This window comes from Hyalella azteca, unplaced genomic scaffold (genome assembly GCF_000764305.2).
Source record: "Hyalella azteca isolate HAZT.00-mixed unplaced genomic scaffold, Hazt_2.0.2 contig5880, whole genome shotgun sequence".
Lineage (NCBI taxonomy): Eukaryota > Metazoa > Arthropoda > Malacostraca > Amphipoda > Hyalellidae > Hyalella > Hyalella azteca.
The window spans coordinates 230,902-302,990 of NW_025936059.1; the positions used below are offsets into that span (position 1 = coordinate 230,902).

General features: G+C 39.7%; 2 protein-coding genes across 3 annotated transcripts; both read left to right on the top strand.

Moving 5' to 3' along the window:
* The first annotated feature begins 13,539 nt into the window (after positions 1 to 13,539).
* On the top strand, positions 13,540 to 16,532 carry LOC108665916 (zinc finger protein 142). 2 transcript variants are annotated; one of them, XM_018152716.2, is made up of 4 exons: positions 13,540 to 13,789; positions 14,240 to 14,414; positions 14,870 to 15,012; positions 15,202 to 16,532. In XM_018152716.2, exons 2-4 carry the CDS (start codon positions 14,288 to 14,290, stop codon positions 16,306 to 16,308), a joined length of 1,377 nt encoding a protein of 458 aa, XP_018008205.1. In that variant the 5' UTR covers positions 13,540 to 13,789; positions 14,240 to 14,287; the 3' UTR covers positions 16,309 to 16,532. The 2 variants fall into 2 exon arrangements, with proteins under 2 accessions (XP_018008205.1, XP_018008207.1); XM_018152718.2 differs by having other exon boundaries at positions 14,875 to 15,012.
* Positions 16,533 to 39,549: 23,017 nt separating this feature from the next.
* LOC108665909 lies at positions 39,550 to 41,165 on the top strand. The gene is made up of 4 exons (XM_018152710.1): positions 39,550 to 39,801; positions 40,253 to 40,395; positions 40,563 to 40,834; positions 40,940 to 41,165. Exons 1-4 carry the CDS (start codon positions 39,708 to 39,710, stop codon positions 41,163 to 41,165), a joined length of 735 nt encoding a protein of 244 aa, XP_018008199.1. The 5' UTR covers positions 39,550 to 39,707.
* The last annotated feature ends 30,924 nt before the right edge of the window (positions 41,166 to 72,089 follow it).

The window sequence follows — 72,089 nt, forward strand, 5'->3', positions numbered from 1 at the left end:
GTCGTTGAGTATATAGAGTGTGTTAAGTTGTGTGGCTAAGTTTGTTCCCCTGTCGTCTGCTTGTTGGTTGTTGTACCATCCTGGGTGCTTGGCGTTGAAGTCACCGCCCAGGATGATGTTGTTTTGTGTATCCAGGGCCTGTAGTGAAAATTGGTAGTTGGCAGGTAATCCTGGAGAGTTGTGTGGGGGAATGTAGGTGTTTATGAGTGTGATGTTGGTGTTGTGGCCTGTCTGTACTCTGAGTGATTGAAGTTCAAGGTGTTGGTCTGCGTTTATGTCTCTGCGCGTCTGTTGTGTGGTGTCGGTGTATGAGATGCTCTCATGTATGTATGTGATGAGGCCCCCGCCAGCTCCATGGGCTCTGTCTTGTCGCATTGTGGAGTAGGACGGGATGTTGGGTGTTTTATGTCTGTGTTGTAGTTTTGTTTCTTGTATTAGTGCAACGTGTATGTTGTGCTTGTGCATTAGGTGTTTGAGCTCTTGGTGTTTGGTGCATATGCCGTCTATGTTAAGTTGCAGGATATTGAGAGCCCTGGTGTTTCTGGTGTTCCTGTGTTGTGGACGGTGTTGGGGAGGAGGTGGTGGTGGTCGTGGTGGTGATGGTGATAGTGGTGGTGGTGATAGTGGTGGTGGTGGTGGCTGTGAGGGTGGTGTGGGTTGCTGTGGTGGTGATAGGGGTGGTGGTGGTATTGAGTGTGGGGTTGACTGGGATAGGGGATGTGCTTGTAGTGTATAGGTTTGTGATGAGGTAGTGTTTGTGGTGTTGTTTGTGGATAGGCAAGTGGTGCATTTAAAGTTGCTTGTGTAGTGGGTAAGTGAAGGGAGTGTAGTGCACCGAAGGTGGACCCACTTGCTGCAGGAATTGCAGTGAACGGAGCCAACGGTATGTTTGATGCGTCTAGTGCAGGTGGGGCAGATGTAGATGGGTCCAGGATAAGAATCGATATGCCGGGACATAGAACCCCTCTGTCGAAAAAACGAGGGACGAATCCCCCGCCGGCGCCGCCGCCCAGGACGCAAGGTACCCCGGGCCAGGGCCCGGGGTGGGGTTGAGGTCGGGGAGTTTGGCCGTCGAAGGTCGCACGCTTCCTCCGACGGGTGCCGCCACTGCGCAGAGACACCCCGGTGAGAAGGGGCGCTCCACTCGAAGCTCCCACATCCAGCGGCAATGGTATATGTACTACTGCATAGTGACAAAGCAGAGTTTCTTAGACTCTCCCTCAAGTTCATTTTTGAGTCCTATAAGTAGACCAGTAAAGTATCCTGGATACCAACATTATAATACTTAAGAAATTTGATTAAATCTCGAGTAAATGAGGAAATTAAAAATGAACTGATTCTAAAAGAGCTCTGGTTTGCCACTATGTACTACTGTACTGGTTAACTAAATACTTAACTTAAACTTGATCATTACAAACAAAAAGCCTGGAAAAATTTCAAAAAAATCATTAAATAAAAGAAAAATAGAGAATATCTATCAAACAAGAGACATTCAAACAATTTTATAACAAATCTGAGGTACTATACAATTGAAACAGTTTGTCCACTTTTGATCCTCCTTTTCATTTATAGTCAGTCACCTGGCAGAGCACTGTATCTAAGGAAAGCGTTCCACCTTGGGTGGAAAGCTTTTTTATAAGTTAACCTCCATTTCTAGAATTCCACCCTGCCTATAAGTAGATAAGCAAAGTATCATGGATACCAGCATTATCATACATAAGAAATTGGTTTAAATATTGACTAAATGAAGAAATGAAAAATGAACTGATTCTAAAAAATCTCTGGTTTGCCACTATGGCGCTGTGATGCTGTGTCACTTCTGGGACTAGACTTTCTGTCTCCCTGGTAAACTGGGTGAAATTTCTCCTGTACTTTTGTGTGCCAGGTCTCTGAGCAGGAGTCAAGATCTCATTTTCAGAGGTTACTGAGCTTGTGGAGAGCTCACACAAGTCACTTTTGCCATAGAAACCTTCAAAGTTACTATCCTTAGACTTAAGAGTTAGAAGAGCCAGTCTTGTCGCCAGGAGCTGAATCTGAGCTTCTGAAGTTCTGAGGCAGCTGATCTCCCATGACGGCGGTGGGGCCATGAGCAGAGCCTGGAATTGCTGTGGATGCATCTAGTAATGGCAAGCTTGGTGTTTCAGGAATGCATATCAGATCGAGATCGTTTGGTGCACCGTGCATCTCTTATTGGCAAGTTCAAGTTGGGCTCAGTAAGAGCTCTCAAGGCAGGCAAGGAAGAAGAGCCGGTGCCCTCGTTTGAAGACACACTGCTCTCCTTCCACCGCTTATGGCGCGACATACTCGGAGTTCAAATTGTGGTACTATTGACTGATTTCCAAGTACAAAGTAACGAAAGAAAGAGTGTTTCACAATACGGCAGTTTACCATATGGTTAGGTAACTCACACACGTCCGTCGTTGACCGCAGTCCGCAGCTCGAACCGGAATCCCAGGCTGCGCTCCCGGACCTCAGAACCTGCGACTAAAACCCGGACCAGGACCCATGTATTCGGGTCGCAGAGAAGTGCATTTTTCGATCGAACTATTTGATAGAGAATGTTTCGAAACGACCAGAAAACAAGAACCATTTACATCGGATTTTTGTCAATTCACTTAGAAAAATTTAAGTCGGGTCCGGGGGACCTCGGTTCCATGCACTCGGTCAGAGAAAAGTCAATTTTTTGATCGAACCATTCGATAGAATAAGTTCTGAAACGTCCAGAAAAAATTGATCATTTCTATCGGACTTTAGTCATTGTACGTAGAAATATTCCATGCCAGAAATATTCAATATTCCATCATGGGGACTCCAAACCAAGGGCCTAAAACTCGACCCCGACTAGTGAGACTAAGTAATTAATCAGAATAAGTAGTTTTTCCTTTAAATCTATTGAAAAACTCAAAACTCAATTATGTCAAGTCCTGCTGTTTTTGACTGATTATGGGCCAACAATTTTTCTATGCACTAGATGATATACATTCTATGAATTGGGTAAGTTTAATTTGAGAAAGCTGTATTGTATTTATTCCGAATGTAAGAGTGAGTAGACAAGGCGAACTTTTTAATCTTTATATTCTATAAATAACAGTTGAGAGAATATGACGCGCTATCATACCGTCGTGCCAGCAACGATTCTCTCCTAGCGACACACGTACAATACCCTTACGTATTCATGTAGAGATATTACTGTGTTACCGTATTCATGTATTATATTCACTGCGAACTTCGAAGGCTGAGGATGCAGATGAAGCTTCATAATCTGTCGTGACAATATCTAAGTATTATCGACTTGTGGCATGTCAAATGGGCAGGGTGGCCCAGTGGTTACAGTTCAGAGTACCAAGATTGGCGCAGAGAGGCGCGGGTTCGATCCCAGCTCTGTGCGCCAGTTTCTGGTCAGAATCGGCGAGGAAGCCGGGCGGTTAAGCATAGCAGAATTGTAGCAGTGAGTTGCGAGTTCGAGACGGCAAAATGCTGTGAATGTTCTGCGATGTTAAGAATAGGCGACAGGCCTACGGCCTAATAACGCTGAAACCGCTATTATGAGATAGTAAGTACAAAATTATTTAACGCGCTGACTAGAGTTGCCAAAAAGAACAGCGTTGTTTTCTCACGTTTCCAAGCTTTGATATTTTATTACTTAGTAGTCTAAATAAATTACTAAAAGTTGAAAATAAGCTTATTTGAAATAAATAAAAACATTGACGAAAAACGGTCTGAAAATATATGTACCCACATGCCCATGAAAAACGTAACAAGTGGTACGTATATATGACAATATAGAGCCAACGTGTCACAGCGATCTCTGTCTTTCTAATCACACGTTATTTCATGTGATGAGTGATAAAATAATTAACTTGACTTCGTCGCTAATATATTGATGATATTTACTAGCTGTCTAGCTCTGCCTGCATCGCTGGTGAAGGACTATAGCGGCAGAGATTCTGTCCCAGCAGAGGATATGAATATTTATAGATCAAGAATAACGGCAGTTAGAGTGGAGATCGTCCTGATTTACGAAATAATTCAATGACTTGAAAGAGACTGAAAAAAACTTGATATAATAGTTTCAACACAAATCTATCAATTAAGAGTGAACTATTCAGTATAAGAATGTTTCAGTCTATCCAACTGGACAGTTTTGACTCGAGAGCACAAACATATCTATAGCGGCATGACGATTTTGAGCCTTTGTCGAGACTTCGCAACTATTTTAGCTTTGGCTGACAAAAATTCACACGAACACTGAAATTAGTCACGAGATGACATTAATAAATCAAAACTTTGTTAATCTTACATAATAATTATACTGAGCTTGCTTCATGCTAATTTTTGGCTACGACGCAATCAAGAATATAATGAGTTGCCATTTGCCATCAGTTCATTAATTCGCTCAATACTCGAATGCAAAAGTAAGCTTCATATATCAACACTGAAGACATTTCATTAAAACTCAGGCCAATTTGCATTAAGTACATTGAAAAATGTTGCGATCCTTGCCTCACTCCGACATACTGTAACAAATTAATATTTGCAGTACAATTGAATTTTTGAAATAAAGTTTCGTTAATGGCGTGTCAGCAAGTTGCACTCAGAGTGTTTGCCCCAGGCAGCAAAAATTGCAATTATCGAGAGGTTGTTTTGGCGACCACATGAAGAAGCACATGCCAGTTTGCGGCTCTCAAGCTTGTGTCATAAATCAAACTTGTGGTCGAGTGCGGGGAACACAGTAAGCATGAGGTGGTAACATTCCTGAGAATGTTTATTAATAGTGAGAATACGTTCAATATTAATATAACGTTTTACGTTGCTGATTATTTATCGTTCATATTTGCCATGACAACAGTAAACAAGACGAAGACAATTGAAAAATTTTAAATATAAATAAATGTAAGACAAATTTAAATCTTATGTAGAGTTACATATATCGACATGGAAGTTTCATAATATAATGCATTTTCTGACCGGCAACGTTTGCTGCTGCCATCAGTCTTGTTTAAGTCAAAACATCAATTTCCGACATCGACATGTTCGTTCGTATAAAGCTAATACTGTGAGATCAGTGGCATTGAAAAGAGTGGAATTCGTCTTGAAGTTGATGCATTAAAAGCTGAGTATTATTCGCGAATAACATTCGCGTTCAGGCAATTTCTACCCTACAGCATAAGCGTTTGTGAAACGCCTACCTAAAATTCGAAACGTTTGCTGAGAGCTTATTACTTAGGACGTATTCTGATAACAAAAAATCATTTATTCTGCAATTGATTTTCAGCGATACCTATTTAGCGATAAGTGAAGCGATACCTATTTTTCACTAGTCAGGGTCTAGTTAATCACTTTGTATGGAGTTCCCAAGATCAAACATGAAATTTCATTAAGTAAAATGACGCAAAATTTTCTATAAATGTGTTATAATAATAATGATAATAATAGCGGTTTCAGCGTATAGTAGGCCGTAGGCCTGTCGCCGATTCTTATAACATCGCCGAATATTCACAGCATTTTGCGGTCTCGAACTCGCAACTCACTGCTACAATTCTGCTATGCTTAAACGCCCGGCCTCCTCGCCGATTCTGACCAGAAACTGGCGCACAGAGCTGGGATCGAACCCGCGCCTCTCTGCGCCAATCCTGGTACTCGGAACTGTAACCACTAGGCCACCCTGCCTATGTTCCCTGGACGTTTCTTAACATTATCTATCAAATTTTTTCTGAATTTCTATTATTAAAATTTTTATAAAAATTAGTATTAAACTTACTATTAAAACCCATATTGATAGTATTATAGAAATTATTATAAAAATTATTATTGAAATATTGAGAGTATGAATATAATTTTTAATATAATTATAATTGTAATATAATCATTGAATTTTTATTAGACATATTAGTATTACATTTATTTCATATATTGTTGAAATTCTTAACATTATAATCAATAATATTATTAATAATATTATTGAAATAATTTCAATAATAATTTTAACATTAATTACGATAGTAATTTTAATAATCATTTCAATAAAAAGTTCACTAATAATTTTAATGCTATATACAATAATAATTTTAACATGTAATTAAATATTAATTTTAATAATAAATTCAATAAGAATTTTAATAAGAATTTCAATAACATATATAGTAGCATTTTTTATACTAACCTTTGATAATTTTAATATAATATTTAATATTATTTTTAATAACATCTTGAATATTAACTTCAGTAATACTTTTTATAATAACTTTAATAAAATTTATTTAATCTTTTTTTAATGATATCGCCTCCTCATTCAATGTGAACTATAAGCTTTTTGCCGACGACGCCGTGTTCTATCGCTCGAGATTTGCGAGCTTTATCAAATGTTTTACCTTTCTCTTCATTAAAAACGATTTTATATGCATTGTCTTATCAAAACTATGAAGCACTTTAGTAATCTGGAGTGATGTAACTTTCAATACAAAAAACGGGACATCACATTACTTAATAAATCGTTGCGTTCTATGCTTAGGGTTAGGTATGTTGATAATAAGTCCCTTGACATGCACTAGCGAATTATATAGGCAGTCGAAAATTTAAAACTTGATGAAATGTTCAGATTTCAACTTTACAAATTCATGAATGTAGCACTTTGTCAGGATGAACGTCTTTTTAAATCTGCTTTCGCCCCTCTTGTTCCCCAACATTTTCACAAAACCGCGTTCGATTTAACTTGCCACCAGTTCGTTTAGAAATAGAAAGAAGCTAATCCGTTTTTAATTGTGTCAAATATTTCAACAAATAGCCAGATGAGTTCAAACAAGATTGCTCCAAAAAGTCTTTAAAAATTAAATTTCGTCATTTTAAAATTAACCAGTATTAATTTGATTTCGAATATTACGCAAGTTTTAAGCATTCTGGCATGATAAGCTCATAATAATAATAATAATAATAATAATAATAATAATAATAGCGCTTTCAGCGTTTATTAGGCCGTAGGCCTGCCGCCGATTCTTAATATCGCAGAAAATTCACAGCATTTTGAGGTCTCGAACTCGCAACTCACTGCTACAATTCTGCTGTGCTTAANGGAAGTCAGATTCGATCCGCGGCCTGGTGGTGCACGGCAGGTGGTGGTCAAAGCCGGAAGAGGACAAAGCCGAGTGGTGCACGGCTGATTGGTGGATGTCCGGAGAAATCCAAGGCGTTCGATTCAGGGCTTATTGGTGCACAAAATTGGTGGTGCACGGCTGCGCTCCCCTCCCGGGGCTCCCTGGACTAAGTAAATATCAAAATTTTTTATGAAAAATTAAAAGTTTTCTTGACGTTTCAGATGATTTGCAGCCTTTTATTTTTTTGAACCTGGTTTGCCGGACCGGTCTAGGTCCGGGTTTTAGTCACTCGGTATGGGAGGAGCGCAGCCGTGCACCACCAATTTTGTGCACCAATAAGCCCTGAATCGAATGCCTTGGATCTCTACGGACCTACACCAATCAGCCGTGCACCACTCGTTTTTGTTCTCCTCCGGCCTTGACTACCACCAACCGTGCACCACCGGGCCGCGGATCGAATATGACTGCCGGGCATCGGTAAATTACGTAATTTTACGTTCACCGCATCCGCATCTGAGGTTAGGTTTCAGATAGCATAGTTCAGTTCCAAAATTTTTCGTCCTTCTACAAGTGGCCGTTCGACCGAGGGCTGGTTCGACCCACGGCCTAGATACGGACGGCTTGAAGTGTTGAAGGCTACATTCCGGAAGGCAGGAATCATGATGTTCCATTACATCCATGATCCAGGGGGGACGCAGTATAGACCGCTACATAGCCCTTGCCCACAATTCAATATCTATTCCTTTCCGCTCGTAATCACGCTAGATTGCATATTAGCCTGTATGATTAAGTGTCTAAAGCCATAGGAGTCATTTCCTTTCCTGGATATGAAATCAATCAGCCAGATAACATCAAGCCACCCGGCATAGTGGCAAAGCAGCAGTTTTTTTAGACTCTTCATCAAGTTCATTTTTGAGTCCTATAAGTAGACCAGAAAAGTATCTTGGATACCAGCATTTCCATACATAAAAAATTGATTAAAATATTGAGTAGATGACAAAATTAAAAATAAACTGATTCTAAAAAATCTCTGGTTTGCCACTGCTGCCACTGAAGACACAGCCGTGGGCAAATAGCCAAACTGTTGCGTGCTTGTATTAAACACAGCCTGGCGTATTCGCGGCTTTTGAAAATAAGCGCGTACCGGACACTGGGTATGGGAAACCTGGAAATTCATGCCCGGCTTGCAGTGTGGAATTCTGTATTGGTAATATATTATCATGTTAACATAATAAAATGTATCAACAAACTTACCACATTACACCTTCCAGTGCTTAGACCAAAGTGACAATTGATACCTACCCTTTACACTGAGCTCATCAGAAATTGCGACTGCTGCGCTTCCTTTATCTCGCTTGCATGTGGTTCTAAATCCAATACCAAGTCGGCGACTCCTCCCTCAAATGCATACAATAGTCATTTATCCATATCAACAAATTTTTGCAATGAATATGTTCTAAAATGAAAAAAAATTAGGGTAAACGCGGTATATTCCATCACATTAAGGACGCATCGAGAAATGAAAAACTATAAAAAAATAACCGTATGCGTTACTCAAGTTCTGTTTGCTTTAGGTGACTCTCAAAACACCGTAGTATGCGTCGGCAACCAGTGTGGAATTCTGTATCGGTAATATATTATCATGTTAACATAATTGAATGGATCAACAAACTTACCACATTACACCTTCCAGTGCTTAGACCAAGGTGACAATTGATACACTTTACACTGAGCTCATCAGAAATTGCTGACTGCTGCGCTTCCTTTATCTCGCTTGCGTGTGGTTCGAAATCCAATACCAAGTCGGCGACTCCTCCCTCGAATGCATACAATAGTCATTTATCCATATCAACAAATTTTTGTAATGAATATGTTCTAAAATGAAAAAAATTAGGTACATCAACTTTTGCAGAAAATCCTCATGATTTCACCAATACCAACAAAGTTTTCGAATCCACACGAAATGATGGGATAAACTGCTAATCTTTCATGGATTATGGGAACATTGTGCTGCCATGTTAACATTAGGCAAGAGGTGGCAGGGTGGTGGCAACCACGTTGTGGCAGGGTGGCCCAGCGGTGACAGTTCAGAGTACCAAGATTGGAGCAGAAAGGCGCAGGTTTGATCCCAGCTCTGTGCGCCAGTTTCTGGTCAGAATCGGCAAGGAGGCCGGGTGGTTAAGCACAGCAAAAATTGAAGCAGTGAGTTGCGAGTTCAAGCCCGCAACATGCTGTGGATGTTCTGCAATGTTAAGAATTGGCAACAGGCCTACGGTCTAATAAACGCTGAAACCGCTATTTATTTATAAGAGAGTGTCAGAGACCTTGTTTTGGTCTTGTGAATTTGATTTCACAATAAATAGATTTGATCCACATTTTACACTGACATTTAAATGATGGAAAATTGTTTCAAAATTGATTCTCTTCCAGATATGAATTTTTCATGTTTTTGCCCTATAATATTGATGTTGTCTTAATAACTTCATATCAAATTCTGAATGAATTTGTCTCCCATTGCAAGTTTTCTAACGTCTTGTGTCTTTTAGAAAATGTTTGTTGTTTAAAAGGGGAAACTATTGCATTATATAAAACATCAAGCATGTACCATGAGGTGTATTAAATAATTCAATTTAATTTAATAAAATTAATTTTTAATTTTAAAATTTTAATCAAAATTTTCAATTCGACATTTTTTTAAGGGGATCGTCTGGGTCCAGGAAAAACTTCTGCATTTATTAACCAATCTTCCTGAAATTTCACACACATATGAAAGTTGTAAAATAAAAAATAATTTGCTTGTATGAATTTTTCAGAAAAAATTGAAGAAAACAAAAAATTAATAGAAAACGTCAAAATAGGGGGTACTCTCAAAAAGTTTCTAACTTTAGCAAATCACAAGCTACAATGTTGAGATACATATCATTCAATTTGTAACAACATTAACTAGCAACTCTAGAGGCCTAATTTTTTATTTTCCTCGTCATTTTTCTTTTATGTGCATTTTTCTCAATTTTTACACATTTTCCCCCCTTCCCCCACCCCTCCCACATATATAAGTCAAACCTTGCTCAAATTCGAAAAAAGGGCTTCTAGAGTTGCTAGGTATGGTCTTTACGAATCAAATGGTATCTCCTTCATTGCTGTAGCTTGAAAATTGTTGAAGTTATTACATTTTTCAGATGCGTTTTTTGGATTTTTTAAATTTTTCAAGGAAGCCAATTAAAGTAAAATTGATTGAAAAATGAAGAATATGTCACACATTTCTTGATATTATAGCCCAAGCTTTTTATTGTAGCCCAAGCTTTTTTGGGGGTATCCCAAATAGCCCCGGGGGTGTCCCGAATAGCCCCGGGGGTGTCCCGAATAGCCCCGGGGGTGTCCCGAGTAGCCCTGCCGTGCGGAAATGGCCACCATTTTTTTTTGATTGAGGTATGTAAATTCCGCAAATAAAGTTTTCATGCTGACACTTGTATGCCACTTTTTTCTAAGCAAAATTTTTTAATATAGCAAATATATTTTTTACTACAGACCTTAGCAGAAGTAACTTTTCAAAATATAATTTTCACCATTTTTTTCAGGAATTTTTTGAAGCTGGTAAATGTAGTATTTTTGAACTTCCTTTATACTACATAGATAGGAAAAATGTTGACGTTTACGCCACTATATTTAGTTTTGCTATATTCCAATTAGTTTTGCTACTAAAACAGTTTTACGCTGTGTAGGAGGACTCCCAAGTTACCCCGCCCATCCTGAATAGCCCTGGTTGACGGTAGTAGCTTTGTTGAACGCGTCTTTTTGTAGCTTTCAAACGAGTGCAAACACTTTGCAATTAACGCAAATAATGATCTATAAATGCTATTTTTAAATAAAAAATGTGTAAATATTGATATAAAATGGACATTTTATAAAAGTTCTTAACAACCTTGCGCCAAATCTATTGCACGTACATTCTTGGTAGAGTTTTTGTTGAATGCGCCTTGTTTGTAGCTGTCAAACGAGTGCAAACACTTTGCAATTAACAAGCATAGTGATCAATAAATTTAGATTTAAGTTGAAGAAATTTTTGTACATATTGTTAAAAAATGTTCATTTTATATATTTTAAAAAATTTTTGAAAAAAATTAGAGATCACACATGCATCCGGATTGCTGCATTAGACGCACCTTTTCAGCAGCTACAAAATGAGCCAATAAAACGGAAAAACCAAAATTTTAGATTTTTGACCCAGACGATCCCCTTAATGGAATTCAATTCTACAGCATATACCATCTGGTGTATTAAATAACTAAATTTAATTGAATACAATTTAATTTTAATTCATTTTTCAAAATTTAATTTAATTCTACAGCTGCTACTGGTAAAAATGAGCATCATAAAAACAAAAGTAAAATTCATACATTTGTCATTCATACACCCCAAATTGAATGACAATGAATGAATTTGATAGGTGTATTATTTATTAATCCTGTTCATATATAGGAATGGAATTGTCACTTCTATTTCGGAATCTGTTCCTGATTACATTTGTGAAACTACTGTAATATGTACAGACATTACAGTAAATACCATATCCATAATACTATAGTACTTACAAACAGTAATATTAGTCGCATTGCAGCATTGCCAACCATAATATTACTGCTTGTTGCCACTTCATACGGCCAACGCCAACCTTCCGGAAGCGGCATTGCTGACTGCCAACCGTCCGATGCAGTTGCTGCTTAGCTTTCACTGAGTGAGTGTGTAGTATTGGACAGGGTGGCCCAGTGGTTAAAGTTTAGAGTACCAAGATTGACATACTAGAGAGGCATGGGTTTGATCCCAGCTCTGTGGGGCAGTTTCTGGTCAGAATCGGCAAGGAGGCCGGGCAGTTAAGCACAGCAGAATTGTAGCAGTGAGTTGTGAGTTTGAGACCTCAAAATGCTGTGAATGTTCTGCGATGCTAAGAATCGGCCAGAGGCCTATGGCCTAATAAACGCTGAAACCGCTATTATTATCATTATTATGTGATTTTGCTCTCTCGCAATAGCTTCCCAGTGCCTCATGTTAAGTTCAACTCTTATTGGTGGTGTGATTTATTATTGATTCATAAATTTTAGGTTGTTGTGTTTGACTGGGAGACAAATTGCTAATGAATTAATATTTAGTCTAATTGAAATCTTGAAGTATTGAAAGTTGCAACCTACATTCTTGATTCTTTCAAGTGTAACTTTAATCCCTCTCTATTTTTATTCTTTCTTTCTCAACTAAAATTTATGTATCAAAAAAGTGGTTAAGGTGGATCAAAATAAAGATTGAACCTTAATTTTTAGAATTCCATCCTGAGTCATGGAATTTGATTTTCATTTTCCTGTTCTCAGTGTCCTGGAAAGTCATGGGATTTCATTTCAGGTTATGGAAATTACAAATAAATATGAAGAAAAAAAAGGAAGTGTTTTTCGGTGCTGCATGTGTTGACCCATTGTTGAGCGGTTACATTTGGAACCAGTGGAGAAAAATGGATTCATAATAAAATTGTGAGATCAAATAAATATACAAGTGGATGCATAGGTTTGATACACAACTTGTACATGTTCTGGCAAAGTTTGGTTTTGCTGCACAAACTACTCTCTTTTCACTTAACTTTCAAAGATTACTAGAACCAGGTCATGGAAAAGTCACGGAATTTTTTCTAAATACCAGTACGCACCCTGTAATAGACATCAGAGCATAATAACAGCATGAAAAATTTTCATCTACTTATACCTATATTATAATTTCCCCAGACTCCATTGAGCTTTTCCATTCCATTTTCTCCATTGAGCTTTTGAGAAGATGAAAAAATTAATAGCTGGCCCATGAAGTAAAATATTGTGATATCACAATTATTGAGGTTGTGATTGTTAAAAGTTGATTACTGCATAAGCCACATGAAATAATGTTTGGACAGTGAATTGGTTGCTGTTGATGAGGGACGGAGGGGGAGTTGTTGCATTTGCAGCTTAACTCTTTAGCTTTCATTATTGTTTGTTAATTACTTGTGTACTTTGTTCTCTCTTTATGTAAATATTCATGTGAACTTTTTTCTCCCTATCTTATGCTAGTTTGCAGAACAATGATACTGACTACTATCAAGCACACGCAAGTCAATATTTGGCTGGTACTAAACTTAACTTGCCATGCATATATACAAACCATATAATGCTGGTCAGAACTATAATTTGCCAGGTTTGGTTACATATAATTAGAGATGCATGTCTCTGACTGATTTAAAACAAGACATTATATTTTTTTAGTAAAATAAAATTACTTGAGTGGTTTCAGGTTTCTCTGGAGGCCATTTGACTAGTAGTGGATAGAAAGTTCATTATGAATCATTAACTTTGTATAACAAAACTGAACTGAACTCAGCTTTAACATCAATGTCACTTATGCTGCCACAGCACTCATGTTACTGGCTTCAACAGAAATAATATATTTTATGAACAAAACTGAATCACAACTTTCAAGCAAGTTTGAAACTGTTTGTACGTTAAAAATATTAAGTAATCACATGGGTGAATTTGTGATGCTTTTGAGGTGATCATGCCTTTTTAAAAAATCCAGTTTGCTCAACTTTTTTGTCAAGAGAGATAAAAGATACACATTTGTAGCCAAACTCAAGTGCAGCTACATATCTAAAAACATGACATATATTATGAAACTATTTTCAAACTTATGTAAGTATTTTCTTGCTACAGACAAGCTTTTTGCACCTCATTGTTTTTATTAAAAACTAGCAATGGCAGCAGATGTCATCTGAATGTGGCTACCTGATGTTCTAGATGATCTGAATTATATATTTGCAACAAAATAGTTTTTTTTATTGATATTAAGCTACTGGTCTTGATGTGACTGTTGCATGACCCTGCTTAAAAAGCCTATAAAAATATTACTTCATACTACTGCAGTGTAGGAAATTTTAATATTACAAATAATATAACTTGTAAGAATTAACAGGACTTTAACTTACATCAATTTTGCCAAATGAATTAGTATTTTTTTCTTTTAGTGTACTGAATAGCTCAATAATTTGGTTTATTTGTTTATTTTCTGTTGTTCCTTCTTCATCTTTAATTTGGTGAATTGAATAATCAAAAAGTTATGAAGAATGTTTTCTTTATCTACAGATTACTGAGTCCTAGATTGAATCATTGAATAAAACTTGTTTGGAAACAATGGAGAACACAGTAGTGATGCTGCAATCCTTGGTAGATGCCGAAGACATGAGGCCTTTTCCTGACTCATATCCGATGCATCCCTCCCATAAAAACACTGAAGACATCTTTCCCTTTCTAGTCCGAGGTGAGGAGGGAATTTTTTTAATAATTTTAATCAATGGTCTGTCAATTTAAAAGCCACAGAAATTCATATTATTAAATTGCAATAATCTTTGGAAAATATTAAAATTTTATCAAATTTTCTTTGTCTCGCTTCTGATTCAGTTAAAGCAATCATTGCTTTATTTTTATTTAGCTAATGCAAAGAAATTACATTTTGAAATTGATTGATATTGAACTTGATTGAGGCCCATTATTCTCAGATACAGAATTATCAAACTAACTGCATTTTTTAGTTAGGTAGGGATTTTTTTTGTTATTTAAAATTCATGGAATGCTACTGTAACAAAGATAGAAGTCAGCTGTAGAAGATACATATATGCCTGCATTTTGATTTTAGGTATAATTGTTTAAACTGATATAATTTTGCTGAGTATTATATACAACAGGGCCTGACTTACTTACCATCTTTCCTTCAAGTGAAGACAAGAGATCTGAGGAGTTCTTGCATCAATCCTGCTATCTCTAGTGAGGAAGTGGAGGAAGCTGAGGATGAGAATTGTGTTGAGGAAGATGAGCTGGAATGCATTGCAATGGAAGAAAAAACTCACAATTGCCCTCAGGTAAGTAGTATTTGAAATCTCCTATCATTTATATTTAATTACATTTTATTCATGGGTGTAGTCCCTTGCATTTTGGAGTGTAAGTTGTAAAGACTTGAAATCTGGATTATTTTTTTTTCTGGCATATTGCTTGTAACCATTCTAAATAATATTTGTCTACATTGACTTATAAGTTTTTATTTTCTTAAGGATGACAAATCTAACAAGAGACAAATACAGTTGGGATCAGAGAATGAACAATTGGAGCAAGAAAATTCTCCATTGGAGATCCCTCCATCTACTTCATGTTTAACTAATAAATTATCTGTGTTTGATGATAACTTGATAGAAGTTGCAAGTGGTGCAAGGCAAATTGTGCAGCACATGCAATGTGGGTCTGTAGAAACATCTCACAACCACAGCAACTTGTATGATGAAGATGACACAAGTATCATTGGCGTGTCAGCTGAAGCTCTCCCAGTAATGGCACATCCAAAAGTAAGCAAAGGACAGCTTCTGAAGAACACCAAGAAGGTCAGAAATTGCAGGTCTCCAAGAGTATATGATTCTGGAAAAGATGCACGTCCAAGGAAAGTTGGTGCCAGAACTGAATTTAAGTGTAGGTTTTGTGTCTATACATGCCTGAGGAAAGATGCTTTAACTGCTCATCTCTTTTCTATCCACCAATACGGTGGTGGATTGAAATGCAAATTTTGTGATTATGTTACTACCAATAGCAATCATCTGAAAAGCCATCGTTTTTCTAAACATGATATTGGGAAGACACTCCAGTGTGATCTTTGTTCATATGCTTGCCCATTGATGAGCCTTTTGAAAGCTCATATGTTTGCTAAGCATGCTGTGGGAAAAGGGTTCAATTGCAAATTGTGTACCTATACATCATATAGACAGAGCGATTTGATTGCCCACCAGTTTCATAGACATGGTATTGACAATAATGCATTTCAGTGTGAATCCTGTGACTTTACTTGTCCTCGAAAGAGCATTTTAAATGCTCATATGCTTTCTAAACATAATGTGGGAAAATTCTTTATTTGTGATCTGTGTGATATTAAATATAAGACTAAAATCAATTATGAGGCTCATCAGTTTACTAAGCATGGTGTAGGTAGTGGTTTTCAGTGCTCTATATGTAATTATTCATGTGGAAGAAAAGAAAAGTTGGAACTTCACCAGTTTTCTGAACATAACATTGGCAATGGTTTTCATTGTGAACGTTGCACTTACTCATGTTTAAAAAGTAATCAGTTGAGCGCTCACCAGCTTTCTAAACATGGTCTGGGCCGTTTTAAGTGACTAAATCAACTTTATTTAGTCACTTGACTCACTACAGAGTACTTAAATACTCTGTAGCTAGTCAGTGGTGGTAGTGCACTGTAGCATTTCAGTGGTGTAGTACATTGAATAATATTTAGTTGACTTATACTGTTAAGCATTTCATTGAACCTGTTACTGTAATTGATTTTAGTTTCATTTGTAAAAACTCAACATTCATTGTGCAACCAGTAAATAGAATTGGATTATTAAAATTTTTTATTTATGCACTCTGTCTATGTAGTTGAACAAATCTCGACCATGAGACCAGCAAAAACCCCAATTTTGTTATTGTCATCTTAATACTCAAGCTATAAAGAGAAGTAAAATTCAATATCAAGTTAATGGATGTGTAACTGCAAGTATTTTCACTATTAAGCTAAACACAAAAGAATATCGTTACATTGATCACAGAGCAAAATCTAGAGCTATTAGCCGCATTTACGTTGTTGACGCACTTGCCTCTTGGTTTGAAGTTTTTCATGGTTGTAATTTTGTCAATGCCGTACTTTGAAATGGCCGACCGTACCTCATTGACACGACCGTACTGTTGACGTTACTTGAATGATCCGACCCCCGGCTTTATAATTGCTTAAGCGACAGACCTAGCATCACCTCAAAGCCGCACGAATAATCATGATTGGACAGATCCGGAATTGACAATGAAAAGATATCAATTATCACAGGAGCTCTCAGGAATAACACCAATCTCTCCAACAGAAGTTGCACTGTCTGTTGCAGGATGTAAATTATGAGCACTTCGAGCAAGTATACCTGCTTAGGCTGCTTTCAAAATACGGAGTTCTGATTTTTTAACCACTGATGATACATTATCAATAATTCTGATCATCAAATTCTAGACCCACATAATGATTTTTATTGCATCAGCAATGAATTATGTTATTTTAATTTCTCCTCTACCTAGAGCCGAAAATTGCCAAAATGTTTAATAAACGTCTGCTTGCTTTGCTGGCGTTACCTTTTTGGCAAGTAGAAGAGTCCATTTGAGCACTTGGCTACAATGCGGTTTCCATCACATTATATTGTATTATATTATAAATCAAAGCCTTACCAAATTTGGCCAAATTTAGATTTGGTTTGTATACAAGTTATTTATATTACTTCGCATCTTCATGCAGTATTTACGTCTAGAAGAACGTGTCATGATTTGACCGAGACTTGAAAAGGACAAGAATTTAGTAGAGAGTGTTCATAGACGTGCAACAAGGATAATTCCAGGCTTAAAGTGTAAGTCTAATGAAGAAAGATTGAAGATTATGAAGCTTCCCAGTCTCTGTTATCGTGGCCTGCGTGGTGACATCATTGATATATACAAGTAAACTCGTGGTTTATACAAGGACCCTGAAGGATTACTAGAATTTGAAACAAGAACCAACACCAGGGGCCACGGCTATAAACTAAAAAAACTGCGGTGCAACTCATTTATGCGACAACACTTCTACTCGCTGCGAGTCACCGACATGTGGAACAGCCTCCCTGAAGATATTGCTGACGCTACGAGTATAAACGCCTTCGAAAACAGACTAGACAAGGTCATGCAGGAGCATATGTTTAGCCTTGAAATGCCTAGTACCCTACGGAACAACCGAAATTTAGAAACGATTTTAAACCCACCGTCCGTTGATAAGATTTGATCAAAAGGCCAGTATTTTAGATCTGCGAACTAGTGAAGAAGAGTAGAAGAATCGGCGACAGGCCTATTCTTCAATACCGAAGATACTATACTACCGTACTATACTATGAGAAGTCTACGGATTATGAACTACATTTCACTTACTGTGAATTTCGCATTCGAAAAAAGGAACTTCAGTTTGGCATCTCGAATTCAGTTTGGCATCTAGAATTTTTCCTGTAATTCTGAGCATTGGATATTATAATTTCAATAAATTGGAATTAAATAATTAATCTATTTTTTTTCTAATAAAAATTTAGTAACTTAGGAAAATGCATCCCAATATATGAGCCTGTGTATTATATTATTATTAAGAAATGAGACTTTTAAACTGTTCAATTAGTGCACTACTTTTGGCATTCTGGCCACGCTTGCTTTGATGACTTGTTTTACAAATTATACGTTATAACCGAGTGATTTCAATAAGCGCGGAGTTAATTTTGTGTTGACTAGCATTAGGACTGATGTTTTTGTTGCCGGCATGAAGGTGAGGAAGTAGCCCATTTGCACTCAAGTAGCTGCGCAATGACTACTTGTTACCCCTGGATTCTGCAGAGGTTAATTGGAAAGTTTCAGCATTATGATGAGTCAATGACTTATGAAGATTTATCCAGGTGGGATTACGGTTTTCGATCATAGCTCAAACCAGGATGTTACTGGCGTACTACAGAGAAGCCAGGCAATTTGTTTGGGTTGAATTGGTGATTGCTACTCTTATTATTGCATGTTGAACATTTGTGCAAAAGTTGCCGCCTCCAAGAAGTATCCGAACATATAGATGGAGGACACCCAAGGCTTGAGTACTATTGATCAGCACCTGACGCTCCAGGCGGTACTACGTGCATGCCGGGGGGAAATGCTCTATGCTCCACCCCACAATGCAAGCACATGGGAGTGTCAGCCATGCCAAGTCGATGAAGGTGCGACCGAACCCCAGCATGACACAAACGAAGGCGTGTAGGTACCGCAGCAGCACGACGAGAGCAACTGGCAACCCACGGAACAGGACAAATCACCTCGCACAGAAGCAAGATGATATCCCTTCCCCTCAACAGCCAAAGCAACGATCCAGTCCTGTTCCCAATACCTGACAAAGCAAGAACGAAGACAAGCAATTGTGTCAGAACAAGAAAGACGAAACAATGCAGAATGGTTGAGAGTAAGGCCCATTTTCGCAACAGCATCTGCTCACTCGTTCACAAATATGTCAGCATGAGCCTTAACCCACTACAGGCGCAGTTTTCTTCTCATTCAGGACCAGGAGCAGCTGACGAATTCGATAAACGAGATTGCAACACGTACCTATCTGTTGTGAAACGTAGGAGCTGCAAAGCTACAGGTGTATCTGAGAAAATAACCCAGTATAGAGAGGTCTCACATTCAACAAGCATCTAAGTATGTACTATGGTAATCATTTCAGCTGAAAGGATGCCATGCCTTGCGGCACTAGGACAGAACAGACACACTTGTCCGGGCTGTTCCGGAAGTTGTTCGGGCTGTTACGGAAGCCGTTCGGGCTGTTACGGAAGATATTCGGGTTGTTTGGTGCGCAGGATATACTTGTTCCCCTCCAACACAAATGAAGGGACAGGCACAGCGGTACTTGCTGATACAAAAGTCGGTTTAAAGGGACGAAAGAGTTAAAGATTAAACATATCCTATCGTAGATATGTCACTGCCGGGATCGATAACTTTTTACGTGTTTTCTCAACCATTTCGAGCTGTTTCAAGCCTGACAAGTAAAGAGGACTCAAACTCAATTACTATCGTACTAATCACATTGAGGCGGACTTCGTAACAGCCAGGACTTGCTCTGCTCTAGTGGGCTTCTCCAGTGGTCTGTGCGGGTGCAGTGTAAACTTCTTCCCTGCGCACTCCAATTCAAGGAAGGCAGCCGAGTTTTTGGGGCTAGCACCTGACCACATTTAATCGTTAGACTCCGTTTCAGGGGTTCAAAGCCAAGGTAACAAGAGTTATGCTAATACGAACAGATTGATTTTAACTAGGTCGGCTTGATGAAGTTGATTGGTTACTGACAACAAATTTGTAATTGTCAGTTTATTCTTAGCTCACGTTACCTGCTTGATGATGGCGGCCACAGGACGAACTAGGAGACAAGGGCACGTGGTTATGACAAGGTGGTCGGAACACGTGGTGCGTGTGGTAGCTAGAGGCACTTGGAGTAGCACGTTGCCTAGCTGAGGCACATGGAGTTGCACGTGGCGTAGCAAGAAATGAACGAGCGTGGTGAGATGAACGTGGAGTTGCAAGTGTTGTTGTGATGTAACAAGGGCAGCAATGTTTGCGTTGTTGGTGGTGACGTGAAGTTGCTGCGAAACAGAGCTTTGTTAATTTTGTACACATGATTCAATTTGGTAAGTAAGCAGGTTATCACTTAACACGTTGAGTACGAATGCTTCATCTTGTACTATTATTTCTTTTTTTGTACTTTTTTTAAGCAGGGTTGCCAGACGGTCATTTTTTCCGGACATATTCCGTGATTTAGTTTTTCTCAATTGCGTGGGCCGGCTAAAATTTATGATAGGGGTTCTTCCTAATTAAATTTTAAATACTGCAAAAAGAAAATAAATGGAATTTTATAGCGGAACCTACAAATAAACTAGGATACATTGAATAATCGGCTTTTTTGGCCTTTTTAACACGTTTTTCTTAGCTCAGCTTCGCGTTTGTTTGTTTGTTTGTTTGTTGTTAACATTGACAACGAAAATTAGCCCACTTTTAATTGTTCTAGAGATCTGAAATTCGGCATGCAGGCTATTTTCGCCTAACAATTTCAGATACAATCATAAAAACTAGTAATTAGAGACCGAAATTAGTTTAATTGAGTAAAGTATATATATAGTATATATATATAGTATGACGTGCGGGCGCTCACGTTATAGTCGAGCAGGCGCTAACGCTGCGTATCATCGATACGTACAGTATGTCAAGTCATACTTAATCAAGTCTTAATCGTTTTTCTTGTGGACTAAAAAGTAGAAAATAAAATACTTAAAAAAAACTTTAAAAAAAAACACGTTTTTCTTGTGGACTAAAAAGTAGAAAATAAATTATGGTTCGCCCCAAAAAAACGTGGGTCGTGCTCTACGTTCACCATCAAATTTCCAAAATTTAAGTGTTGTGTGCTTTTCGCTTTAATCATAAATCTGCCCGACACACGTTTTTTTGGGGCGAACCATAATTTATTTTCTACTTTTTAGTCCACAAGAAAAACGTGTTTTTTTTAAAAAGTTTTTTTTAAGTATTTTATTTGTTCCCGGATTTGGCCGATTTTAGGCAACCTGAATTATGTACCACTAACTCCTGGAGAAATACATTTCGTGAAACGCATATGTACCAATACGTAGTCAACGTGTTAACATTGAAGTAGTTTCGATTTATCGTTATTTCATGCTGTAGTACATTCCGAATATTATGCTTCATGCAATTTATTACTTAAACTTTGCACATTTAAATGCTCTTAGAATCACAAATTTATTCAATATTTCTAATTGAATTCTGAATGTGCAGGATTTCATCATGGCAAGAGGATAGCTGGATAGTAAATAATTAAACGAGCTCGTAGGATGAGCATTTCACGATCAGCTACTTTTAATTCAAGGATTCATGAATTGTGTTCTGAACTCAGAACGAGGACATCGAATAAATGACTGCACATCGGTTTCGAAATTCTCGTCGCTTGAAATCTAGATATGAACACATGTACGACAAGTCTTGATAACAATAAACGTGAGCCAGAATTATCGATGCTCATATCAGCAGAATAAGACGAGATTTACGGCACAAAATGTGGTAAACACCGTGATAACTATCAGCGCCGGCTAATTCAAAAAACATATGCTCTGAAAGCAATTCAGTTTTATAAAATATTTTTTCTAATGCTAGTAATAGCGAGTTCTGTACAGGCCACAAGTTGGCTTGAAGTTAAGTTGGAAACTGGCCGCTTTATTACATCATGCTATGAATATACGCCCTACTCAAGCATTGATCACTCACGTTTTCTTGACGACACATTAAGATGCGCTTAATTAAACTCTCCTAAACAATATACTACTCGACAACGGTACTCGAGTAAGTTACATTACGGTACCTGTAACGTGGCAAAAGTAAAAGTGAAATTAACGAATTATGTTGCAGCGCTAGTAAATTAGGGCAGACACGGTTGAGACATTCGCTCGAATCGGTTTCCTATTCAGGCATACATTCACGGGCTTTCTAGAACATTCATGGCGGGCGCGCCATTCTGAACGAATCAGACACCGACCAATCACACAAGTTTAGGCAGGCGTCGGTTTTGAAACTCAGGCGTGGGTCGCCTGTCTTTTGGCAGGGAAACGATCTCACTCAAATTTGTTTACCGACCGTTTCTCGATCAAACTTTCATCACACATTATTTATTTAAACAAACAACACGAGCTCTCGTCATTTGCAGGCACTACGATATTTAAAACGATACAATGACATTTTACATGAATCTTCCTACATCTTCGACTTCAGACAAATTCACCAAGAAGGCACTCCGACACTGGCGGCAGAACGAGCCTCTCACTCTAGATGAAATTCAACACATCTTTAAATTGATTGCTAACAAGTTGTGCGACAGCATTGTCACATTCGTGCATTCACTCGACACTGATCACTCTCCTAATGACACAATTCATGACAATAATCATGATAATCAAGAAGGAACGCAGAAAAATTCCAGACAAGTGAAATACAGTAACACCTTATGGGAGAACCACTCGCTACGAGTGCGCGGCATGACTAAGTCGAATGAGCACTCAGCCAGCAGCGGCTGCCTCGCCCAATACTAACGGCCTGCCGCGGCAGAATACATTGGGAGCACAGCCGTGCACCACAAATTTTGTGCAATAATAAGCCCTGAATCGAACGCCTTGGATCTCTCCGGACATCCACCAATCAGCCGTGAACCACTCGGCTTTGTCTTCCTCCGGCCTCGCATAGAACCTGCCGTGCACCACCAGGCCGCGGATCGAATCTGACTTCCGGGCATCGTTATGTGGCCGTTCGACCGAGGGCTGGTTCGACCCACGGCCCAGATACGGACGGCTTGAAATGTTGAAGGCTACGTTCCGGAAGGCAGGAATCATGATGGTCCATTACATCCAGGGCAGTGGTGGTCTTCGGCAGGGGAGCGCAGCCGTGGGTAACAAAATTGACTCGTAAACAGGCCCTGGGCCCAACGCCAACCATCAGCATGCGATATCTACACGTAGCCTCAGATCAATGAGCTGTTGGTAACTCCGGCTAACAGTAAATCCGCTTTGCACAACACAGCCACTGCTTCACAGCGCCGGAGCACAACTGGCCGGAGCGCAACAGGCCCTACCACGACAGGCGGCGCAGGTTAGGTTAGGTTAGGTTACATTAGGAGTAGCTGTTGCGGTAGGGCCTGTTGCGCTCCGGCCTATATGCGCTCCGGCCTGCGACTGAACGGCGCTGTTGTGGTGGGCGCTTTGTGTCAAAAGCCGTGAAGATGCCCGGCTGCGTTACGCTCGGGAAGGTATATGAATAGCACTATGGACTTGGGCTATGCTGACCTCTAGCTATCCACCCTCCGGCAGGCGACCCAATACATTCAGCGTTTACATTTTATTTTAACACGTTCAATTGAACGTGACAGCTATATAACTATATACTGTATAACTGCATAAACTGTACCATGCATCATTTGCACACAAAATCATTTCGTTAAAAGAAAAAAAAACACAACATAAATTTCGCACATAAACAAAATGAATATTCATTGCAAATCAATGTGACTTTTGTTGTTGCCTCAGTGCGACAATTTCAGGAATGCGCGGCTTCACCTTCGCAAGTGCCACTTTCATATCATTTTCGCAACAAAGTTTATTCCTTTTCTTCGTTTTAGTGTTTACCATCATCGAAAAGGACTGCTCGCAAAGATGTCACAAACAGTATGAGAATATCCAGGACTTTCTTAGCAATAAGGGGGTACGCTGCAATTTGGGGACACTAAAACGTTGGGAGCGTTGTTGTTCAGCTGAAGAGTTGCTGTTGAACCTGGTTCTCCTGCAGTCCAATGATTTTGTCCAGATATTCATCATTCACATCTGCGGTTGCAACACTAAACGTGAACGGCTGTCTAACCCATGCTAGGTATGAGATTCTGGTGGAGAAGTATCCGTCGAGAGAGTTTGCGAGCTCATCTAAGTGCATTGCAATTTCTTGTATCAGTTACCTGTGTACAGAAATGTCTCCGGTACCGGACACGTCCTCGATCTTACAGAGTCATCCAACAAGGGAAAGTTTGCTAAGTTATCATTCTCTGTTCGCAACCAATAACATTCTTTGTTAGCTGCAACCATTAATGGTCAAGCAGTGCGTGTCGTCTCTTAAAACAAACCGTCGAACCCCAGAAAACGACTCACCGAACCCCTGGGGTTCGATCGAACCCAGATTAAGAACCACTGGGTTAGAATATGAGTGAGATGTATGAGTCAGCAGACCTTGTGATCTACCGGGAATGATTGGAACTCGAATGAGCGTCTGATTAGTCCAAAAAGTTTGTTGGATGTGTTAGCTTGCGTTTCAATATGCTTAGAAAATTTCAGCTCCTTGTCGACATAAACTCCGAGATCTTTTTCCACACTGGACTTTTCAATCATTACTCTCTCGTTGCAACCATGTCTTCTCATACTGTAATCTTGCAGTTCATTGTTCTTCCCGAGGTGACGTACTTTACACTTGTCTGCATTAAACCGCAGCTGCCACGTAGCAGCCCAGTTAACTTAACTGTCAGGATCATCTTGCAATTGCGCTTTATTTGAAGCATCATTCACTGTATTATACAGTTTTGTGTCGTCGGCATACATGGAGCACACGCTGGACACTGCTTCTGGCAGATCGTTTATAAAAGCAACAAACAATAAAATACTTAAAAATACTTTAAAAAAACACGTTTTTCTTGTAGACTAAAAAGTAGAAAATAAATTTTGGCTCGCCCCAAAAAACGTGGGTCGGGCTGTACGTTCATCAAATTTACAAAATTTGTGTGTTGTATGCTTTTCGCTTTAATCATAAATCTGCCCGACACACGTTTTTTGGGGCGAGCCAAATTTATTTTCTACTTTTTAGTCTACAAGAAAAACGTGTTTTTTTAAAAAGTATTTTTAAGTATTTTATTTTCTCCTTTTTTAGTCCGTTGCTGCACGGACTAAAAAGCATGACTTGACGTACGTATCGATGATACGCAGCGTCAGCGCCTGCTCGTCTATAACGTCAGCGCCCGCACGTCATACTATATATATACTATATACAGTGGGGGGAAATAAATATTCGTACACTTGAAAAATCGTATTTTAATGTATGTAAGTACACAAACTTAACAGGAAAAGTGATTTAAATTATGTATAGAGACGCATAGTATTCAAAAATACTATCAAAAGAAATTAAATCTCAATGCAACAAAAAACATTGATAGTATTTTTGAATACTATGCGTCTCTATACATAATTTAAATCACTTTTCCTGTTAAGTTTGTGTACTTACATACATTAAAATACGATTTTTTAAGTGTACGAATATTTATTTCCCCCCACTGTATATACCATATATATATACCATATATATACCATATATATACTTTACTCAATTAAACTAATTTCGGTCTCTAATTACTAGTTTTTATGATTGTATCTGAAATTGTTAGGCAAAAATAGCCTGCATGCCGAATTTCAGATCTCTAGAACAATCAGAAGTGGGCTAATTTTTGTTCTCAATGTTAACAACAAACAAACAAACAAACAAACGCGAAGCTAAGCTAAGAAAAATGTGTTAAAATAGGCCCAAGAACGCTTCCTTGTGGCACGCCACTGCGCACTGATGCCCAGTCTGACACGGTTCCGTTAATACTGACACGTTGTCGTCTACCTACTAGAAAATCTCTGATCCATTGGAGTACGTTTCCCTCAATTCCCAAAGACTTCAGTTTACGCAACAGCCGCTCATGCGGAACACTGTCAAATGCTTTGGCAAAATCGAGGTACAATGCATCCACTGGCTCCCTTTCGTCCAGCAGGCGAGTCCAATCGTTCAACGTAGATAATAAGTTAGTGGTGCAGGATCTACCGGCAATAAAACCATGTTGATAATCTGATAGGAGATGGTGAGCAGTCAAGTGATCGATAATCCTATCCCTCCCAACAGATTCCATTAGTTTACAAACAACACTTGTTAGACTGACAGGGCGATAGTTGCCGGGGCTGCTTTTGTCACCTTTTTTGAATAATGGTGTTACTTGAGCTTCTTTTCAGTCAACGGCAAAGTTCCTTCGATCGAGGTTTTTTGAAAGAATACTGTCAATGGGCCGGCCAGAACGATTGCTAATTCTTTGAGCAATCTGTGCTGGAAGCCGTCTCGTCAACATGACTCGTTGGGATTTAGAGCTACCAGGCGTTTGAGAACTTCTTCTTCGCTATGCTACTCACACTGAAATCTTGTATAAATCCCGCAATGTTGGAAGATTACACCGAATGCGACATTTTCGCCTACGGAAAAAGACGTTGGAGATGAATCCAGTACCTCGCTGAGCAATTCTGGATCAGATGGCGCAAAGAATTTATCCAAAATCTTCTGCCACGAAGAAAGTGGATGCATCAGAAGCATTCACTGAAAAATGTAGACGTCATCATGGTGAGAAACATAGCGACAAAGAGAAATTACTGGCTAATTGGCCGGGCGATGGAGGCAAAGCGCAGCGCCGACGGTCGGGTACGAACAGCCACAATCCGCGTCGGCACCCCCGGAAACTTCCGATCTTTCCTACGCCCTATCACTGAGCTCGTCCTACTGATGAGCGGCGAATGATCATCCTGCACCCCCTTTTTACCGCACTGGATTTTCGGGAGGGGAGTGTGCCGGGATAAATCCCAGCATTACGTCATTATTATTAGTTTTAATATTTGTTAGTATCCGCGTACACGGACATGAGCGTTCCGGGTTACTCTCGAAATTGTGGCGGTCAAGGAGCATCGAGGTTACTTCGTCGGGTGGATAGCTAGAGCCTAGAGGGGATTCCGGTTCAAGCTGCGGTCGACTACGGACGTGTGTTTATGAACATTAAACAATCGACTAGCTAGATTTGTGTCCACCTAGATATTAGCTAAAATCGTATCTCACATATATCTATCAGTATTATAAATAGGTAAGTACTAAGTTACGTATGAGTGGAGGAGAAGTTGAGCCTCAGAGCTTGAGCTCCTAATTACAATGATGCGGTGCCATAAGCTGCGTAGGGGTGGGGGGCGCGTCCATGTCCGACTCAGACGTTCAGGCCGGCCCTACTCCTTTGCCTGCTTCTATGCCTTTGAAATTGAAACCTTCATGCCAGTAGCCGACATTACAGTGTGGAATTCTGTATAGTTAATATATTCTCATGTTAATATATGAAAACGTATCGAAAAATCAACCCTACCACCGCGTTACAGCACCTCACCTTCCACTGCAGTGAAATCATATAAACTGAGCTCATTGGAAACTGCCTGCCGCTCTTCCGAAATCGCGCGTGGTTTGAAATCCAATCCCGTGTTGCCAACGCCGAATCAAGTTAACTAGTCGTTTATCTGTAGGCTAGCGGACACATTTTTGCAATGAATACATTCTAAAATAAAAATAAAACACATCCAGAATCTTAAAAATCTNGTCTAAGTTTAATTGTTGAGTGAAAGGTGCAGGCATAAAACTTCCAAGTGGTTAGGTACTTTATAGAAACTGAGCAAGTTAGCCTATGTATTTTATGCCTTTAAGAAGTTCATTTTTTGCCTCAAATAACAATATTGCATAGAAAAAGTGGTCTTGGTGGATCGAAATAATATATGAACCTTCAAAATTAGAATTCCATCCTGGCCGACAATTCCAGTAACAGTAGCATTAACTGCATATTCATAGTAACTTTTAACTCAAGTACTTTACCAAATTTTCTTGACCTTGGATACCAGCACTTTACAGTGAACCTAAACATTGCCAAACCCTGGCAGTGTTTCAAGTGCCAAGACTTTGGTCAAAGTGCAATCAGTTGCAAAAAACCCCCAAGCTGTGTTGTCTGTTCTGGTGCCCAATGCCCATAATGTAAAAGACTGTACTCAGTGACTACTCACCATTCACCAAGGCAGCCCACTTTGCTGTAACTGTGGAGGCCAACATACATATCAGTCATAGTGACAAACCAGAGATTTTTTAGAATCAGTTCATTTTTAATTTCCTCATTTACTTAAGATTTAAACCACTTTCTTATGTAAGATAATGCTGGTATCCAGGATACTTTGCTGGTCTACTTGTAGGACTCAAAAATGAACTTGATGGAGAGTCTAAAAAACTCTCTCTGCTTTGTCACAATGATATCAGTATCACTATCAGCTATGGTGGATGCATAGTGGGCCAAACCAGAGATTTTTTAGAATCAGTGCATTTTTAATTTCCTCAATTACTCAATATTTAAACCAATTTCTTATGTATGATAATGCTGGTATCCATGATACTTTACTCAACTTAACTCAAGTTTACTGGTCTACTTATAGTAATCAAAATTGAACTTGTGGGAGAGTCTAAAAAACTCTCTGCTTTGCCACTATGGACCGTGGATATAGTTTCATTAAAGAGGCTAAGGCAGTTGAAAGAATCAGGGTTGAAAACAAGGTTTCCTATCAAGAAGCTGTAAAAATAGTGAAACAGTCAGCCAATGGCCCAACAGCAACATGTCTCAGTTTGATGAAGTAACTCACTCTACTGAGTCAACCTCTTCATCTGACCAGCATTTTCCCTTGTCCCAGCAGGGAACCTGGGCTCAGAGAGTAAAGCCTAAACAATTCCACACTCCCCAAACTGCGACAATTGGAACCCAAACCCAGAATTCTACACCCACTTTGCAGGGACTTACTGTAACAAAATTTATTGAACTAATGGCAAAAATTATTGCCCTAGGCCTATGTACCAAAACTGACAATATGGACATTACAAAAGTAGTCACTGACCTCACTAAGGAGGCCCTACAACTTGGCAGCACTCATCCTAACCCCACAACAGTGTCAATAAACTCAGGCTTACCCCCATCCCCTATCCCCATGGCCAAAACTTCTGTAAAAGGAATCTGAAGAAACTTGAGTCCCATGTGATCCTGGATACCACAATGAATGAAACTTCTATTGAGCATCTCCCATAATTGGGAGAAACCCTAGGAAAGCAGCTCAGGAAACAACAAAATTGACTGGCAACCAGAAGACGAGTGAAAGTAAAAGAAAATCTAAAATTACCCACCACCCATTGCCCTCTGAAAAACCTAAAGTTGTCCTATCCAAAGAATGACTTCCCACAAAGAAATAAGGATACTTCAGTGGAATTGTCACAGTCTTGGAAATAAACTTAGCAACCTCAAGCTGCATATATACTCTAACAAACCACATATTATATGTCTCTCTGAAACATGGCTTTCACCAAAATTTGAGCCAACCTTCATCAATTATAGTGCTGTCTATAAGCATAGAGATGCTCAACAGGCTGGAGGAGGGCTTGCTGTGCTTATCCGAAGCGATGTAACCTACTTGGATCATGATTTGCAACTTTTTTCCCAGGGCTTCTTGGAAGTATGTGGTATAAAAATTTACTTGAAAAATAGCAATGTGCCATTTTCAATATTAAATCTGTATAACCCCAACAAAAATGTCACACAACAAGAATTTGATCACTATTTTTCACAGCTAGAGGCTAGAGCCCTCATGGGGATTCGTAGGGGATTTCAACACCTACAGTCCAGCTTGGGAGCCAGGCAAAACTCCACACCCAAGTGGAAGAAACCTAGAAAATGTCCTGCTGAACAAGACCAGATTAGCTTTACTAACTCCACCATCACTTCCTACATATTACAGTGTCTATCACAACTCTTTTTCTACCATTAACCTCTCAATAATCTCAACTTACCTTCTGCCACTAGCTTCTGTGCGCACAGAGAATGATATGGGAAGCAATCACTATCCAGTTGTCATCTGTGTTGGTGTTGAGGCCTCAACAGTGAGGTACAGAGCGTGACCATCCTGGAAGTTTGAGGGTGGTTCATGGGGTGCATGGCTGACTGCTCTGCATCAGAAGAGTCTGCTCTGCTCCTTCTGCAGACATTGGGGTTAGTGCTACTAATTTCACTGAAAACATTGTGTCAGCTAGCATCCAGGTATTTCCCCAGTCCAAGGCAACAATAACCCCCAAGTATAATAAATCCTGGTGGACACAAAGCTGCGCTCAAGCTGTTCTAGACAAGAGAGCTGTGAAGAGAGCTCTAATTTCTAATCCTTCCACTGCAAACCTTATTGCCTTCAAGAGGAGTGAAGCTAGAGTGAAGTGGGAGGTCAAGCAGGCAAAACAGAACTCATGAAGGAAGTACTGCAGCACCATCATCTCCAACACCCCAATATCTCTACTGTGGAAAAAAGTAAAGCATCCTCGTACACCATTTGTCAGAAGGTCTCAACCTTTCTTCTTACAAGACTCCATTGTAACTGACTCCCTTAGTAAGGCACAAGCACTTTCTCTCCACTATGAAAAAATCTTCAAGTGTCCAGCCCCTTCTATCTACCCTTCACTGGTTGTCCTTCCCCTATCCTTGGTTCTGTGTGATGAATCTGAATAACCATTGAATGAGCCTTTCTCTTCCTATGAGCTACAAAATACTATTAAGTTGCTAAAAAATACATCTCCAGGATTGGATCGCATCCATAATGCTCACCTTTCTCATTTGCCAGAGGACTATAGGAGGTGGCTCCTTACTATTTTCAACCAAAGCCTCAGCTCTGCCTCAATACCAAAAATGTGGAAATTTGCCTTTATAGTTCCTATCCCCAAACCAGCTAAAAACTTGACCTCTGTTGCATCTTACAGACCAATATCACTCTTGTCATGCTTGGGAAAATTGCTAGAGTTGCTAATGCACAAACGACCGTGCTTCCACCTAGAACAACATGACTCCCTCCGACCTTCCCAGGGAGGGTTCTGGTGCCGCCTAGTGGCAGTCGATCAGGTTGCCAAGTTGGAGGCTGCAATCCGTGCTGCTCTTGCCACCAGGTCAACCCTCCTGGTGGTCTTCTGTGACCTATCAAATGCATTTGACTGAGTGTGGCATACAGGCTTGCTCTAAAAACTCAGCCAGTGTGGGGTTAGGGGTACAATGTTGAGGTGGCTCTGTGCTTACCTCACTGACCGCTCATTTCAAGTACAATTTGAAGGTGAAACCTCTGCTGCCAGAGGCAATAAATCAGGAGTTCCCCATGGTGCCATTCTCTCACCGCTCTTGTTTAATGTGATGATGAGGAATCTTCCATCAGTGCTGGGAGTGAATGTGGCAGACTATGCTGATGACGTAGCCTTTTTTACAAGCAGCCACAACATCACTGCAGCCACAAGGAAGATGCAATCACAGTTGAGGGCTTTCTATAATTGGACTAAGCAGTGGGGCCTGACCCTTAACCTTGCTAAAACAAAATGCATGTTATTCACCAATAAACAAGCCACTGCAGTACCTTTTATGGTGGATGGCTGCATACTAGAGTTTGTCAACCAATACAGGTACCTGGGAGTTGTTTTGGATGCCCCTCGACTCTGATGGGAACCACAAATAAATACACTTAAGCTAAACTGCATCCCAATCATGAATTTGCTGCAATGTATCTCGAGCAGGCACTGGGGTGCCGAGCAAGCTGTATTGATTAAGTTGTACAAAGTTCTGATTAGAAGTCGATTAGACTATGCTCATTTGGCCAGTTTTGAGCGTGTAAATAGTCCCCTGTGCTCATGTGGTTCCCCAGAGACAATCCAACACTTATTGCTAGTGTCCTTGGCACCAACATGCTCGAACCAATTTAACCAACCTGCTAACCCATCTTAATATTCCTGTAACCCTTGAAAATATACTTGGAGGTAGCCCCTACCACTGCTTGATCCAGAACTTAATAATGGATGCAGTTGGTGCATACTTGATTGCCCTGGGGGTTTTGCACGCCTTATGAATTAACTTTCCTAATATTATAATCCTAGATCTTGGTAGTAAAACTAACTATACTAAAACGTGTGGGGAACTAACACTATCAGAATATTCACTTCATCCCAGCACTATTATAAGTGCTTAATTTGAGACAAGCGGTACCAGTCTATGAAGGTTGTTAGGATTAGTATGATGTTAAGTAGGACCAGAATATTGTTAGGATCAGTATCTGTTATCAATTTCATGTAGGTACCAAGACTGCCATTGTAAGGACTGTTACTGCTTGCCTGTAAATCAGTTTTCAAATCTTGCTCCTTCAGAGAAAGCCCACAGGAGTTATGTTTTCTTTTCTGTACACTGCACAGCAGCTCCTTAACAGTCACTATTTGTTTTAACAACTTGATCTAAAGACGCTCCAGGTTGCCGCCCCCCCCCAGGCTGGACCTTCAGTAACTTGTGCATACTCATGTGAGGCTCAGTTCAGGGCATGGATATTGCAACTTTTTTTTATTATTTTCATTTTACGTAATTTAGTATTAAGACATTGCTTGAAACCCTTGATTTCATGAATATTATTATTACAAAAGATCTTTTGCGGCCCTGATGTGTTTTGCGGCTCTGCCATGTTTCACGGCTCTGTCGTGTTTCGCGGCTCTGCTTGCCATGTTTTCACGGCTCTGCTGTGTTGCGCGGCTCTGCCATGTTCTGCGGCTCTGCCGTGTTCCGTGGCCCTGCCATGTTCCGTGGCCCAGCTGTGTTCCGCAGCTCTGCCGTGTTCCGTGGCCCTGCCGTGCTCCGTGGCTCTGCCGTGTTCCGCGGCCCTGCCGTGTTCCACGGCCCTGCTGTGTTCCACGGCTCCGCCGTGGAGTGTTTTCTTCAACATGTGCTAGGGAGAGTTCGAGTCAGGCTGGCAGCTTGAGTTAGGCAGGGTTTTTAATTATTAACAATAAATAGCTAATTAATTAAAGTGATTAATTAAAGTAATTAAAGTGATTGAAGTGATTAATTAAAGTGATTAACAACTATAACTTAAAACTCGGTCGTGGCACTGCATTGGACTAGTCTTCAGAGGCCCCCGCAAATTTGAAAAAAAGATGGGTCTCCTGGTACCGGGAAAAACAAACAACGGGATACGTAGGGCAAGCAGAGCAGCACTGTCCCGCGAGTGTGTATCCCAGACGCTCGCAGATGGCAAATGGGTGTCATGTGAAGATGGACTCAATATAAGATGTTAAGCAAGTCTGTTTCACTGACACCCATCCCATCGCCATCAGCGAGCGTCTGGGATAGACACTCGCGGGACACGGAATGACCGGGAATGTACCTACAGTACATTAATTACGTGACTTATGGATCTTTACCACGCTCTATAGAATGTGCTGTGGCTCGCCTGCGACTTGGTCATACTGGAGTGAGGGCTCACTTGGCTCGTTTCAATTTGTCTATTACCAGTGGTATGTGTCCTACCTGTAATACTGAGGACACTATCAATCATTTCATCTTGCAGTGTACACGGTACACAAACCAGAGTAGGGAGTTTTGCTAGATACAACTTGGAAAATCTTTCACTTCCTTGGAACCTTGTATCAGCTCTTGGTGGGGGAGATAGCCCTCAGAAAATATGCACAGTAGTAATTCGTCGGCTGGGACAATACCTGCTGAGCTGCAGCATGGTAAACAGTAAACACCCTAGCTATGAAGATTCCCAGTAACTAATTCTTTTGCCTCTTCTTTCACACAACGAACACTGGCTGGTGAGAGTGATCTAGAAATTAAACTGCAAAAAGACAAGTGGCAAGAGGAAAAGACTCGGATAAAATCAAGTTGTGCTCAGACTGGGACTGGACTGGAGGTGTGATTTATTCATACCTAAAGTCTTAAAATCAATTATACAAATAGGGGAGTGGTCAACAGCTTTGCTTATTTGTACTCATAGTCAAATGCCATTGCCGATTGTAGAGTGTCAACTTTCATCACAATCAAGAATGTCTGATGTCTGTTGATATTTTCTCTGGTGAGACGTTAGGTGCATTGGCCTGTGAACAAGTGCAGGCGACAGGCCTACTCTTCAGCGAGGCACTGACATCACATCACTATCATGACTATGTACTGAGCTACTGACAGTACTAGTATGTTATGAGGTAATTATGGGGTTCTACAAACTACAAAGTACAAATTACAGAACTGAAGAACAGTGAATCAGTGATAAATAATGATAGTGAGGCAAAAATCTTGTAAATAAATTATTTCTAGGCTTGAAATAATCTTAATATTTTGGCCTGGTGCTCTTGTTTAAGAATAGACTAGAGTAAGCTATTGAAAAGTATATGTTTACAAGGCTATGGAAAAATATATGTTCAGAGTTTCAGACTTGAAATGCCTAGCAGTCTAGGACCATATGTCCATATCACACCCGATGTAAGTCTAGTAGCTATTTCAAACTTGTCAGACTCAGGATTGAAATTTTCTTACTTGTTTCTGAAATCCTGTGGCTCAAACGTGTGGAATTTTAATACATTTGTCATCTTGTGGCCTGATCATGCACTTTTGTTAACCAATAATTCAATAGAAGATAATACATCTGGTGGAAACCTTGATGCTTTGGAAATAGCAGAATAGCTTTAGTCGTGGCCCTAAAGGTTGATGTTTTCCACACTTGTCAGTCCTGAAAAGATCCGGTCAAATGACATGATTTTAGATCTGTGAACAAGTCACAAAAAGTAAAAGAATCGGTGACAGGCCACATCCCATACTCAGGATGATGTATGTTTTTGGAAATTTTCAAGTCTTTGGAAGCCATAGGTTTGTACAGTTGGTGCAAAATAATCTAAATATTTTCTCTATGCACAGGTGTTTGCGTAATCCCGGCCATCAATTCTATGCCGCACAAGATCAGTTTGTTGAGGAACAGACAAAATACTCAGTACAGTTTTAATTATCCTTCAATAATATATAATTTTTCTTGATACAGAAATTTGGTGAATGAGTAATCTGGAACTTTATTTAGAAAAAAATTTCTCCAAATTCAAATGGCAACACTCTGTTTATATTCCAAGTGTTTGATAGCCGCAGTTCACTATTACTGTATGTTCCATATCTGATAAGCGGAAGAGTCAGAAGTAATCCGGACATGTCTTGTATTTTATTATTGTTGGGTCGATTCGCGTAGTTGATATAAACTTTATTCACCAATGAAATACAACTTTTTAATAGGGAGATTTCATGTCTATTAAAATAAGTAATGATCTTTATTTAATTATAGCAATGTTGAATGGTTTTTTTTTTTTGTGAAGCCCGCTTCCAGACCATTAATGTTTTTATTGACATCCTTGTATTGTTAGAGGCACTTGCCGCTTCCATCAGATCTTAAAATGTAAAAGTTTAAGGGGAGCATCTGGCGAAATTTTATCTCGGTTATTTACCGACAGATCACTTTGAAACTTGGTACATATATGTAAAACAGAATTCTAAGACTTTTTTGTTTGTATGAATTTTTGAAAAAATGAAAGAAAACGTGAAATTCACAGAAAACGGCCAATAAAGGGGGTACTGTAGAAATCTATCTCCTCCTAGGAAAGGTACAACAGTGAGACATATCATTCAATGCATAAAGACCATATCTATAAAATGTCATAGGCATTTTTTGAAATTCTCATTTTTGTGGGAGTGGGGACATTTTTCATAATTTTTTGAAAATTTTTCACTTTTACCCCCTGCCCCCTGCCCATTTTGCAAAATAAAATGCAAACTATAACAAAATTAGAAAAACGCCTATGATAGTTTGTAGATTTTTTTTTTTTTTTTTGCAAATCAAACGGTATATGTCTCATTGTCATAGCTTCAAAACTCTAGGAGGAGATAGTTTTCTAGTGACAAAAAGTTAACTTTTCAGTAGAGCCCAACAAAGTCCCAGGTGCCTTGAAATAGACGTTCAAGGAAGGAAAAATGCAAGACTAGAAGATACTGGAGCTCAATTCCTGTCTAGGATGGTGTGAATGACGGCACGCAAACCACCCTGTACTACTGCAGGCGGATAACTGAAGCACATCCTGTTTGGACTAGCTATTTAAGTGTGCTACTGGGAATTTCCCCCTATCTTAAATGTGATAGAACTCCACCACCCCTAACCCTTTCGGGATCTGTCATGAACACAAATCAACGTACAGAGATGATTTTGGTACCATTGGATAGGTCAGAATGTCAGCTTTAAGATGAGACTAAAAACTGGAAAAGCCAAAATCCAAAAATTTTGGACAGACGCTCCCCTTAATAGATACAAACTTTGTATGAATAATGCCATTCAATATTGTTAGCTACATTACATAGAAGGTGAAACATTATGATGGCAATGATCAATTTATCTGGAGCAACCTTTACGAAATTAGCATCAAACAAGCTAACGGCTGTCATGTCAACCAGAACTCCACCACCATAGCAGAGTATTTTATACAGCTAATGAATTTCACAAATTTTGATTGAAGAGAGATTACCTATTTAATTTTAGGAAAAAATGCGGGATAATACAATGAAGGGTGGTGGCAGAACTGCAATCTTGGTACTCTATTGCAATTTGTGCTATGAAAACCTACATAACAACTTTTATATTATAGTTATAATTTTTTTACATTCAGAGTATAACATAACGCATTCACATAACATATCGCACTCAGATTTGGAAACCATAATTGCACAAATGAAGCAAAAATAAATGACTGACCATTGACTTATTTTTCAGATTTACAACCAATAACCGTCACTATTGATTAATGGTCATCAAATCAAGGAAATTCCAGACCCAATCAACATTGGAGATATATGCGACCCATCCCTGAATGAAAAGACCATCCTTCCCAAATGTTTAACTTGCAATCAATTTTTACTTCAAAGTTTTAGGAAATGCTGTCATTTGGACTATCTGACCACTTTTTGAAAGTACTCAGTCCAGCAATGTAACTTCTAGTAATACTGTTGGGATAGGAGATATTGTACAAATTCATTGCAATCACCCTTGTGTACTTGGGAAATTAGGAAGAAGAGTAATTCCTTTGATTGTTGGTAATTATAACCTTGTTTGTTTTGTAAAATTATTAACAGACTCTGGAAGAGAATTTTGCAGAGATCAATTTCTTCTTGAAGATTTGTATCACATAGTCTAATTGCCCTCTAACTAATGACTAATATGATGATGACTAAAGGTTGAATGATGACTAAATGATGAAAAGGATGACTAAAGGAATCGACAAGGAATGATGACTAAAGGTTGAAAAGGAAAATGAAACTCAAATAGTAGTTCTAATAACTATTGGGATCTCATATAGTAAAAGTGACAGGAAAATGACAGAATAAAAGAAAATTGGTAAAAAGGATTAACTGAAGCTGAACTAAAGATGATGCCAAGTAAAAATGCATATGGACCAATAAGGAAAGTGCACACCACTAAAATGCTTCCAATATTGAGTTAGTTAGGAGGTTATAGGGAGCTTTCAAGCAAAGCACTCGAGAGGTTAGGGAGCATGGAACAGCAATTTATTCAGCACAACACTTTAGAATAGGTTTTGTCACTGATTTAGATAATCAGTTACTGAGCTAGCCCTAAACTGAAAAGAATGAGAATGATTTTAGTGGAATTGATGAAATAGTTAAACACTTCAAAAGAAAAGCACACAGTAACACACATACAAGGGACACAAATAAGAGGGACAAGAGGGTGTGCTGCAAAGTAGCCTAAACCAACCCCTGCCAACAATGTACAGGTTTGTACCCTACTTGCCGCAACCAGTCATTCATTAGAAGGCACCGACAGCACATCTCCAGCAATGTTGCCTTCTTCAGTTCTGTGATTCATGTCCGCCCGAGTTGTGATCTATTAAAGAATATTCATACCTGGGTTTATGCGTTGGCAATCTATTTAACTCATATCCCACCGCATCACAATGTGGATATATGTTGGTGTGTAAAGTGTGTGATAGCTTGTTGCTCATCCATATTAAAACTATTTTTTACTTGCATAGTACAACCCATTGCGCGGGATGATTAAATGTCAATATAAATTCCCATGCACCTGGCACATCTTCCTGACCATGGGCCACATCAGGCCTACTTTTCAGCACCAACATCACTGTTATGTTATGTGATTGTTTAACTTTGGAAATCCATAAGCTAACTCCTAATTTTAAACAGTGTAAGGGAAATTCACCATTTAGGATTTCAGTGACTTTGATTTATTTTTGTGGCATGTAAGTTTATGGCTGCTTGTAGGGTTGGCAACTGTGCTATCTGATGATGTGGCGGAACCGGCCTGATGCCCGTGTTAGTTCTTCTCATTTGATTGCTGTCAGATTTGGTTGATGCTGTCGGATTTGCTTTGGTAAGTCAAGTTAGTTTAAGTATTAAGTTAACCAGTAGTGTAGTACACATACCATATTTGGGGATGGGGCTTATGGGCACAACCAATCACAGCTGGTAAGGCTTTTGGGTAAGGGTAAGGCTTTTGGTAAGGCTTTTGTAACCAATTACAACTGGAAAGGGGGTAGCATTACAATTCCATCAACCAATCACAGCTGGAAAGCTGAAAATCACAAGCCCATGAAAATCACAATCCCACAATCCAGCTAAAATCACAATCCCATAAACCAATCACAGCTGGAAAGGGATATGACATGTATATAATGGACTGAAAGTGGAAAGTGGCCTTTCTAATCTTTCAGGTCCTGCTTTCCAATATGCTATTTGTACTGGTTAAGTTAATACCCCTCTAGAATTCCACAATGCCCTCATGGCCTCTCTAAGTTGGTACTCTCAGTGGATGCTTCTGGATTTGGTGCAGGAGCATGTCTGTCTCAGTTTCAGTACTGACTTGAGATTCCTATTGCATTTGTATCAAAGAGCTCTAATGCCACCCAACTGAAGTATTTGAGCCTAGATATGGTATTGACCAAACTAAGGTGGGCCACAAACTATGATGATGACCTTTCTAACCTTTCTCATAGCAATTGAATTCATCATTTATTCAAAATAATACAAAATTTTTTGTTCAGTAAAGGGTGATGTGTAAGAACTTTTTTTTGTGAAATGAAATTAAATCATCATTTTTTAAAATCAATATCATTTCAGGTTAGTTGTTTTTTTAATAATGATTCTGATAGACACATTTCTGTCAGGATATTACAATCAAACAACAGTCTTGTACTACAGATTCTTCACATATTTTCTTTCTATGAGACCAGCAAAAATTGCCTGAAAGATATTAAGTTCAATTAAATTTTGTTATAAAAGTAGGAAATTTTCATTTCGATTTGAACAAATTTGATATGTGGTTTTCTCAAACTTAACAATGTTCCAAATCCCATTATGAATTTTGTTCAATTTTGATCTGATATATAATTGGTTATTTTCATTGTTGATTAAAAAACACGTGCCAGTTATAAAAAACATAATGCCAGTTATAAAATCATTTGGAAAGGATATGATCTTAATCCACTTAACCCTTTCTTGAACTCTGCATCCTCTACAGAACCAATATGAAATTATTTTTTGAGAATTCACTTAGAGTGCTATCTAGTTTCATTGTGACGTTTCAACTACTTTTATAATTCCTGAGTCAACTTAAGAGCTTAGCCCATAAGGCCAAAAATGGAGCAATCATGAGTTTTGCTACAAAGTATGACTGATGATAAGATAGTGAGATCTTTTCCTGACTTGTGCTCCAGTCAACCAATGGGCACCAAAGAAATGGACCTACCTTATTTAGTCCAAGGTAAGGATAAAAAACTTGGATCATTTTAATCTGTGGGTTGCATGTTGTCTGAGCTCAATTAAACATTCATTGATTATATTCTAATTTATATCATGAATTACAAGACTTTAGACATTGCATTGATTGATTTTTGTGTTTTTTTAACTACTCAATCAATCAGTGGAATTCATAAAACTCTCTGTATTTGGAAAAAAAATGAACACCCTGTATTAAAAATAGTTTATATATTATGTAATCTTGAGTCTAACCAGAATTGAATTTTCATTTTAAGGAACAGTCCAAAGAGTGATGTTTTCAATGGATATTTCAATTGATTTTTAAGACCTGTTTAATAATTTAAATAACAAAATGGCATATGCTGATTAAATTGAAAAGGTGGTAAAGTAAAAATGTATATATGTGTAAAAACAGAATGCCACTGCTTTGATTAACTGACCAACTATTCATACAGATAATATTGAAGACCTGATTGGCACACATAGCATCTTTGACTTCAGAAATCAGGAAGACGAAAAAATGACAACAAGCTTGTGTCCTGAGGAAGAGTGTGATGACATTTCTTTGAAGAAAGACTCAATGGACTACCTTTTACAGGTAATATTACCAAATTAGTCATTCAGTGGTAATTTGATTGTGTCTGATTAATTACAAAAAATTTTACAAACACAGTGTAATTTCCACTTGGACCTTATTTTGGCCATATTTTGATATTTTACTATCTTGTCTCCGTCCATTTAATCAGTTGAGTAATTTTCTTGTAGACTGACTCTGACCACAAGATTTTGAAGCCAGAAAATTATTTTGCTGGCTTCTCTCCTCCTACTGGGAGTCTTGGAGCTGCAAGGGAAGCAAGCTTGATTGAGCAACTCTCCAGTTGTGAGTCTGGAGTGACATCTCGTGTACAGTGCAGCTTGAATGATGCAATAGGCACAATGTCGAAGAACAGGCCAGAAAAAAGAGCATCGTCACCTGCACTTCAGGAGCCCTGCAGAAAAAAACAAAAGAAGATTACCAACAAGAGTTTGCATAAGAGGTTAATAATTATACATTATACTGTAATAAATATTGACTAATAAAATCTTGATAACAAGTAAAAAAAGTGTGAAATCGATTCTAAATTGATTTATTTCATGTTCAGGATGTTATCAAGACAAGGAGTGAAGTTGAGGCGCTGGCACCAGGATGACATGGAAAAAGCTCTGGCAGCATGTTTGGGTGAAGGGCTTCCTGCTTCAGTTGCTGCTGGGATATTCAATGTGCCGCGTCGCACGCTCTCAGATCGCCTGAAGAGGGTTAGAGTGACAGATAGTGCACCTGACGCAATGTCTACTACATTGTCGCCAAGCGTTGANATTTCAATGTAAATGTCCTCTTGAAAATACAGAAGTAAGGAATTGAAGTGGTGAAAAATCGAAAGATGTTAACTGTTGGGACGTGAATGTGCGAGGAAGCTTTGCATCAACCTTGTCACACTTAATTTAACTGTATGACACACTTAATAGCACTGCATGACACACTTCATAGGACTGCATGACACACTTCGTAGGACTGCATGACGCACTACATAGGACTGCATGACGCACTACATAGGACTGCATGACACACTTCATAGGACTGCATGACGCACTACATAGGACTGCATGACGCACTACATAGGACTGCATGTCACACTTCATGGGACTGCAGGACACACTTCATATGACTGCCAGACACACTTAATAGGACTGCATGACACACTACATAGGACTGCATGTCACACTTCATTTAACTGTATGACACACTTACTAGGACTGCCTGACACACTTCATAGGACTGCATGACACACTTCATAGGACTGCATGACACACTTCATAGGACTGCCTGACACACTTCATAGGACTGCATGACACCTGTCTCTTATACACATCTAGATGTGTATAAGAGACAGCTGTTCATAGGACTGCATGACACACTTCATAGGACTGCATGACACACTTCATAGGACTGCCTGACACACTTCATAGGACTGCATGACACACTTCATAGTATTGCATGACGCACTTCAATTAACTGCATGACGTTTCATAGGACTGCATGACACACTTCATTTAACTGTGTGACACTCTTCATTTAACTGTATGACACATTTCATTTAACTGTATGACACACTTCATTTAACTGTATGACATACCTCATTTAACTGTATGACACACTTCATTTAACTGTATGTCTTCATTTAACTGTATGACATACCTCATTTAACTGCATGACATACCTCATTTAACTGCATGACACACTTCATTTAACTGTATGACACTTAATTTAACTGTATGACACACTTCATTTAACTATATGACACACTTCATATGACTGCATGTCATTCTTTATTTAACTGCATGACACTTCATTCAACTGTACAACACACTTTATTTAAGTGTATGACACAACTTCATTTAATTGTATGACACACTTCATTTAACTGCATGACACACTTCATTTAACTGCCTGACACTCTTCATAGGACTGCATGACACACTTCATTCAACTGCATGACACACTTCATTTAACTGTATGACACACTTCATTTTACTGTATGCAATGGTGGGCACAGCTAACCTAAAAATTAGCTTTGATAGCCGCTAATCCGCTAACGGAAAAGTTAGCTTCGATACCGCTAAACCGATAAATCACCAAAAAATATAGCGGAATTTGCCGCTAACCGCTAACTTTTAATATATAAATTTAGATTTGGCTTAATTTTGGGGGGGGGGAACTCTGAAAAACAGGCCTAAAGAGCTGAACTTTAAGCCTTGAAAAGGAGCTTTCCAAAAAGATGTAGCATGCCAAGATCAGATGATGATCAAGATGTACGTAACATAAATAAGTAAATGAACAAATGAAATTAGGCAGTAGATGACATTCAACATACAGTTTATTAAACAAATATTAAGGTTACACCAGGGTTACACACTCCTTTTACTCTGGCTTGCCCTTCGCCTTCATCTCCTCAAGGTGATGATTGTTGCCCTTCATGAACATCAGCCTCTCAAAGTTGGCATCTGACAGGGTGGCTCTCTTGGAACTCAAGATGTCCTTGCCTATGGAAAACAGGCGCTCAACTGCTGCACTGGATGAGATGGCTGTGTTGTACTTAACGAAAAGATTCATCAACACCTGCTTGCCCAAGAAGGCAACGTCAGTCAATTCCTCCTTCGAGCTGCTTTCCAGCCTGGTCTTCACCAAATTCTGTGCCTTGGACTTCAGTGACCAGTGGCTCCTCCTGCACTCCAGGGGCTGAGTAATGCTGCTGAAGAAGTCATCTTCCCCATCCTCGTCATTGCTGGTGGTGCTGCAGCCCTCCTCAACGGTCTCCCTCAGGGCTGTCTCCATGGCCTTCTGTACCCTGCGGAACAGGCGAAAGCCAGAACAGGCGAAACTTGGGGTGGAATTCTGCTGCCAGCTGGCACTACTTGTCTTCTAGGAGGGACCCAAACCTTCTCGTGATGCTTGCCAGCATTGCGTCCACCAGAGGACTGCAGTACAGGACGTCTTGTGTTACTGCCAGTAACACAAGACGTGATTGGCTGACAAACAGATGATGACGTAGTCAGCCGTCAGTGTGGGCGTGGCACACGGCTTACGATCTTAGCATTAAATCAGAGATTTTTAAACGTTTTTAGCGGACGGCCAGTTAGCGGAACTAAATTCAGCGGAAGCTAATTGGTCCAATAAAGGTTTTCAAAGTTAACTGAACAGCTAATCCAATAAGGAAACAGTTAGCTTCCCTAATTAGCGGTTAGCGGAACTGTGCCCACCACTGACTGTATGACACACTTCATTTAACTGAATGATACATGTCATATGACTGCATGACACACCTAATTTATCTGTATGACACACTTCATTTAACTGTATGGCACATGTCATATGACTGCTTGACACACTTCATTTAACTGTATGATACATTTCATTTAACTGCATGACACACTTCATTTAACTGTATGACACACTTCATTTAACTGTTTGACACACTTTATTTAACTGCTTGACACACTTCTTTTAACTGTATGACACACTTCATTTAACTGCATGACACCCTTCAATTAACTGTATGACACACTTCATTTAACTGTATGACACATGTTATGACTGCATGATGTTATGAGTTATGACACATGTTATGACTACAGTGCCGTCCTGCCGAGACTCGAGCTGCCGCCGTGGAGACGCGCCCCCTGGTGACAGGCGCTCCCACCGCGCTCTCCGGCAGAGCTTCAAGAACAACTGTTCCTGCATCAATCAATATCAAGGTTTCAATCACAGGAAGGATTAAATTACTTGATGCCAGCCAAATAAATGAACTCAAACACCATCATACGTCTCTGTGCCAGGCTCTCTAGAATTAATTGAATGTTTTTACGAGTTGGATTTAAGAGTGGGTACTGCGGCCACATATTAATGGAAGGATGGCATGATTAGCTGCATTACTTAAGATGTACAACTTTCGTATTATGATTTCTAGTGCCATGGCTCTTGTGCGTACGAGAGGAGGATCTTGTGGACGAAGGAGGGCCAATGTAGAGTGGGGAGATGAGGGATGGATGGATGAATGGCCAAAAAAACGCCGCCTCTTGGGGACTCCCACAGTGAGGAGGCGCTGAGGGTCGTGGGGAAAAGGACACGTGGGGAGATACTAAGAAAACGAGCCACTCACGAGCGCCGCAGATGAGCGTCGCAGATGAGCATCACCACCAACATGCATCGCTCACGGTGAACAAACACCTAATCATTGGAAACATTTCATCACCATAATATTTCATTATCGGAAAAAGTGCATTTTGCATACAAGTACATGTAGGTGTGATTGAGTAATTGATATACTAAGCAATTAGATCGCATATAATAAACGACATAGTGTACGATACACTTGCCTGGGGTTAGGTTCAAGGTAGTAATAAGTTCATCCGGTGACCAAATCAAGGATTAGGGTAGGTTGGGCAACAAGGACCTGCTGATGCCCTTATCTGTGTCATGAAGACATGAACATGCACCACTAACATGCGTGCGTCACTAATGTGCAACATTAACATGCATTATGAACATGCACCACTAAAATGTGTTGCTAACATGCATCTTTAAAATGCACCTCTAATATGAAATACACAAATGTGTCACTAACATGAAATACAGAAATCTGTCACTAACATGCACCTTTGACATAAGTCACTAACATGCATTACTAACTTGCATCACTAACATGCACATTTAACATGCCATAGAAACATTTTTCACTAATATGCTCCTTTGACATGAGCCACTAACATGTGTCAGTAACATTCATTAATACCTTGCACCACAAACCTGTATCAGGAACGTGCGTCACTAACATGCACCTCTAAAATACGTTAATAACATACACCACTAACATTAACCATTATAATGCGTCACTTTCATTCGCCACTTACATGCACCCCTAAAAAACATCAATAAAATGCGTTACTAACATTAGCCATTAAATGAGTAGCTAATATGCATCACTGACCTGCAGTCCTGCACCTCTAAAAAGCAATACGAACATTCAAAGCTAACATGCACCTCTAACATGCTCCACTAAAATTAATTGCTCACGTGCTCCTCTAAAAAGCACCACTAACATGCATCACTGAAATGCAGTGCAAACATGCGTCACTGACATGCACCACCAAAAATTTTCATTAACATGCATTACTCACATGTGTCACTGACATGCACCACAAACATGTATCTCTAAAATTCATCACTAAAATCAAACACTAACATGCATCACCATCATGAATACACTATCTTATACCGCGAATATATGTCGCCAACATTAATTAATCTCGAACATGCATCTTTAACATGACCTTCATCTCGCCTACACTGAGAGAAATGGGTGGGTCTGGATGACCCACTTTGATGAGTCAACCGCGTCCGAAAATCGATGCACTTTTTTGATTCACTTGTCCCATTTGTGGGTCATACTGACCCATTAAATTTCAAGCATGACTCACTTGTGACGTTAAATCGCTCTGACGCCCAGATGCTAACTACGTATCCATGCTACGGGTGGCGTCATAAGAGATTTGACGTCACAAGTGAGTCATGCCTGGAATTTAATGGGTCAGTATGACCCACAAATGGGGCAAGTGAGTCGAAAAAGTGCATCGATATTCGGACGCGGTTGACTCATCAAAGTGGGTCATCCAGACCCACCCATTTCTCTCAGTGTATCCTGATAAGGCTGAGTTGAGCGATAAGCCGACGACGATGCGTTGATAAGACGGCTGGAGGTGAGCCAGTCAGCTGATGAGGCAGTGTAGCGGATCTCGCTACATAGCAATAATTTTATGTTTATCATATTAATACTCATTAATGATTAGCATATCATCATGAGAATAGTCCGGAGAAAACTCATTTCCATCGTTTGGCAACATTCTACTTCCATCAAGCCTCTCTCCTTCTATATGTGCTACATATAACACATCCATATATATAACACATCCATGGGACAACATTTCTTCTCGCTTCGAGTCACCAACATGTGGAACAGCCTCCCTGATAGCATCGTTGAAGCTCCGAGTATGAACGTCTTCAAGAACAGACTCGACGATGCTATGCAGGAGCATATGTTCAGTCTTAAAATGCCTAGCAAATTACGGACCAGGCAATAAGTCCAGACGAAGCTATGCAGGAGCATATGTTCAGTCTTAAAATGCCTAGCAAATTACGGAGGCAATAAGTCCAGCAGCTATCTCAATCAATCGTCAGCTATGGAAAGGTCGGGTTCCAAAGGCCGGATCCCTTGTGAATCAAGTCACGAAAAATTCAAGAAACGGCAACAGGCCATGGGCCTATTTTCTTCAATGCCGACACTTCTATTCTATTCTATACTCTCTTCCCACTCTATTCTATACTCTCTTCTCCCACGAATCCGTTGGACAAGCCCTGACGGCTTGCAGGTCGATGACCGCGACACAAGTCAAGAAGCCCAACTTGTGAAGTTTGCTGCGGAACACTTACTCAGCCAGCAGGTACGGTCGCCGACAAGAGAACACAATATTCTCAATCTCTTCTTTACTAATAATGAAAGAATGGTGGCTGCCGTCCGGGTTGAAGATACCTCACTGTCTGACCATCGCTTAGTGATGGTGGAAACGACAATTGGAATTGAAACCCGGCCCAGGTCTATACCCCAAGAGGGACTGGAAGGACTTAACTTCAACAATCGAAGAACGGATTGGATGGCAATTTTTAATGAAATTGACGAAATCAATTGGAGAGCAGAGTTCCACGAGATGAATGCTGAGGAAATCTACACAAAACTGTGTGAGAAACTAGCATAAGTATGTGTGCGTCATACCCCGAGAAAAACAGGGCCTAAAGTCCGCAGCATTCCGAGAGATCGATGAATCCTTATATGAGAAAACGCAAGCGGTTAAATAAACAAATAGCTGAATCCACTGGTGATATGAGAAGACAGAGGCTAGTAGATTTGCCAGGCTAGACAGAGGCTAGTAGTAGGAGATGACCATGGCATGTATGAGTTACTGGGATCACAGTTTGAATCAGTGTTCAGTAACCCCCGCTACTCAAGGGAGGAGAATGAAATTGAAGTTCGCCAGGAGCTGCCAGGCGGTAGAGGGCTGGAGAACATCGAGTTTGGACCAGAAGACATGGAAATAAGTTTAAAAAAACTGGCGACGTTTTAAGCACCAGGACCCGACGGAATTACGGCAGTGCTGTTGAAAAAGTGTGCTGGAGCACTGAAGGCTCCGCTCACAATGCTCTGGAAAGCCGCGATAACGGAGGGAATTATCCCGGAGGGTCTCAAAGTGGGACTGATAACGCCAATCCACAAAAGAGGTCCGATTGACAGACCCCAAAATTACAGACCTGTGACCATGACCTCACATGTGATCAAGGTTTTTGAGAAGGTAGTGGTCAGGAGGCTTGTCCGGTACATGGAAGAAGCTGACCTGCATGATAACGGACAACATGGTTTCCGGCGTAATCGCTCCTGTTTGTCGCAGTTACTGGAGCACCATCACCGTCTTGTGGCCCAGCTGGAGGAGGGAGCTGGTGTGGGCGTGGTATACCTAGACTTTGCTAAAGATTTTGACAAAGTTGACCATGGGGTGCTCTTTAGAAAGTTGAGGCTGTTGGGGGTAGGAGGAATCCTGTTGAGGTGGATCCACAGCTTTCTTACAAATAGAGTACAAGCTGTTGCAATTGGAAACTCGAAATAGAGAAAAGCAAAGGTGAAAAGCGGAGTTTCGCAAGGCTCAGTACTTGGACCGATCCTCTTTCTCATCCACATTGCAGATATTGACTCGGAACTCACCCTCACATCTACATCGTTATTTGCGGACGATACAAGAGTGCTGATGAAGATCACAGATAATGCAGTGAATAATATGCAGCTCAACGGAACCAAGTTCGAAATAGTGAGATACAGAGTCCGCACAGAGATCGGGATGCCACATCGCTATTTGGCAGCAGATGGTACAGAAATTGAGAAGCAACTAGTTCGAGATCTCGGAGTTTTGATGAGTACTGAAGCCACGTTCGATGCCCATATCGAGGAAATAGTCGCGCGTAGCCGGCAAAGGATGTGGTGGATATAGCGGACATTTAGAACGAGAGAAGCAGCACCAATGATTACACTCTTCAGAGCCCTTGTGCTCCCCAATCTTGAGTATTGCTGCCAATTTTGGTCACCATTCAAGGCGGGTGCGGTGCGTAAACTAGAGGCAGTGCAGCGGACCTTCACGTACAGGATCAGCGGCATGAGGGAACTGAACCTGGACTGCTGGGAAAGGCTGAAATATCTGGGACTGTACTCACTGGAGAGGAGAAGAGAAAGGTATATCATACTGTACACTTGGAAGATGAGGACCGGACTGGCTCCCAACTTTGAGAGTGAGACCTCCAGAATAGTGACACGTTACAACGAAAGGAGGGGGAGACTGTGCGAGGTTCCCCCATTCAATAACCGAGCCGCGGCCTGAGTACAGACTCTCCGTGAGGGATCACTGTGAGGCTCTTTAATGCCCTACCAAAAGAGCTGAGAGGAGGGGAGTTCACCCTTGCAACATTCAAGAGACGACTGGACAAGTGGTTGAGAAAGATCCCGGATTGTCCAGTAATGGGAAACTACCCTCAGCAAGTGACAAGCAACAGCATCTTGCATCAGCTGGCCCAAAGAAGGTCAAATAGACGGAACACGTCCAACGTTGCATCCGGGACCCGAGGGCGGGGTGACCTGCTTAGCGACGACTCGGAGGCGGAGGACGACGAAGGCGGCGCATCAGCGTGACCGGGGACTATAGTAAGTCCCGAACTCATCATAAGAGACTAAGAGAGACCTCACTCTAGCGCCCATTTGCTTTCCTGACATCGGGCTGCCAACATCTCGTAAGTTTTCTAACATAGAAACCCTGCCCTTAGAATAGCTCTTGTATTCAGTTGTTAAGTGCAAGTGTAAAGATAAATCAGAGACATTGCAAGTTTTTTGAGTAACAAATTTTGTCATGCTGTATTAGCTCACGTGATAACTTGCTTACTCATCAGATGGTATCGTGAATTGTGTATTACCATAGCCCTATTTTAAAGACAACACCTCTAAATAATCCAGTGTCTCCAATGTTACAGATGTACAATGAATTTCTCATTTTATTTTCGAATATTAAAAAAATTAATTTGTAAATTTTTTAAATATAATAATAATATATATATTTTTTCAAAATTATTTATTCTGTCAATTGATTCATGCATTGCCTCCGACTTCAAACAAGTGTGCAAAATTTCAGATTAATTGGACAGGTAAAAGTGTATCAAATATCAGTTATAAGATTTGTAGCTGACCAAATTATTTTTTCAATTTTTTTAATATTGAAAAATAAGCCATTAATTTTTAATATCATATTTTATCATTTGAATCATGCATTGTTCCCAACTTTACGCAAGTGTGCAAAATTTCAGATCGATAGGATAAGTAGAAGTGTGTTAAATTTCGATTATAAGATTTGTAGCAGACAGACAGACAAACTAGAGGTGACGTTAAGGAGAAGTGTTTGAATCAATCAACATAAACTTAATTGACGTATTTTCTGGTGAAAATTGAATTTTTCTAATGTTTTTACGTCGACCTAATCACATCTTTTCAATTGAAAAAAATTGACATTTGAGGCAAACCTGTTGTTATTAATCCAGAATATGATCGCCAGTTTATGACACAAAAATATACCGTTATGTATTTCGTATATTTACCGCAAGTCGGTTAAATTTTCCAATTAGTTATTAAATTAAAGTCAATTATTAAATTAGAGTCAATTATTTTGAAAGCTCTCACCAAAACACATCTGTCATCAATTAGTTCCGGCTGAACAAGTTCGTACATTTATAAAAGAAATGAAGTTTGCTGACGCCTTAACAACGTTTAAAAAGTTTACCGTGTATATTTGTCAATGTTGCGGTGAAAATTTTTCAGTATCGATTCATCGAGTATATAGATTATTTGTTAATAAGATGAACTTTGAAGAATACAAAAACTGTTTGTTTTGCAATTATGCATCAACGAACTTTGATGGCCTAGGATCCGAACTTGCCATTGTATACATCAATGCACGTTCATGTATCATTTCTAATAATTATATTATCTTAGGGGACGATAGAGTTACTATTGAGTACCGCACCGGGTCTTCTGTGCTGGAAAGATGCAGCCTCAATCATGTTTGGTTGTGGCAGTTGGCTCGGCTTCTATTTAGAAATCCTGGTAAAGCTTAGACGCAGCACGCGTTTAAAGTTTCAGTTCGATAAATTTATTCGGGATCTTGAAGTAGCACCTTGAAAGTAGCACTTTAAGTGGCTGCTCTTGTACATAGAGCTCACGTAATCGGTTACGGTTCAATCGTTGTTGATCTTCTTCTTCGGAGTTTGAAAATTGGACGGTTATAAATAGCTACAGTGGATAGATTAGCTGCATACCATCGTGGTGAAACTTTTATAGCGATAGCTACCCGTGGTACTCTACCACCTTCTTTAAACTATGCATGACGTCACCTGAGTAAACGATGTTATGAGTTGGTATCCACTTGAAACCGTTAATCAATAGGTTTTGCTTTCCTTAGGCAATTTGTAGGTCCTATTTTGGTCAAAATCGTATTAATGAAGTTTTTGTACTGATGATGGAGCTGGACTCCGATAAGTTTTCATTGCAGACAAAATGATTTTTTTTGGCGTTGCAACGAATCCGTCATTTCTTAATCTAAAGTAGAATTGACATTGCATATAAATTTAAAAATCAACCCACACTTTATCTAACTATGAAAATTTTGAATTATGGAATTTATGCAGAATTTGTCACAAATTTTCATAAAGCATCGAACGAGTATAAATGCATTGACCAAACCTTCATTACCATATTTCGTCTAACAGTAATTAATGCTCTGTGAGTCCGGCTGAGGGAAGTGTAATTCTCAGCTCGGATTTTTTTTGTAGAAGGCCGTAGACTGATTTTCGGATAGATAAAACATAGAATAAATTTTCATCTAAATGCATTACCTAAATATTGATCGATAAGAGGACTTTCCAAATCCACTGATAGGGCTTTAAAATCCAATCAATAGTTTCCACGTTGATTAAAATGATTGGATGGTCTATACTGATTTTTAAAATGCGTTCTAAATTCATGTAAAGAAAAGAGCACTTTTTGCCCTCATGTGATGGTACCCTCATTTTGATGGTGACTTCGAATCTAAATTCCGCACCAAAGGATGGGCAACTCAGACGTCGTCCACCGCATGTAGATTGGGTCTCTATAAACAAAATTAGCGAAGCCTCACATACACGACATACATACGACATTCACCAGATGCAAACGATCAGTCACATGCAGGCTATATCAATCATGCAGGTCATTTTTTCTTCACAAGAAAACGATCACTTATTCGCCACAGGCGACCGATCACTTGTCCGCCACATGCAACCGATCACTTATTCGCCACATGCACGGGATTAATTATTCGCTATCACATGCGATTAATTATTCGCCACGTGTGAGTGATCACCTATTCGCCACGTGCACATGATTAGTTATTATATATATATATACGTTATATATAGTTATTATTATATATAGCGTTATATATAGCGACTATTCGCCTCCTGAAAACGATCAATAATATTCGCCGCAATCGATCAATTATTCGCCAATCAATCAACTATTCGCCACATACAAACGTACACGTATAACGATCATTTATCAGATTGTGATATTATGTGTTCTTTATTTTAAAACCTCGCATTTATCATACACGTATTTTAGGACAAGCGTACCATTCCTTCAAAATATGTATTTTGATGCAAATATGTTCGTGGTACGGTACATGAAATGAGGGATAGGGAAACTCGTGACATCCAACAACATTTCGCGAGATTAAACACGTTTTTCTCTCGTATTTTATGAATCTTAAATTCCATCCCGTTGATTAGCTCAATCATATTTTAATATACACTAATATCTGGGCATCGAATGGTGGAAACCTCCAGCTAAAGTAGACCAACTGTTACTAAAATTTCACAATATAACATAACATAACATAGTGATGTCGGCTCTGAAGTGTAGGCCTGATGTGGCCTGTCGCCGATTCTTTTCCATTTCGTGCCTTGTTCATAGATCTAAACTCGTGTCATTTGACCGGATCTTTTCATGACTGGCGATAGTTTGAAGAAGCTACTAGACTTCCACCTGAATACTGTCAATGGGCCGGCCAGAACGGATGCTAATTCTTTGAGCAATCTGGGATGGAAGCCGTCTGGTCCACAATATGTTACACCATTTTTCGTGCTGCCTGGCAGAACGAAAAAAAAACACACTTCGTTGAGCCATAAACCAAAATGTCAAATTGTCGATGGCGATCGCTGCCGCGGCCAGGATCGGGGCTGGAGTCGGCGGACAACTTGACTAACGAGCGACAGGCAACAGCAGCGTGGGTCGCAGCCTCCATAAATGGATGTTCTCTCTGGGTTCTGACTTACACTTCTACAGGAAACACAATTGGCTTCATGTCGCCCGGAGCTGCGACTCGCACGAAACAATATATTTTCGCAACATGGTCTGATAGGAAAATTATATGCAAATATTTTCGTTCCTCTCAATGCGAGGAAATTGAAACATAGAATAAATTAATAAGTGCTTTTATTTTCAATTATGCTAGACAAAATAAGATAACATAATATTATAGTAGAATTAATAACGACATATTAATTTAGTTTATTGATTGGTATTTCGAGCACATGCAGCATTCTACCTGATGAAACTTTTTAAGTTTTTCAAAATTGCAAGTTACATGCATGAAAAACTATGGATTGATTGAGTTTACGTTATTTACGTTACACTTCAAAATCCTCTAAAATTGACATGATAAATTTAATCTTCCCATATGGAAAAGAATTTCGTGAATTATTCTGAATATCTCTACCAGTTGAAGAGTAGCCGGGGAACACACAATGTTGTAATAATTAATTATAATAATATCATAACAACCTTCTCATGGTAAACGTGTCGGGCCATAACATAACAATGGCCATACTCGGGCACAAAATCCCGTCCGATATTTCGTCCAGGGGAGACCAAATTCTGCTCTATCATTCCACCATCGGCAAATGGACGCTGGTAACATCAATGGCGTTTCGCCCGGTAGCAGGAGAAAAAGGAGGCCTTCTCTTCTCGTGGATACACTTGAGCGAATTTCCCATTGATGGCATAGGATAGACAAGGCAAGTTTCGAAGTGGCCGCTTAGCAATGAACAAAGATAGGGCCTCGAATACGAAAGCAAGCAGAGGCAGTAATTGACATCAACCTCGTATGGAATTGTGAAGTACCTCGTCAAAAGAATCCTTTGGTACGATGTTTTTTTTTCAACAACAGTGGCAATCAACGATTGAAAAAATATGATGACGCTTCAACAAAGAGTGAAGTTAAGTTATTTAGCAGCAAAAATCTATATTAGACTTGTGAGTACTTATGATTGTCTCACACAATCGGACAAATAAAGAGAATAGAGTCAGCTGAAATTTATTCAAATTGATTTGAACGCGCAACTGGCGTTGATCGGGCCAGTCGTATGAGGAAGTCGAAAACGAAAGTTCATATGCTGGAGTCTAGAAATCTTGGAAGAACGAGCGGTTCAGTGAAGTGATATTGAATGCAGAATTTCAAGTTCCTTAATGGCAGCGTGCAGTAGAGGTGCATTACTAAACTAAGATAACTGCGTTGTAACACATCCATTGGACAACATTTCTTTTCGCTTCGAGTCACCGACATGTGGAACAGAGGTTGCCTGCCGAAGACCACCACTGCCCTGGATGTAATGGACCATCATGATTCCTGCCTTACGGAACGTAGCCTTCAGCATTTCAAGCCGTCCGCATCTAGGCCGTGGGTCAAACCAGCCCTCGGTCGAACGGCCACTTGTCGAAGGACGATAAATTTTGGAACAGAACTATGCTATCTGTAACCCAACCTGAGATGCGGTGAACGTAAAATTACGTAATTTAACGATGCCCGGAAGTCATAATAATAAAATAATAATAATAATAATAATAATAGCGGTTTCAGCGTTTATTAGGCCGTAGGCCTGTCGCTGATTCTTAACATCGCAGAACATCCACAGCTTGTTGCGGTCTCGAACTCACAACTCACTGATTCAATTCTGCTGTGCTTAACCGCCCGGCCTCCTTGCCGATTCTGACCAGAAACTGGCGCACAGAGCTGGGATCGAACCCGCGCCTCTCTGCGTCAATCTTGGTACTCTGAACTTTAACCACTGGGCCACCCTGCCCGTATTCGATCCGCGGCTGGTTGTGCACGGCAGGTGGTGGTCAAGGCCGGAAAAGGACAAAGTCGAGTGATGCACGGCTGTTTGGTGTAGGTCCGGAGGGTGGATAGCTAGAGGTCATCATAGCCCAAGTCCACAGTGCTATTCATATACCCTCCCGAGCGCAACACAGCCGGGCATCTTCACGGCTTTTGACACAAAGCGCCCACAGCAACAGCGCCGTTCAGTCACAGGCCAGAGCCCGACCGACCGGAGCGCAGCAGGCCCTACCGCAACAGCTACTCCTAAACGTAACGTAACCTAACCTAACCTAACCTGCGCCGCCTGTTGCGGTAGGGCCTGTTGCGCTCCGGCCAGTTGGGCTCCGGCTCTGTGAAGCAGTGGCTGTGTTGTGCAAAACGGATTTACTGTTAACCGGAGTTACCCACAGCTCATTGATCTGAGGCTATGTATAAATATTGCATGCTGATGTTTGGCGTTGGGCCCAGGGCCTGTTTACGGGTCAATTTTGTTACCCACGGCTGCGCTCCCGGTCCGGAGAGATCCAAGGCGTTCGATTCCAGGCTTATTGGTGCAAAAAAATTGGTGGTGCATGGCTGCGCTCCCTGGAACAGCCTCCCTGATGGCATCGTTGACGCTCCGAGTATGAACGCTTTCGAGAACAGTCTAGACGAAGCTATGCAGGAGCATATGTTCAGTATTAAATTAAAGCTGTCTCAATCAATCGTCAGTTATGGAGAGATCGGATTCCAAATGCCGGATCCCTTGTGAATCAAGTCACAAAAAATTCAATAATCGGCAATTGGCCATGGGCCTATTTCTTCGGTGCCGACACTTCTATTCTATTCTATAGCGTTAGCGGAATTTCTCCATCCGCGGCTTGAGTCCGGCTTCACATGGATCAGACGTTCGCCACTTCAGCTTCTTCAGTTGACGACGGTGGTGTCACTATTGCGAGTGGTCACTGGTCAACACTCAAGTGACTCAACTGCTATGCTAACAAGTTATTGCTAAGTTGTACTCATAGTTTCTTTGTCGAATACGACTGCCGGTTGTAGAGTGTCAACTTACATCACGAGCGAGAATGTCTGACGTGAGTGTCAGTGACGTCTGTTGACATTTTCTGTGGTAAGATGTACTGATGTATCATGTTAGGTGCAATGGCCTGTGAACAAGTTACAAGTGTAGGCGACAGCCTGACAGGCCACAGATTTTTTGGAATTTGTTCATTTATAATTTCCTCATTTAATCAAGATTTAAACCAATTTCGGTATTATTGCAGATTAACTACATCCAAAAAAAAGGGTGTTTTTTTTTTTTAATTATATGTTTTTTGGGGTGTAGATTACGAATCTGAAATCCATTTTTGGCGGTCGGCATCGGAAAACCGATTTTTTTCGCGACTTACTAACATGGGGGTTACGTAACTTACGTTACCCACTCACCTTTATTTACTAACATGGGGGTTACGTAACTTACGTTACCCACTCACCTTTATATAAAGGGTCGGATTGTTCATCGAAATTTTACAAAAAGCTCTTAGGTTGGGTTAAGTCAGCCAAGTNTGACGGAATATAGGGATTTGGTAGGTTTCCATTCTAAAGGCTTTTTAATAAATATGGCAACATTTTGTGACGTTTCATCGTTGCTGACGCGTAGTGAAGTGTTTTGAGAGTCATGTGAAGGCAACAGAACTTACGTAATGCATACGTTTTTTTTATAGTTTTTCATTTCTCGATGCGTCCTTAAAGTGTCGGAATATACCGCGTTTACCCTATCATGTTGGACAGTTCACTACTTCATGGTTGGACCCACCCCACTGGAGAGTAGAGACTGGACCTAATTGGAAGTCGGAAGAAAGTCAAGAAACCAGGGTGCAGCGTTTGCATGCTGCGTTGCCAAGATACGGATTTTTAGAACAAAACGTTGCCTGCCTTTTTAAAGATGTGTTGCCAGGTAATTTTTATAATAAAATGCTCCTAAAAACATCTAATAGTATATCCCTTACAGACCTTTAGGCCACCTTATTCTCCAGTCTCCACGCATGTTGCACTTCAACACTTTCACTCATTGCTCACTGTGCAGAGGCCAGAGGCAGAGATTGGATGAATATTGCACATGCAACTTGCAAGATCTTTGGGAACGCTTCGGCAGCAAAATTTATGTTTTCAGATCTTTCCGACACATGTAGATTGAAATTCTTGCATTTAATATATTTGTCAGTCTTCGGCCAACTATTTAGAAAAAATAAGGTTTCCAGTATGTTGGATGGATCAAAATGCAGTGAAGCTTGTCTGGAAATCAGTTTTGATGAGTTCCCGCCAAAACAACAAATGTAAATAACAAGTTTACGATTGCGTAGTTGCGGTCACATTAGAGCGGTCAGATTGCATTATCACATGTTCAGTTCAATCAGTTGACACTTGCTGTGCAGTCGGACTGTTTTTAGGGTAAAATTAGTTATTTGGGGTAACACATGCATGCCACCTTGTAAATAAGTTTGTTTCTTGTAAATAGTTTTTCATTACTCAGCGTAAATGGCTTTTCAATAAAAATTACCCAGCAACACATCTTGAAAATGGTTGATGATGCTTTGGGCTTAAAACCCCATATATTGGTGATGCTGCTTCCACCCTCTGCACCCTGACTCATTGCAACTGATTTCCAGACAAGCTTCAATGCATCCTGATCCATCCAACATACCGGAATCCTTACCGTGTGCATCTGCTGTCTTTCAGATTTTCAAATACTTTTTAAATAGTTGGGTGAAGACTGGCAAATATCTAAAATATAATAATTTCAATCCAAATGTGTTGGTAAGAGCTTCTAAAGGCGTTAATTTTGCTGCTGAAGCATCGCCAAAAATATTGCAATCTTCACCCACTTTCTGCACCCTCGTGACAAGAAACAGGATTATGTTGTATGCATAGTGCAATTCTAGAGGTAATGTACAAAAAGATGGTCTTATGACATTTTTAACCAGTCATTGCTTCTTTACGAACACAGAACAGCCAGGTGTCATAGAGTGGCAATAGTCATCAGAATATTGATGACCTTTGCTGAAGTAATGACCAATTTTTTAGACTTCATAATAACTGGCAAGCTAAACTAATATGTCATTTATCTTTTTCAACAACTGCCAATTAGTGAGAAGGCAATTTTCATGCGTCATCGGGAGCCAACAGCCCAACATGATAAACTCATGATCCACTAGTGCATGTAAAATGTTCAGCTCTGGGACAACATAACCATCATATTTAAGTATTGAAGCTTGCAAAAATAATCAGACAGTTGATGCCAGTGTTTTTTTCCACTTAGGAGTTGGAACCAAATTTCTAGAGGATATTTTTTTGCACATCATATTTTTATTTTAACCTTGAAATGTAAGAGCTTATAGGTGTGCAATATATTGCAGTGCGTTTATGCATGATACTCACGCATTTTAACCAATTACATACATCTGAAACTTTGTATGCAAAATATTATGATGTTTGTGTGCATGAAATTCACAAACTTCAACTTATTAGGCACATCTTTAAGCCTATTTGCAATATATTACAATGCCTGTATTCATGATACGTGTGCACTTCAACACTACATACAATCTAAAGCTTGTATGCAATATATTATGATGCCTGTATTCATGATACTGTCAACCGGGGCTACTCGGGGCGGGTGGGGTAACTCAGGACAGCCCACCGACATGGCGTAAAACTTTTAGTAGCAAAACGAATTGGAATAGTGCAAAACTAAATATAGTGGTGTAAATGTCAACATTTTTCCTATCTATGTAGTATAAAGGAAGTTCAAAAATACTACATTTACTAGCTTTGAAAAATTCCTGAAAAAAATGGTAAAATTTTTAAAAGTTATTTCTGCTAAGGTCTGTAGTAAAAAATATATTTGCCGTATTAAAAAATTTTGCTTAGAAAAAAGTGGCAGATAAGTGTCAGCATAAAAACTTTATTTGCAGAATTTAATACCTCGAGCCAAAAAAAATAGCGGCCATTTCCACAAGGCGGGGCTATGCGGGACACCCCCCCAGGGCTTTTTGGGACACCCCCAAAAAGGCATTTACAGTAGAACCGCAGTTAGCAAAGGCTCCAGTTAAGAAAAAAATTGATTAAAAACAAAGAATATTGATTACATTTACCTCGCTCAGTGAAAAAAATTTCACTTATCAAAAAATTAGTGCATCATCGATCATCACAAAATTGTGCATAGAATGTCATACATAGAATTGAGCATCAGGCATCATAGAATGAAAAGTAATCAACCTAAACTATGATTTATTTCTCCAAAACATATGATGGTTGTCACTAAAACATTCCTTTCTGTTTCAGGTATGTTTTTTTACGATCTTTTTTTTATAGTAAATTCACTTAACCCAATTAGAATGGTGTGAAATTACAAGCCATCCTGTAAGCTTACAGATATGGAAAAAATGCTATAAGGCTGCTGATATGAAGCTTGCAGTGGACAAGGTAGTTGAAATTCTCAATGGCCTGTTCATGGATAGGGCAATGTCACATCAATAATAAGGTAATTAATGTATATGGTAATATCACACCAATGAAGGAAAAACAAGTAAAAATCACAGAAAATGTCATTTATTCTGCCTCTACATCATATACAATCAAAGAGGAGGACTTCAGAGTACTGTTAGTATTGGATGAGTACACTCTGCATGCTTCAAATGTTTTAAAATGAAGTTTTAATCCAAGTGTCCCGAGTAGCCCTGTTCGATGGGGCTACTCGGGACACTCTTTTTTTTCTTCTGGCGTCTTGCAAATAGCATATGGAATTTTTTGGAGAAGCCATGTGATAGCCCTTGCAAAGAGCTTTAAAATGAGCCTAAACTTGTTTATGAAATGTTTCATGGTAAGAAGTTATGAATGAAAAATGTTGGAAATCGTCCCGAGTAGCCCCAGTTGACGGTACTTGTGCACTTTAAAACAATATGTGCACCTGGCTGCTTATATGCAATATATTATGATACGATGCTTGTATAATTGTTTTGATGATATTCCTGCACTTTAACAATCAGTACATCTGTGTAAAGTTCAAATAAAGGATGACTCCAAGTAGATTTGAAAAATTACCCAAAACTGCCACCAATCCTCAACAAGGGAGAAATGAAAGCATAATAAACAAATATTTATTGAACACTAGCAAATGAAAGGTTGAAAAAGGTCTTAGTTACTAAGCTAATTCAGAATGACTACAAAACTGAGCACAAGATAGGTAACACAGTAAAGACACAGTAATGGTAGTGGTAGTACACAGCAATGGTAGTACACAGCAATGGTGGTACACAGCAATGGTGGTACACAGCAATGGTAGTACACAGCAATGGTGGTACACAGCAATGGTGGTACACAGCAATGGTGGTACACAGCAATGGTGGTACACAGCAATGGTTGTTATTGTTTTGTGGTTCCCTGATCTCATTTTTATAAGAGACCCCCCCTCGTGCAAGTACAACACCACCAACAGGGGGTCGCTCCTGAGCTGTAGGGCCAAGGTTATGTGGTGGTGTCTGAGATCCTGCCAGAGCGAACATTCCAGGAGAATGTGAGTGATTGTGTGGGGAGCTCTCTGGCAAGATGGGCAGGTGTCTGTGTCTGCTTGGCCGATTTTGTTTTGCGTATGTTTGTAGTAAGGGGTGGCTAGGTGTACTCTCTCCAGTCTAGAGAGCTGATACACAGAGATACACATCACAGAGATACACAGCAATGGTGGTACACGTACTAAGGACACAAGGTGCTGAAGGCAAACTACTGAAGACACTATATAATGAAGGCAAACTACTGAAGACACTATATGCTGAAGGCAATATGCGGATGACACAGTCGACTGAAGGCATACAGTACATAAGTGAAAAACAGGAAGATGCACAGCATCAGCTGTGAGTGAACACACATGGTGGGTGTCGGAACTGGTAGACTTGAATAAATGGGGGACGTTCTCTAGAAGCTCCGCAATCATCGGCCTACATAGGATCTGTACTTGTTGGCAAGGCAAGAAATTGATCCTGTGGAACAATGATGGTGAGCTAGTCTAATTACATGGATAATTAGCAACACTATTAATTTAGCAATTTCAAAGGTTAGATTATGCACACAGAATTTATAATTGGCTGATTGATTAACACTAATTTAGCAAGTTCAAAGGTTGAATTACACACACAGAATTATCCTATCTTCTATCTCCACTCCAACTCACCATGATGCAGTTGTTCTTATTTTATTATTGCTTTTTTTCCTTACACCCCCTGGCCTTTACTCTTGTCAGCTTTCTCATCTCCCTCATTCTCTATGCACTCTCCAAAAATTGCTTTCCATTCTCAGTCACCACTGTTGACAGACCCACTACCATCAAACAAGGTAATAAAGGACGGGTGGGGTAAATCAGGACAGTCCTCTAACATTTCATAGAACTGTTCTAGCAACTAAACTAATGAAATATTGCAAAACTAAAAATAGTGGCATAAAATTCGACATTTTTCCTATGTAGCATAAAGCAAATTCTGAAGTCATACATTTACTACCTCTGAAAAATCCCTGAAAAAAGTGTGAGAAATGAGATTTTGTAAGAGTACCTCTGCCAAGGTCTGTAGCAAATAAAATATTTACTGTATTAAACAATATTACCTACATAAAAGTTGCACACAGGTGTTGGCTCTAAAACGTGACAAACAGAATTTGCATAGCTCCCTAAAAAATGGCAGCCATTTCCACAGGACGGGGCAATTAGGGACACCCCTAAAAACACATTTACAGTAGAACCTCGATTAGCAACCTCCAGTTAACAAAAAAATTGGTCATTATATAAGTGTGCACTGTGCATAGTATGTCATAGATAGATTGTGCACTGGGCAACATAGAATAAAAAGTAATTAATCTAAACTATGATTTATTATTCCAAAAATATGATAATTGTCACTAAAATATTCCTTTCTCTTTCGGGTATGTTTTTTTACAATCTTTTTTTCTTATAGTGAATTTAATTGACCCAATTAAAATATGAAAAATTACAAGCCATCCTGTAAGCCTATAGATACAGAAGAAATGTTATATGGCTGCAGATATGGAGTTTGCATTGGATAAGGTCGTTGTGCAATGGACATTGCCAATGGCATGACCATGGATACAGTAATATCACAACAAGTAAAAATCACAGAAAATGTCATTTATTCTACATCATCTACAAAGAAAGAGGAGGATTTCTGAGTACTGTCAAACGAGGTAATAAGGGACAGTTTTGAGAGTTTTTTAATAACTTTTTACCATGAAACATTTCATAAACAAGTTTAGGCTCATTTTATAGCTCTTTGCGAGGGCTATCAAATAGCATCTTCAAAAAAAATTCCAAATGCTATTCACAAGGTGCCAGATGCAAGATAGAACTGTCCCAAATTTCCCCTGGGAACAGGTTTATCTGGGAAATAAAACTCAATTTTAGAATGTTTGAAGCATGCAGAGTGTACGCATCCATTACTAACTGAGTAACAGTACTCTGAATTCCTCCTCTTTCATTGTAATGATGTAGATGTAGAATAAATGACATTTTCTGTGTTTTTACTTGTTTATCCTTTATTGATATGATATCACCATATTATTGATGTGATATTACCATATCCATAAACATGCCATTGAGCATTTACAACACCCTTGTCCACTGCAAGCTTCATATCAGCAGCCATATAGCATTTCTTCTGTATCTGTAAGCTTACAGGATGGCTTGTGATTTCACACCATTTTAATTTGGTCTAGTGAATTCACTATGAAAAAAAGGATTGTAAAAAACACCTGAAACAGAAAAGAATGTTTTAGTAACAACCATCATATGTTTTGGAGGAATAAATCATAGTTTAGGTTAATTATTTTACATTCTATGATGCCCAGTGCGCAATTCTATATATGACATGCTGTGCACAATTTTTTGATGACTGATAATGCATTAATTTTTTGATGAGTGAATTTTTTTGCTGAGCAAGGTAAATGTAATCAATTTTTTTGCTCTTAGTCAATTTTCTTGTTTACTTGAGCCTTTGCTAACTGAGGTTAAACTGTAAATGCTTTTTTTGGGTGTCCTTTAATACCCTTTTTTTAATCCCTTTTTACCCCATCACACAAAAATGGCTGTCATTTTTTTGATGAGATGGGCAAATTCCGTCAATCGCGTTTTCAAGCCGATGCCTGTGTGCAACTTTTATGTAAGTAAAATTTTTTAATACAGCAAATATTTTTTTTCTCCAGACCTTAGTAGAGGTACTTTTCCAAAATTGCAATTTTCACACTTTTTTCAGCAATTTCTAGAGATAGTAGATGTATGATTTCTTAACTAGCTTTATAAATAATAGATAGTAAATAGGTTGAAGTTTATGCCACTATTTATAGTTTTGCAATATTTTGATTAGTTTGCTGCTACAACATTTCTATGAAATGTGGGATGCGCATCCCTATTTACCCCGCCTGTCCCTTATAACCCCATTTGACAGTACTGTTAGTAATGGATGAGTACACTCTGCATGCTTCAAACGTTTTAAAATTAAGTTTTATTTCAAGTGTTCCCAATTATCCCGTTCCCAGGGGTAATTTGGGATATTTCCATTTTGCATCTGGCACCTTATGAATAGCATATAAAAATTTTTCAGAGATGCCAGGCAGTAGTTCTTGCAAAGTCCTTAAAAGTGAGCCCAAACTTGTTCATGAAATGTTTCATGGAAAGAAATTATTTAAAAAAAACTCTCAAAACTGTTCTTATTACCCTATTTGACAGAATCTTTGCATTCCATTTGTCTCCCATTTGCTCATACATCACACCACCTTCCTCATCCCTCTCATCCAGTATCACTCTCATAATTTCCAGTCTCTCCCGCTCATATGCATCACACTCCATCATCAGGTGCTCCACAGTTTCTCTCTCCCCTTGGTCACACATGAAACAAATATCCTCACTTCTTTCATTCCACCTGTATGTCCGTGCATTCACACTCAAAGCATTTGCTCTCACACAGAACATTAGGTCTCCACCTCTACTTCCAATCCATCATATATGTACTCATAATTTGGCATCTCTTTTATCTTGTACAATCTCAGGCTGTCTGTTCTTTCCATTTCTTGCTTCCAAACTCTTGAACCACATGATTTCACTCTTTTCTATTTCCTTCTTCCATTCTTTGACATCCCATTTAATCCATGCATGTTGCACCCTGTACTGTAATCATCCATTCCTCTCTTGGCCTATTATTCCCAGGGCAAGTTCATGTTTCATGTAACTCACACTTTCGTACAATTGCATGACATTTGCATTCCCATTTGCTCACTCTCAAGTTCCGCAGATACATCTTACATGCTTTCTGTACATCATCCATTCTTTCCAGTGTACTTTATATCTTGATGCTGCTTTCATTCTTCTCTCTCTAAACATACTCTATCCCATATCGCCTCTTAAAGCCTCCACCGCAGTTCATCTTAGGGCTCCAGAGCCAGTCTAGCTATCCTATTTGCCATCATTCCACACAATAACGTGGAAACCAATCTGACTATATGGGTCTGTCCACAGAAGCAATATGAAATTATTTTTTGATTATTCACTTAAGAGTGCTATCTAGTTGTATTGTGTTGTTGCAACTACTCTTTTAATTTCTGAGTCAACTTAAGAGCTTAGTCCATAAGGCCAAAAATGGAGCAATCATGAGTTTTGTTACAAAGTATGACTGATGAGAAGATAGTGAGATCTTTTCCTGACTTGTGCTCCAGTCAACCCACAGGCACCTAAGATATGGACATACCTTATTTAGTCCAAGGTAAGGATAAAAAAAATTGGATCATTTTTTTCTGTGGGTTGCATGTTGTTTGAGCAGCTCAATTAAACATTCATTTATTATATTCTAATTTATATCATGAATTACAAGACTTTAGACATTGCATTGATTTATTTTGATGTTTTTTTAACCACTCAATTAGTAAAATTCGTAAAACTCATTGTATTAGGAAAAAAATGACCATCCTGTATTAGAAATAGTTTATGTATTATTTAATCTTAACTCTAACCTGTATTGAATTTTCATTTTGAGGAACAGTCCAAAGAGTGATATATTCAATGGATATTTATTTATTTAAATTGATTTTTAAGACGTGTTTAATAATTTAGATAACATCATGTGATATGCTGATCAAATATGAGAAGGTGGTAAGGTAAAAATGTATATATAAATGTCAAAACAGAATGTCATTGCTTTGATTAACTGACCAACTATTCATGCAGTTAAAATTGAAGACCTGATTGGCACACCTAGCACCTTTGACTTCAGAAACCAGGAAGAGGAAGAAACGACAACAAGCTTGTGTCCTGAGGAAGAGTGTGATGACATTTCTTTTAAGGATGAGCCCATGGACTACTTTTTACAGGTAATATTACCAAATTGCAGTTATTCAGTGGTAATTTAATTGTCTTTGATCGGTTACAAAAAAAATTACTAACACAGTGTAGTTTCCGCCTGGAACATAATGATATTTTTCTATCTTGTCTTAGTCTATTTAATCAGTTGAGTAATTTTCTTGTAGACTGACTCTGACCACGAGATTTTGAAGCCAGAAAATTATTTTGCTGGCTTCTCTCCTCCTACTGGGAGTCTTGGAGCTGCAAGGGAAGCAAGCTTGATTGAGCAACTCTTCAGTTGTGAGTCTGGAGTGACATCTCGTGTACAGTGCAGCTTGAATGATGCAATAGGCACAATGTCGAAGAACAGGCCAGAAAAAAGAGCATCGTCACCTGCACTTCAGGAGCCCTGCAGAAAAAAACAAATCGATTCTAAATTGATTTATTTCATGTTCAGGATGTTATCAAGACAAGGAGTGAAGTTGAGGCGCTGGCACCAGGATGACATGGAAAAAGCTCTTGCAGCATGTTGGGGAGAAGAGCTCACTGTTTCTGCTGCTGCTTGCATCTTTAAAGTTCCTCGCCGCACACTCTCAGATCGCCTGAATAGGCTTAGAGGGACAAATAATGCGCCTGACGCAATGTCTACCACATTGTCGCCAAGCGTTGATGCTGAGCTTGGCAAGATCAAGCGACAAAGAATGAAACTGAGGTGCTGGCACCAGGAAGACATGGAAAAAGCTCTGGCAGCATGTTGGGGTAAGGGGCTCACTGCATCTGCTGCATCTCGCATGTTTAACGTTCCTTGCCGCACACTCTCAAAACGCCTGAATATTTTTAGAGGGACAGATAGTGCGCCTGACGCAATGTCTACTACATTGTCACCAAGCGTTGATGCTGAGCTTGGCAAGATCGAGCAAAAAAGAACCAAACTGAGGCGTTGGCAGCAGGACGACATGGAGAAAGCTTTTGTCGCTTGTAGAGAGCAGGGGCTCACTGCTTCTGCTGCAGCTCGCATGTTTAACGTTCCTCGCCGCACACTCTCAGATCGCTTGAATGTGAAGGTGAAAATTGATTGCGTGCCTGGCAGATCTACTGCACTGTCGGCCGAGCAAGAAGTTCAGCTCTGCCAGTACATCGAGTATATGCGTAATCAAGGTAAAAGTGGTTGACAGTTGGTTTAGTACCGTAAACGGACCAGGTATCTATCCTTTTGTCCTTTATTTTAAAAACCGCTATCTCCTGGGACGATTGGTTGGTGGCTCAAATTTTGCATGAGAAACCCTGAGATGTCAAAGGTCAAAAAGGGTCCTAGCTTGGATCATCGCTGCAAACTTGTTGCAGCCATTGAAAATATTAAGAACTATTTCAATTTGTTGCATGGTGTCCTAGCTGAAAATAATTTAAGTAAGCGCCCTCAAGACATTTATTACTGTGATGATTGTGTAATCGATTTCAACAAGTCCTCGAAACAAGTTACCGTGCCACTTCGAATGAGGACTTCACCTTCTCTGCAAGAAGCATCAAGTGAACATGTCAGTGTTCAATGCTGTGTTTCAGCGACCGGCTTGGCTATGTCTCCAATGATAATATTTAAGTCAGAATTTCCAAGAGATAACTACCTTTCAGAAGGACCAGTTGGAGCTCTATATGGCAAACAAGCCAACGGCGTCATGGAGTCCGAGCTTTTCCTGTATTGGTTCAAACAGATATTCTTGATAAATGCTCGGCCTACAGAAAGCAAGCCTGTTCTGCTGCTCCTCGATAGTCGCGCCTTACACTGCTCTCCTGAACTGATAGATTGCGCCAGGCAGAACAACGTCGTCCTGTTGGCCTCACAATCTCATGCCATGCATCTCTCGCAGCCCCTAGACGTGGTCGTCTATAAATCGTTCAATGTCGCTTTATCCACACTTGTGGAGCGTGGGCAATCCTTACAGGGCCACTTATGGATAGCGAAATGTGAACATGTGCCTCGAATCGTCAAAAAAGCTTTTGAAAACTCAATGACGAAATGCAACATCAAGGCTGGTTTCCGGAAGTGTGGTATTCATCCTTTCAACCCGAATGCAATTAATAAGTCTCAACTGTACAAGAATCAGGTGATCTCCAGGGATGATATAGATTTATCTATAAACTTGGGAGATCTTTAAAGGAACTATCAAGAGCAGCCAGGATGGAGGCTGCCAAATGCTCGTCATTGCTTGTTGTTTGTTGCTCCGCAGTCTTACCTGACTATATTTATGGCAGGAAATTTCTTTATTCAAATCGTCTGCGAGTATGATCGACCTCTACCATTAGGAGAAATCCATATTGTAGTAAATGCCCTCTTGATCCTCGAGATGCACGCTGTTTTGTAAAGTGATCGTTTTTTAGCGAGCGCGCTTTTAAGTGATATTGCATTATTACACGATTTTTTGAGCAAGTGTGCTTTTAAGCGATATAGCATTATTAACAATTTATCCTCGCGTTTTGTGCAATGATTTCAATTAAAAATATTTCAAACTTCACCATATAAAAATCTAATTGGGAGATATTTTGTTTGTTGATATACTATTTGCTTGTTTTAAGTTTGTTGCATAAAGAAGAAGTCACAATCTTGGTTCATTGCAAAAACGAAGCGCAAACTTTGTGGATCAGTAGTCAGTGGAAACATGTTGCTTTTCCAAAAATATTACCCTGTAATTTTCAGTTTACTGCATTTTTACACATTGGCGGAGAATCTTGCATTTATTATATGTCTGGGAAGAAAGTTACTATTTATTTACTTCCTCTTAATTAGGCATGAATAATGTGACATATTTGCTATGGCTGCATTGCGAAGATGATTCTTATTTGCTTAGAGTGAATTAATCATGTAGGAATTGACACCTAATCCTTACATAAATTTAACCATGTCTGGTGACTTAAGCTTTAATTTCTCCTATTGACGCTTTTGAATCAATAACTCATATCAAAGCTAAAATGACTTGAGATGCATTAAACTCTATGGCAACTCATTCTGATTAAATCACAGAGGCATTAGAAAGAGCATTATAATTTTGATCAACGTTTGTCATTAATTTGACCGGCTATCCCACAGCATTTCAATGTAAATGTCCTCTTGAAAATACAGAAGTAAGGAATTGAAGTGGTGAAAAATCGAAAGATGTTAACTGTTGGGACGTGAATGTGCGAGGAAGCTTTGCATCAACCTTGTCACACTTAATTTAACTGTATGACACACTTAATAGCACTGCATGACACACTTCATAGGACTGCATGACACACTTCGTAGGACTGCATGACGCACTACATAGGACTGCATGACGCACTACATAGGACTGCATGACACACTTCATAGGACTGCATGACGCACTACATAGGACTGCATGACGCACTACATAGGACTGCATGTCACACTTCATGGGACTGCAGGACACACTTCATATGACTGCCAGACACACTTAATAGGACTGCATGACACACTACATAGGACCTGTCTCTTATACACATCTAGATGTGTATAAGAGACAGATAATGTTGATGTTAGTTATACTTACATGGAGGAGTGCAGCCAAGCACCACCAATTTTGTGCACCAATAAGCCCTGATCGAACACATTGGATCTCTCTGGACATCCACCAATCAGCCGTGAATGAAACCTGCTATCCAGAGCTGACCCTTGACATCATTCTGTTTTGAATATTTTGAGCTCTACACCCCTCACTGCCGGCTGTTTCTCTTAAAGGCTGATTGGTCTGATTCAATTGATTCATGCTGGACATCCACCAATCAGCCATGAATGAAACCTGCTATCCAGAGCTGACCCTTGACATCATTCTGCTTTGAATATTTTTAGTTCTACACCCCTCACCGCCGGCTGTTTCTCCTAAAGGCTGATTGGTCTAATTCAATTGATTCATTCTGTCTGGTTACTTTCGGTTGCCTGTACGATTGCCCAGAATTGTTGAAGTCTACGTTCCAAAAGGCAGGAATCATGATGTTCCATTACATCCAGGGCAGTGATGGTCATTGGCAGGTAACCCTTACATGACCAGGACCGCGTTAAAAAGACAGCTTGCAGACAAGAAGGCAAGTGCACTGCAAGTTCTCACTTTCAAGACATGAGCATTGGACTTCATGCAGGCTGTAGTCCAAAAACTACTGGACAAGAGCCCTATCAGGTATGGCCTTGATAGGAACCTGAGATGGCTGGTGCCAAAAGTCTTCATCAAGAACAACTGTAAGGAAGCCCTCAAGACACAGTTGAAGAACTGTCTCACTTTGATTGTTGATGCCTAGAGATTCCTTAACACAGATGTGGATGGTGTTGTGCAATGAGATATGCAACTTTAGAGATGAATCACAACATTGCAGTGAACTGAACGCTCAATTTCAAGCATTTTCAACTTCTGATCGACTGGACACTTTTTGGCATGCCATTCTGTCAAAGAGCACTTTTTGGCATGCCATTCTGTCAAAGATGACCATCACCAAGAAGATGCTGCTTGCAGCTGGTAGTGCCAAAACCGCCTACAATACTTATTTGGCAGAAGAGAAAGAGCAGAATGCGAAGGCCCAGAAAACCCAGAAGAGAAAGTCTTTGTTGGATGAGCTAGATGAACTGAAGAAGAAGAAGAGGCGAACGGAGGAGGGCATCAAGGCGCTTGAGCAAGCAGCAGATGAACATGCAGAAGCAATGTAGAGAAAGGGGGATTTAAAAATTATCAAAAAGTTCAACGCCCTGAGGCCATCTTTGAAAACAAAGCTAGACACTCTTGAACTGAACATTAAAGAAAAAGTTGATGAAATAGCTGCCAGTTGAATGTTCGGGTAGTGGTGTTGAAGAATGTCCTGAACTGTATTGACATTATCATGTAGAATCTTGTGTGCATTACTCAATATTTGTTGTGATTTGAAACTATTGAATTCATAATAATACCAGTGTGAGCTTGATTTTCAGATATGTGTCATTTTTGTTCCTCTTTGTCTGCCTGCTCTATGCATTTACATGTTTGCTATTTATCAACTTTAGGAGATGATAGAATATGCACGATTAGTCTTTGTTATGCTNTCATATGACTGCATAGCACGCTTCATTTAACTGCATGACACACTTAATTTAACTGCATGACACACTTCATTTAACTGCATGACACACTTAATTTAACTGCATGACACACTTCATTTAACTGCATGACACTCTTCATTTAACTGTATGACACATGTCATATGACTGCATGACACTTCATAGAACTGCCGTCCTGCCGAGACTCGAGCTGCCGCCGTGGAGACGCGCTCCCCGGCAGAGCTTCAAGAATCGCTGTTCCTGCATCAATCAATATCAAGGTTTCAATCACAGGGATTAAATTACTTGATGCCAGCCAAATAAATGAACTCAAATACCATCATACGTCTCTGCGCCAGGCTCTCTAGAATTGATCGAATGTTTTTACGAGTTGGATGTTGAGGAGTGGGTACTACGGTCACATATTAATGGAAGGATGGCATGATTGGCTGCAATACTAACATGCACAACTTTCGTATTACGATTTCTAGTGCCATGGCTCATGTGCGTACGAGAGGAGGATCTTGTGGACGGAGGAGGGCCACTGTAGAGTGGGGAGGTCAGGGATGGATGGATGAATGGCCAAAAAACCGCCGCCTCTTGGGAACTCCCACAGTGAGGAGGCGCTGAGGGTTGTGGGGAAAGGAAGGACATGAGGAGAGATAGTGAGAAAACGAGCTACTCACGAACGTCACTAATGAGCATCACTGAGAAAGATCCCAGACTGTCCAGTAATGAGAAACCACCCTCAGCAAGTGACAAGCAACAGCATCTTGCATCAGGTAGCCCAAAGGAGGGCAAATAGACGGAACACGTCCAACGTTACATCCGACGACGACTCGGAGACGGAGGACGACGAAGGCGGCGCATCAGCGTGACCGTGGACTACGACGTCCTAAACTCATCATAAGGTCATAAGGACTGATGAGCATCACTGATAAGCATCACCACCAACATGCATCGCTCACGGTGAACCAACACCTCATCATAGGATAAAGTGCATTTTGTATACAAGTACATGTAGGTGTGATTAAGTAATTAACATACCAAGCAATTATATCGCATATAATAAATGCCAGATATTGTATGATACACTTACCTGGGGTTAGGTTCAATGCATAAACAAGTTCATCATGTGACCAACTCAAAGGTTAGGGTAGGTTGAGTAACAAGGACCCGATGCACTAACCTGCGTCACGAACATATGCACCACTAACATGCGTGCGTCACTAACATACACTACTAAAATGCATGGTTGAACTATATAAGGTTGACCCACGAGCATTTCCGAATTTAAGTTCAGTTTTCTTGTTGCGTCACTGAGATCGCGAAATGTTAACAATCCTGTCATGACGAATTGGTTGGCTAGTTTGATCGCATTTCGGTGATGGTTATTGCCCGTGACGTCACAGAGATCATTGATTAGTTACAGGCGAACAACAAACTACATCCGCAAAAATGAGCTTCTCATTGGTCAAACCTCTAATAGTTCAACCATGACTAAAATGTGTCACTAACATGCACCACCAACATGCGTCCCTAACATGAACCTGGAACATACCCACTAAAATGTGTCACTAACATGCGTGCGTCGCTAGCATACAGTACAAAGATGTTTTACCTACATGCATCACCAACATGCGTCACGAACGTGCACCACTAACATGCGTCTTTAAAATGCACAAATAACATGCGTCACTAAAATGCAGTAATAACATGCGTCGCTAACATGCATTACTAACTTGCACCACTAATATGCGCCGCTAGCATGCCATAGAAAAATGTGTCACTAACATGCACCTTCGATATAAGCCACTAATATGCGTCACTTACATGCATTAATAACTTGCACCACTAACTTGTATCAACAACATGTGTCACTAACACGCATCAGCAACATCCATCAGTAAAATACGTTAATAACCTACACCACACCAATAACATTGACCACTGTAATGCGTCACTTTCATGGACCACTAACATGCACCTGTAAATAACATTACTAAAA

Bases quoted from the DNA above. Each gene is read 5' to 3' on its own strand.
- LOC108665916 (XM_018152716.2), top strand. From the start codon at position 14,288: ATGGAGAACACAGTAGTGATGCTGCAATCCTTGGTAGATGCCGAAGAC. The intron at 14,415-14,869 runs GTGAGGAGGGAA...CTTTCCTTCAAG, and splicing joins CTTTCCCTTTCTAGTCCGAG to TGAAGACAAGAGATCTGAGG. The intron at 15,013-15,201 runs GTAAGTAGTATT...TATTTTCTTAAG, and splicing joins AAACTCACAATTGCCCTCAG to GATGACAAATCTAACAAGAG.